Source organism: Drosophila elegans, unplaced genomic scaffold, assembly GCF_018152505.1.
Source record: "Drosophila elegans isolate 14027-0461.03 unplaced genomic scaffold, ASM1815250v1 contig_476, whole genome shotgun sequence".
Classification (NCBI taxonomy): Eukaryota; Metazoa; Arthropoda; class Insecta; order Diptera; family Drosophilidae; genus Drosophila; species Drosophila elegans.
Window position 1 is genome coordinate 13,762,292 of NW_024545863.1, and position 72,089 is coordinate 13,834,380.

At 39.7% G+C, this 72,089-nt stretch overlaps 1 protein-coding gene across 4 annotated transcripts; it reads right to left on the reverse strand.

Annotated features, from left to right (window-relative positions):
- Positions 1-10,505: 10,505 nt before the first annotated feature.
- Positions 10,506-24,191, reverse strand: LOC108148253 (homeotic protein antennapedia). Of its 4 annotated transcripts, none has more exons than XM_017275172.2 (4): positions 23,549-24,191; positions 22,718-22,756; positions 22,391-22,604; positions 10,506-11,404 (listed from the first exon to the last, which is right to left on the reverse strand). In XM_017275172.2, exons 1-4 carry the CDS (start codon positions 24,188-24,190, stop codon positions 11,154-11,156), a joined length of 1,146 nt encoding a protein of 381 aa, XP_017130661.1. In that variant the 5' UTR covers position 24,191; the 3' UTR covers positions 10,506-11,153. The 4 variants fall into 4 exon arrangements, with proteins under 4 accessions (XP_017130661.1, XP_017130660.1, XP_017130663.1 ...); XM_017275171.2 differs by having other exon boundaries at positions 22,379-22,604; XM_017275174.2 differs by lacking the exon at positions 22,718-22,756.
- Positions 24,192-72,089: the final 47,898 nt, after the last annotated feature.

Genomic DNA, 72,089 nt, shown 5'->3' on the forward strand with positions numbered 1-72,089 from the left:
ATTCCTTTTTCATCGGCTTTATGGAGGAGTTGGTCTCTGGCTAATCTCCGTTTTGGCTCGGTATGGTCTTTTTGCATTGGCCATTTCGCTCCGTAATTTGCCACAATTAACGACTGATCAGCAATTAAAGTTGCATTACCAGCGACGGGTTTTGAGTCTCGAGTGGCACCTGTGGGTTTGCTGTATGCGTGGATAATGAATTCCCAGCTCGGTGCGATCCATCAGTTGGCCGGCCATATATGTGGTGGGTCGTGATTGCCTCTGATTGCGGCTGCAGCATCAAAAACGAGTTAAGGCCACCGCCGAGTATTTGGTGGACTTTTCGCAGTTTCTAATGATGATGACGGAGCCGCTGGCTCCGGCTTTGGCCTCGTCGGATGTCGTCAAACTCGCAGAGCACCGAATGACTGAGTGGAGGTCAAATTGACGTCCATTCGGACTAAAGATATTTTCATTTTGGGAGAGGCACTTATTTCAATAAGTTAATAGTGCATTTTTTTGTTTCAATTTGATATTGTATACCAAGAACCATTTTGACTTAATTGACAATTAAATTTTAAAGCATAGTAAATTGTAATTAAGATAAAAGTAATGTATATAAGATACAACAATTTTTAAGCAGTCATGGCATTTTTTTTCAATTTTTACGGGTAGTATTGAAACAACCAAAATAGGCTCTAAAACGAGGAATTCCATATGAAATTTTGAAACTCAAAAAAATGTTTCGCAAAACAAAAAAATAAAAACATTAAAGAAATGTAATTGATAAAATTGTGAAAAATTTTAAATAACAAGAAAGAATATATGTGCATTCTTATACCCTAGCAGCTTTAAAAAAAAAAAACGATTATAATTCCATTTCTATGGGTATATTTTTAATAACAACTAAGCGAAGTTCTAATATGTTTTATTTATTTTTTTAATGTTTATTTGGGAGCTATATGACAAAGTCATCTCATTTTATTTAAATTAATACCGTATTTCTAAAATAGCTAAAAACTGAGTATTTGTTGAGAAATGACGAAGGTATAAATTGGTTTTCCCTATTGTTCCTATGGGAGCTACATGTTATAGCATGGCGAGCCGGCCCTTCATTTATTTATTTATTTTTTTATGATAATTATATTTACATTTTCTTTCTTCCCTATTTTTACGGAAATTAAATTTAAACATGGGAAATTTATGCAAGAAATAATATTGCTCAGCTGTGTTGGTTTTTTTCCTTCTCAATCTGCTTAAGACTTAAAGACTTAGTTTAACTTTAGTTTTCCCATTTCGGCGACCACATGTTGCTGGTCCCACTTAGCATATTAAAAAGTGAGCTCACCCTGCAGCCAAATCTCGTATGCAACTCCTTCGCAGGCAGCCAAGATTTATAGAATTTAATTTCCTGAGCTGCCTCTTCTGCCCGGCCAGCCGTGGAAAGTGGAGTCTACTGGGATTCTGTGAGGGTGTTGTGTCAGCAGTGTAAACAAGGATGCAACGGATGCGTGGCCATGTGTTGAGTGACACGTAATACTCGCAGCAAGCCACAGGCAGCTACTTCTGCTGCTGCTGCTGCTGCTGCTGCTGTCGGCACATCTGCAGTCGGCGCAAATGGAAAGCTGAGGAAAACTGAAAAGCAGAAGAATGAGGAATGAGGAATGGCCCCGCCGCCAGGACGACCCAATAACATTAGCCCAACGGCAGTAGCAATATTACCAACTGTTACCTAGGCAGGCGGTTCGGAAGGGACAAAGGACCAGGGAAGGGGGAGGGGCTGGGCCGCTTTCAGCCAGGAGACAGTGAAAGTGAAAGTGCGCCTCGCCAGGTCGCGATGGCAGGCAAATTTCATGCACCATTGCGTGACAGGCAGCGACTCAGCGTGGGAGGGTGGCGGCGAGGGTAGAAGTGTGCCTGGAAGCGGCAGGACATTGTTTCTACACTGTCCAAAAAGTGTGACTGGATGTGACAATTTTAGACGGACACTGGCGATATTAGCAAGGTAAATACTACTATTTAAATTACATTTTATTTGGTTATAAGGTTGATGTTGCTTGCAAATTAAAATATTGATTATTAACGTTTCACTTTAACTTTTAATTCATTTTAAAACTATTAGTATTTGTTTATTTGTTTAAACAATTGTGTTGCAATGGCCATAGAAAAAATGCATTTAAATAATTAGTTAATTTTTTTTAGAACAAGCTTTGAAAGTGTCATTATATTACTTTAGTAAACTCTAACAGAATTTTTTTAAACTCAAATTCAAACCTTAAATTTAAAACTAGTTTTGGCAATGCAATTTTACTGAAATCAAATGCCTGAATATATTTTTTAACAAGAATTGTTATGCGAAGATTTCTGAGATTTCGTAAATACTTAAATAATATTTAGCGCTTGTAAGTTAACCATTTAAAGATGTGGCAAATACTGGGATGGAGTTGGTACCACAATTTTTCTCTCCCTGGACTGCCGTTGGCGATGTCCTTGCTGTCGTCCCCTCCTCGTTAATGCCACACACACAGGCGGAAGAGTCGCGAGGAAGGAGTTGGAATGGGCAGGGCAGGGCGAAGCAGGCGAATAATATATGAGTGCACTCACTCAAACTGACTAAATTCCCTGTCCCACTCCTCTGGGTTTTCCTCAGTTTTCCCCACCTTAAGTTCCAGTTCCACCAAAAAAAAAACAGAACCGAACTGAACCGAACCGAACCGAACCGAAAAATGTTTGCTCTTGATCGATTGCCGTTGAACCGTAGCGGAGGCAACGCACGCGTAACAAATGCAATCCTCCTTAAAAGCAGAAATGTGTCACACGATGGCAATACACTCCGCCCATGGAAGTGCCCCTCCAATAATGACTGAATCCTTTCAGTGCAACTCCTCGACTCAGCCACCCTTTTCTTGTTTTTGCCCCCATTGTCGCCGTTGTTGCTGATGTGTCCTGGCAGATCCTTTTGTTGCCATTCCACTGTACACCATACTTTTTGTTCTGAGCTTTTGTTCCAGAAGCTTCCTCTTCAGCTTCTTCTGGTTGTGCAGAAAACAAAGATAAATTGGTTAATTTCCCCCACCCCGCCCAGTCAGACATCAATCGATGTTCGTATCTCCATTTCGCTCCCGCGGATGCCGTCTCCCTCGCTCTGGTAATGGACTTGACTGAGCTTACGCATTATTCTATTTCCCTGCATATTCTCTAAGTTTTTTCCGACTTGCCTCCTTTTCTTGGGGAGGACACTGAATTAGTTAGCTCATTGGCAGTTGAACTAGCTGAATGTTTGCCATTAAGATCAAAACAAAACAAGTGTTTTAAAACAAGAAATTAATATATAGTTGAAACAAATACATAAGTATTTTCTATATTTGGTATCGGCATTGAAGTAAACAAATTTGTATATTATAAAATTTATTAAAGAATACCTTTCAACATCTTTTATTATCAATAATCTTAGTTTTTGGTTTTATGTGTGCAATTTTAAAAAGAAAGTATATCTATATTTCAAAAGTAAATACTCTCCTTCTTGTTATTTTACTTTTAATGCATTGACTGGCTAATGGGTAAAGTCGAGCAATTGATAATTAAAAGTCAATGTCATAACACACTGCGAACGGCTGATGCCAAGCAACGAGGTACAAGTGGCGAGATGTATTGCAATCCATAATCGTTGCCAGTTACGATGGCAATTCGTCACTTAGTTTCAAGGGGGGCAGATGAAACATCAGAGGGAAAGCTGAATATCTTCATAGGGATCAGGGGTCATGGGTGTAGAACGGCTATCTCTTAGAATAAAAATTCCAGGCACCTCGATTTCTGCATGCCCCTATCCACAAATGAAGATTTCCCGAAATCAGCTACCGTTGGTCTTCCTGGTTCTTGAATATCCACCAACATCTCCTGATCCTTCATCCCACCAACTAGAACAAAAAGCTGGCAAGGAACAACACAGAAAGCGAAACGAAAACTGAAATACGGCTGCATCATTAAATTTAATATGATACTCATTTAATGAAATTGTTGCCGATTTGTTTTGAAAATACACGCGCTTGCTCCTTTTTCCCCATGAAGCGCACCAGTTCCTTTGAGTTGGATGCCTCCTCCAAAGAAATACAGTGAGGGCGGTAAGTCCAGGTCCCTCCCATCCCCTCTCTCCAACAAACTTTAAGCTTCAGCCTCAGTTTCAGTTTTTGTTTCAGTTCCAGTGCTCGTGCCAAATGCGGGCGGCGGTTTTTTTGGGGGCGGGGCTGAGAGAGTGCAATATTGCGAACATGGCCGGATAATGACGACAACGCCATAGCCATTGACGCCGACGTTGGTTAGGAAGGAAATATGCACTGACCGCAGGCTGAGGACGAGTGCGAAAAAGCTGGAAAAGAACAGGTACACTGCAGTTTTGAAAAGCTACCACCGAGTTCTATAGAAATATCGCTTTCAATTAAAAAGTATAATTTGTTTTTAAATCTTGGTAGGTAAGCTCTATACCCATAGGGCATTCTTATAGGTAAACGCCACAAGGAAGGACTGTCAGAACTCAATATAGAATGAATAATAGAACTGATTTCTGGACTTTAAAATTTAAACTGCCCAAATACCATCATTTTGCTGTTTCTAATATTTGTGGTTTATACTGTTTTTTTGATCCCATAACGTGCTTTTGTTATATTTTTCACAAATTGAAAAATTTAAAATTTATTAAAATATGTTCTAGATTAAGTTCGAGCGAAAATGAGCTGGACACTGGTTCAGTTCGATATGTTCTAAAACATACGCAACCATGTTCACTGTGAATTTCTTTCAGTGTTTTCTGGGATCGTAGTTAGTGGCAAAAATCATTCTAATGACAGCAAAACGTAAAAAGCTCTGAAAGTGTTAAGTGGTTCCTCATTAAACTTTATGTACTGCCCTGCTCTCCGCCGTCTGTTCGGTTCGGTTCGGTTTGGTTCCAATCCGTTCAGTCCGCTCCTGTCCCGCTCCTCGCAGTGTGCTTGTGTGGGTGATTGTGTGCGGGGGCGGACACGAAGGGTTGTACTCTGGGATGAGGCTTAAACGATTGTCCGACCAGCGTCATTAGCACTTTTAACCGCATATTAAATTTAGTAAAGCCTTGATTAATGGGTTCGCACTTCATTTTTGTGCATTTGACCAGCACCGACTTCCTGCTTCCGTAAATGTATCTAATTCCGGTGCTCTGCCTAACCCACGCGAACCTTCCTGCTGCCGAAAATCTTATCTTTCAATGAGTCGCAGAGACAAATGACACGTGATTTTATTTGATTTACTTACATCTGCAGCTCAATTTTCAGTTTGACTTCTGGTGAGTCGAGTATCTCGTTCTCTGGCTTTTTGTCGCTGGCCTTTCTTATGGCCAACAGTTCCAGATACAGTTACAGATACAGTTCCCTGCTTCTCCGTTCGGGCCATTATCCGAAATGATTCGATCATTAGCGACGTCGTTCCTGGTCGCAGTCGGGATTGTTGTGTTCTTTCGGCATTACGGGTAATTACTGGAATGTTGTGACAACATTTCCCTGCCTTGTCTTCAAATTACTTAATTTTAATGGCCAGCCATATCGCAAGAAAAGATTGAGTCGTATAGGGAAATGTATACACCCCGTTGTGGGCGGTGAGCTTTTTATGAACTCAACAGCTTGTGGCGCTAATCGAAATAGAATGCTCAATCTGATTTATTTTTATTCAAAAGAGGTTTGTTTTTTATTAAGAGGACTGAAATGGAAATTTTAAATAGTTCTGTTTCGAATAAGGCTGAGGTGTTTTGTAATTCATTTTGAGTTTATAAATTGTGGATTAACTTCTACAACAAGGAACCCTGCTATTTCAGCAATTTTTTTCATTGTTGAGTTTTATAAATGTATAAAAAAAGGGGATAAATTAAAATAAAAAAAAAAATAAATTACAAAAAATACGAAAAGTTTTTGTCTGGAACTGGGAATCAAAAAAAAGAAAAAGCTAGTTTAAACATTGGTAAAGTTAAACATGGCTAATCCAAAAACGTATTAAAATAAAAATGACTTATTAATATTTAAGCTATTATTCCAAGCAGTTTCCCAATTAATTATGATTTTAAAAAAAAAGTAGATTTGTCAAACAAGCCTAATAATTTAAAATAATGTTTTTGTTATAAGCCGTATTTCTTATTAATTAATGTTTTCATAGCTCTAAGTTGTCCATATGTATAAATAAATCATTTCCACTGCATAATGTTTACATTTTATTAAAGTGCATTGTTTTTATTTATGTTCATATTGTTAAGCATTTTTCTTCCGTTGTTTGGTTTAAGTTTCTACTCCACCGACGGCAAGTGGACACCGACATTCTGGGATCGCCGGCAAATGGTTGCCCCTACAACAAATACACCGCACTACTACTCACACTCACACTCTCACAACAGCAACAATAGGAGCTGTCAAAACGGCGGCCATATTGAAAGTCAGTCAAGTATTTCGAAACTCGGGGGCGGAGCCAATCGACGCGCATGCGCATGCGCATGGGGCAAGTGCAAGTGCGAGCGAGGCGACAAGTGTGTGCGTATAGTGCGTCGCATGAGTAGCGGCCATGCCACCGTTATTTCTGTATCTTTTAGGATGAAGGTGTGGAGTGGAGTGGAGTGGAGTGCTGTGCTGTGCCTTCGACGTCGCATGCGCATCGCACGGCTGAAACGGAGGAACTGCTCAGGTCCGCTCGAGGGTCCGGGCTTAGGTCCGGGTCGCGAGTTCTCGAACTCGAATTCGAAGTCGAACTTTTGGTGGTGTGGGTGCCCGCTCTCGCTCTTTCGAGCAGCAGGTTCAATGTATTGGTGCACCACTGCATTAGTATTGGTGCGATCTTCGAATTTTCGCAGTTCGAAATCGATTACGAATTCGAACCAAAACCGGACTTGAGTTTGGTACTCGGTCTGGGCCCATAACTGGTTTGCTCCGGGCCCAGTTTACCTGCCTGCTGTTCGGGTTCTCTGCATGGGTATCTCTGCATCTGTATCCGTATCTTTGCATCTGTGAGTGTGCTGGGTCCATTTGCGACTCCAAAATCCCCGGCATAACCACTGCATTCGGTTAGGCGGTTGCCCGAATCGCTTTTTGGGAGTTAATATTCTATTAGGAGCTCATTTGGCTGATTGCCAGCCAGGATGTGTAATGGTCTTTTTGCGCAATTGAATTTGGCGAAGGGAACCACGCAACTGGAGTTTGTTTTCCACTTCTAATTATCGACCATTCGCTCATTACATGATTTATGTGCCCCGCTCAATATCGCCTTGATGGATCGATGGCCGATCGATTGATGGATTGTGTGAACCCGGTCTCCGAGCACTTGTTCGCTCGCATCTCGCTGTCTTCATTATTGGCTCGAGTGGATTTCTGACATCTTGCTTTGTTTCCAACAAATTCTCAACCGTCCTCAATTTGCTTTCCGTAATTAATGATTTATCTCAGTTTTTTTGAAGTGTTGTCTTAATTCCAGCGAAGTGATTATTGATAGTTTCTCCATCGCACTCACTCAATTTGAAAGTGTGAGATGTCTCAAGTGACTTGGTATCCATCTCCGATTGGCCCTAGGCAGATGTTTTGATCAACAAATGTTGCACTTCACTTGTTTACATTTACATGAATATTTTTTGCCACTTAATACTGATCGTTTTGCATATTACTGGTAACTTGGAAGACTTAGTATCATCGATTCAGAACCACATCTTTGGGAGTCGAAAAAACTTTAGAACTAAAAAACTAGAATTTATCTTCTGTATTACTGAATTATTTGGAATTGCTTTTTCTCTATTTCAATTAAAATAAAAATACATTTGGGCTTAGATAAGTGAAATTTTAATTTTTTGCTTTTTAAAATATATTTAACTGTCTCGTCTCACATTATAATATAACTAATAATCATAATCGTTGCCGTGCATAAGCATTTAAACTTATTGAATAGTTTATTTGATTGTGTACATGTCTCTATTGTTGTAATTTAAATGTATATATTGTACATTAGTTGTCAACTACACAATAACTAAATGTTATTCTTAGCTTTAATTTGCCAAACATACACCTTAATACAAAAAGTATGGGTAATTTAGTATAAATTACAAAACTGCCCCTCGAAAATGTCTCTGTAATAAGCCATTCAACTCATTATCACACCCCATCGAATATGAGATTCACAGCATAAGTATGTACCCTTTTACAAGATTTTTCTTTATATTCTGGGGGCTAGGTGGAAATCATATCGAAAATTCTATTTGAGGGCCAAGTGGGAACCATTTTAATTAACTTCAGCAGACCGAAAACCAAATAGGAACTCAAACTTGGCAGAAAATCTTGTGGGAATAGATGTGTCCTCTCGATGTCGCTGATTCGGCCATGGAAATGGAATATTCACGTTCGCATCCGTGGGTCCAAATTGGCAGCTGCTCAAATCTGAGGCTATTTATGTCAACTATGGATGCGTTGTGATTCCGGCAAACACCTCGGCGCGAATGTTTACATCTATTGCGCCAGCAGAAACACAACGATGACTGCTGGGAATTCTCAAAAGTCGAAATTCTGCCCGAATTATTCATGTGATTCTGTGACACAATCGTGAGCACATTCACTGAATTTCGCGATTACAAATGGCCGGCGATTATGCGAACAATGAGAATTCAATTTGTTTGAGCTCCTGACTGCCCGAAGATCGGGCTGAGTCGAGTTGAGGCCAGTTTATGCGGGTGGAGCAGCTGCTGATCGTGGTCTTCGGGTCCGGGGCTCAGGTGTCTGCGTTGGTCATTGGTTAGAGCTTTGTTAATGCCAGTTGATTAATCGCTTATTATGATGTCAGATTAATAAGATCGTTTTCAAAAATGGTCCGCGCTCGAGGCCTGCAAAAAAGAGTAAATGTTCAGTGAGTCGTTCCACGTGAAATTGTTATATCAATGCGGTGCTTACCCTCTGACATAATCAACCTGCCTCCGTGCGATCACTGTAAATAAAAGTCACTGAAAATACAAGAAATTATTAAGTGACCATAAAAACAGTGCTTTTGAAGAGCTTACCTCTTGTTTAAGAAGCTCGGGACATCTCTCGCCAAATAAAAACCCATCCCAGTGAAATGCACTTCAAAGTAAATTTTTAAATACTATATTTTTATTATAAATATTACAAATAAAAACAAAATCTCATTTGTAATTTAATTATAATTTTCTTTATGCTTTTCGCTTTGCCTTTTGCAGCACTTCCACTGCATTCTTCACCATCTTGTTTACACTAATGTTTAAATTTTATTTACAACAAATTGTTTAGCTTCCACATTTCGTTTCCATTTCGCACAAATGTTTGAGTGTATTTAATGTTTTTGTTTTGTTTCAAATATATATATATATATTTATATCAACGCTTCCGAATTTTGTTTCTTGTGAATTTCTACATTCTATATTTATTTTATTTTCCAATTTTTTTTTGTTTTTTCTGAATTGAAACTTAAGTATTTAGTTTCTTACAGAATGAGGCCGAAAGTTACGTATCTGGATTGAGTTGAATTTCGCTCTCAAGGTTGTTTTAGCCAATACATCGTAAAGTTTTATTTCATTTCTTTTGACTATTTTCATCTATTGCAAATCACAAATCCTTTCACCTGGGATTGGGAATCGGCTGGGGAAGGGAAGGGGTTTTCTGGGGAATTTACAAAACGAAACGCTCTATAAAGTTACATGTTTTATATTAGGCTTGTTTAATTATATATATCTACATATAAACATATGATGCTTTATAGTTTTTCCTTCCCATCCTTCTTTTTCTTTCTCCTTCGTTCCTTTGACTTTGGTATATGGATTTCCACAGATGGCGTGGAAATTGAGTTTGAGTTACGTACATACATTTATATAGTTGTTAGGCGAATATTCATATAGAAATCGTTCGGTTCTGCTTTCAAAGAGGATTTTCAACATCCTCACATAATAATGCATTCTTTTCATTTTACTACTTTACAGGGTCTTAGTGTGAATTAATAATTTTTACATATTCATTGTTTTCCTCTGTTAACAGTTATATTTCTCTTCTTCACTTGCCAATTCATATTTTTATGCATTTCGGTATACTTTATATCCTTTTCGACCTAATTCGAATTTTATTTTCGCAAGAACTAAAAATTGCACAAGAAATTAAAATTAAAAGACAATACAGAAATAATGGTTCTTTTAACCAAAACTTGAGAAACTCTCAAATTGGTTTCAAGTTTAAAATTGATTTTTGAGATTTAAAAAGTTTAATTTGTCGTCGAATTTTTACATATATTACTTTGCAGTTTTGCCAATCATTTGCGATTCCTTTCTATTTATAGTTAAGCTTCTGCCAGTTAATAGTTTTGTTTTTATTGTATGCGTAAAACGCTTTGTTTACTTTAAGCAACGTTTGTCCGTGGTTTTGGTATTTCTTTGTCTAAATTTGCGACATTCACTTAGGGCAAAATTTTCTATTATCATGTTCTGTATTATGAAATATTTATGGGTTTCTTGAACCAACATGCAATGGATATTGACGCCATTTGGTTTTTCGAAGATGTTTATTGATTTTTATTTTATACTTTTGCGCTAGGACTGCTACAAACATTGATTTAGTTTTATCTTTAGGTTTAGGGTTTATGCTGGGGTGTATATATAAGTTAATCGTACAGTACTTATGACGCGTAGAACTAATGTTATCGTGTATATAGTATATATGCTTCATATATATTTATTTATATATAACTCCTTGCCTTTAGCTTTACTTGGTATCATGTATAGTTATCCATATATTTATGTGTATATATATGCATTATAGTTAAATATAGCTTATTTAGATCTGAGGTCACATGAGTTGGTTTTGTTTGAGTTTTACGCTTTACTTGTATCTTGTATCTTTATCTTTATCTTTATCGTAATCGTTACCTTTACGTTTATCTTATTTCGCTTTCTCCACTTGCCATTCGTGTACAATTAAATAATAAGTAGAAAATAATAACAATTAACTAAGTTGTAGGCAGCGTTCTCAGCACTGCTCTTTGTTTAGTTTAGTTTAGTTTAGTTCACGCGAAGTTCAACGGATTGGATAGGTAGTAGATAGTCCTCTGGGATCGAAGTAAATTCATTTGCGCTCTCGGAACTAACGTAAATTGTATTTAGATAGAAATTTCATTTAACTGGTGCGTCGGATCTACTGCGGACTGTTGGGTGGCGTTATCTCATCGCCCTCGCCTCCGGATCCCGGCTCGCCCTTCGTCTTGTTCTCCTTCTTCCACTTCATGCGCCGATTCTGGAACCAAATCTTTATCTGGCGCTCCGTGAGACACAGGGCGTGGGCGATCTCGATCCTCCGCCGGCGGGTCAAGTAGCGATTGAAGTGGAACTCCTTCTCCAGCTCCAGCGTCTGGTACCGGGTGTACGTCTGCCTTCCGCGTTTGCGTTCTGTTGGTTGCAAGTAAACAAAACAATATTCACAATTAAAATCAATGCAACGCTTGACCGGCCACCAAATCAACAACAACAACATCTACTATATCTACAGGTCCACTACAATGCATACAACAACCAGAGCTGGAATAAAATGTATATATGTTCTTTTTCTTTTCTCTCTCCCGCAGAATCGGACGAGGGATCGCGGGTTTGAGGGAACTCAAAACCACATGAAGCAAGGCGCTGAGACTCTGAAACTGAGGCTGATTAAAAGACAACCTTACCGAATTCGGATATTTGTACTTGTCAAAAAAAGGAGAAAAACAGAGTCCACAACAGGTCTGTGACGAGGGGCAGAGGCTAAAGGGGTCTCCCTCCTCTCTGTCGGCCATCCCGATAGGAACTCTGGGTTTAATTTTCAAAGCATACCCTTCTCATGGGTATTTTCACTTACAGGGAGGACTAAATGCAATGGTTTTGATGGGAATGTTTAATATATAAGATATTTCGGATTGTCACAAAAATGTATTCTAACCAAATTCAAACCAAAGTTTAAAAGACTTTGGGAATGACAAGATTTTTAAAACGTGTTTTTAATTCAGCAAAAGTCTTTTCAGAAATGAAAAACGAAATATTTTTGTGATATATTAAAAGTTCTTTTAGCATTGTAGTTCTTTAAAATAGATTTGATTGGATAGATACAAATTATAATACAAAATACATTTATTTTAAAATCCGATAAGACAAGACTGAGTCTTCAAGATTATTTTAAAAATCCTTTTTAAATTTGATAATTGAGATAATTATAGGTTTTTCCTTCTATTTACGTATCGGATGAAAGTACATTATTTTTAAGCGACGTAATTTTCGGTAAGAGCATTAAACTTTCGATTATGTATCCAACCTTTTGATTTACTTGTGGATTAAACCCGGCGGAGATTTCATGGACATCAAGCGGCGAGCAGACAAGGTAACTAATTATGCCCCAATGCGGTCTGTCCGTTCATCTGTCCGTCCGTCTGCCCGTATCTTTGTCCGTAAGGCGGAGCGGTATCATGCCTGTGATTCGGGCAAGTGCAGTTTCACCTTCGTATTGCTCCCCCTTGGACGGTAGCTGGGTATAACTGTAAACTAATTCGGCATAATTACGAAGGCTAACTCCCCCTCCGGTCGAAACCGCTCCATTTCGAAAGCAACCAACCAAATGAGTTCGGCGCCTAATGACACTTACTATAATTATAATTTCGGTTATGACAAAAAAAAGAGCATAGTGAAAATGTCGGGAAAAAATATGTCAAATATAATACGCAGCAGCAAATATTATAATTGTCAATGGCGAAGGCAAAGGTAGGTAATTGAAATGGTTTGCTAGCGTGAGAAGCCACTTTTGGGTGGAGTTTTCCCGGCCACTTCTTGAGGGTATTTTTCTGTACTTTTTTGAGGGTTTGGAAAATGTCCGGCCGGAAATTGGAAGGCGGCCACAGCAGCATTGGCATTGCGGTGGCTTTTGACCAACCACGCCAAGCGGCAATCAGTGGAAGGCCCCTCGCCCAAAACCCGTCCCCGAGGTGGGCAGTCTTAACTATTTTTTAATAACATCTTCAGCATTTGTCTTGCTCAACTTGGTCGTCCAATTTTTTTCTTTTTAATATTTTATGTATTTTTTTTGTGTCTTCCATCTCTGGCTCGAGGTCATTACATCATAAGCTCTTTTATGTATTTTTTCCCGAAGTATTCGTTTTTTTTTTTCTGTATTTTGTGCGGCATCCATTAAGGCGCGCGAATCCAAATCGGATAGAACCGCAGGAGGGGGTGGCTATATAGAGAGGGGAGCAGCACAGCGGTGGTCAGCGCAGCTACCTTCTTTTAAATGACACGGCTGATGCCATGTCTATAACCCGAGGCGTTCGCATTTAATCATCATCAGTTAGACGAGTCGCTGTGCCGGTAAAAAATCTTGAAAGATTTGTGGCAAAAAGCGTGCGTGGTCATCCCCCTCGGCAGTTGGACCCATCCTTCAGTCTGCAGTCCGCGAAGAATCCACGGGGGGAAGTCCAAAGAGTTGAGTATTAGGAGCGGATTAAGAGCGGAATAAATGGGATGGACTTTCACCCCAGATGATGGATAGCAAGAAGGGAGGTGTACTACGGAGTACGATTTAAGAGTGATGTGCCAAAAAAATGTATTTGATAGTTTCTGTTTAAATCTGCAACGCAGAATTGATAAAACCACTTTGATGGAATGGAAATTAAACTAATTGAAATCGTAAAAATAATCATTTCAAAAGAGGTAGTCATTATCACTCATTTTTCTAATCAAATACACCATTTGTTTCTGTCTACCCATAAGCACTCTTGTAGTTCCCTTCTGATCACTATCTCATTCTTCCTTTGGTACATTTTCAGCACATTTCCATTTCCATTTTCATTTGCATTTACACTCCCCTTCGACGTAACAGAAGCTTTCGCTGATAATTAACAACACAAAGCTGTACGCCTGCCCCTCATGCATTGCAAATAAATAATTATTTTAATTGATGAAAACACCTACAAGTTGTGCATACAAGACCGGCGTCTGTCTTAAAAAATAGAGTTGGCAGGGGGGTAAGTTTTCGAGGGGACGGAGTGGATATGGCAGGAGGGGCGTGCATTGGCAATTTAAGAGCGGGCGCTCTCTGAAATTTGTTTTTAATGATGCCTTTGCACATTTCATGTATCCATCACTCAAACAAAACAAAAAAGTGAAAAAGACAAGAAAAAATACTTGTTTTTCTTAGATATTGCTATGGCGAACGTGAATCAGTTGGGGCGCCCTTTTTCTGGACAGGAGCTTCGAATTGAGCGCTGAAAAATTATTATAAACGCATTAATGGCGCTTTGAAGGCAAGAAGCAACGTGAAGTAAAGTGAAGGACAGGGGAAGATGGAGCACAAGGTGGAGGTATCAACAACAGAAATATAATAAAGGTGAAACAATTAATATGAAAAAGAGTAGCGATACATATGAAGTACCAAAGGCAAGACCTCTGACGTTCTCCGCTCCTCTCCCCTGCCACGCCCCCACCCTGCTGCCACTCCCCCCGCCCCCTGCCGCCCATACATCTAAAGTGGCTGAGTGGTTGACTGACGGACCGAGTGAACCGGGGGCATTAATGCTTTTTGATATGAAAGCGTATTGTAATTAAATTGCGATTAGGCCACCATTTTAACCATTTTACTCGTTTATTACACTGCTCCGGCTCCATAATGGATTTTATTTCATTTTCTTCCCCTTCCCCTACCGCAGCCCCCTCTTCCCGCACACACAATTACATTAGTGCTATTGGCTGTATGTGTGTCGGTTAACGTTTAAAGGAAATCATTAAAATAATTGCTAACAACATTTTATGGAATTCGTTGAGGCAGGAAAAAATTAAAAAGCATTATTTAATAGCTGAAAAAAATTCTATTTTATAATGCCCATAATAAATTATTATATTGGCACAGATTGCTTTTTCATCACACATCAGCCACGTCGAGCGGAACTAAAACAATGGCCAGCATCGTGCGAAGAAGTCGAGAAAATGCGAGTTTAATTTCTATTTCTAGAGGGCAGGCCTTGCAAATAATACAATTTTAGACTTGATAGTGCATATACATATTTGGCATTAATCTTTAATCTTCCTCTACTAAGGCTTTATAACTAAGTTTATAAAACTGTTGACAAGATTTTACTTAAAGACTCTTTGTTCTTTTTAAAATTAAAGTTATTTTTTTTGAATAAGTGATCCCCTTGGTTAATGATTTTTTCTAGGCAAAAATAAATGACATTACTGCAGATAGCCTCCAAAATAGATGACTGGCCCCAGGTTAAGGCTATGTCCATTCCCAGCTGCAGTTGGGTGGTCGCCGCAGCCGTTGCAGTTTTCTTGGCCAAAAAGCCGCTCGTCATGCAACAAATACAAAAATGCATTTAGCAGTAAACAAAACGAAACGTAAACAAGTACAAGCCACCGAGCAAAAAAAAAGCTCACATCAAATGCGAGTAAATGTTTTTTTAATTGCGGAAATTACAGACAAACGCGAGCCGCCGCAACAAAAGCTGGAAAATTATTATTATTTATAATCGTAAGTTGATAAATATTTCACCCAGCTGAGGAGTGTTCGTGTGTGGCATTTTGTACAAAAAAAAGCAGACAAATACCGCTGGTTGATGTCACTTTATTCTCTGTGCTGTTCTGGTGTGAATCTGCCAACTCATTCGATGACTTTGTGCTAAATAAACAGTGGGTTAAGAGGGGGACAGGGGCAAATTGAAGTGGGTGCTCTTTTTAACCAAAAAGTTTTCCACCCATTTGATTGTTTTGCATATTTGACGTATTTTTGCCGTCGCAAACTTTCAGCTTGGTGTTTTACAACCTTTGGGGAGTTTAGCGAAAATGAAACGAAAAGTGGCAGGAATAAATATAACCCCAAATCCTTTTGAGGTTTGATGTCTTTGACTGCCACGCCAACAATTTTTCTCTTTTCCCCTTCTTTTTTTTAATTAAGTCCAAGAATTTTCCTTCGTTTTTTCAGAGGTAAGAGTAACAATTAAATATTACCATTGACCATTTGATCATTTGTAACCTTTTTTTATTTTCATTTGGTTGCCCTTTTTCATCTGGTTATAATCTCGGGAGACTCGACAGCGTTTTTAATTTGGGACTTGTTAAGCACTTAAGAGGGTTAAAAATCGACAAAAGTTGACAAAAAAAAAAAACGGAGCCCAAAAATCTGAGAAAAGAGAGCAGAAAGGATCGCCAAGGAGTTGACTTGGGGCTTATAAATGCATTCATTTTAAGGAAACGAAGAGGGGGACTTTAAACTTTATTTAGTTATCGCTTAAACAAAAGCAAAACGCAAAAAGGAGTGGGAAAATAAGAAAACTATGCGCGCCATCTGATTGTTATTGCGGGCTCTTCTTTCGTTCTTTCGGTCGGTTCCCTTTCGAACCACCGTCTTGGCCATCTACACTTAAAACATTATTACCAAAATAATGTTAATTAAAAAAAGGTAAGTACAAGGTTTAAGGTACACATTTAACAAACAGGAGAACATAAAGACTTTAAAAACTTATAAATAAAAATGTTAAAGTTTAAGGAATAAAATATAAATAAAAGATTTATTATTATACTTTCATTGTATATTAATTTAATTTAAATTGTTTCGCCATATAATAGGATGGATGGCGGTTGACAGCTACTTGATATCAAAATATACTTTTTCCTGCCCTTAGAGGCTTTTGATTTAATAATAAGATCAAAGTAATAGTTTTTCCAAGTGTATGCCCTCAAGTCCCCCATTTTGGATGCTCGCTGTGGCCATGGCTACCCATGTCAAAATATTTGACAGCTGACTAAAACACGCTATGCGAGGGACGCGAGAGAGCGGCAGTCAGTCAGGCTCATATCAAGTATCCCTGAGCAGCCGAAAATGTCTCGCCCCCGCTCAGCACTCTCTCTGCCTATCAGCATCTTTCTCTTTTCCTCCTTCTCTTTACCTCTCTCGCCATCTCGCTTTCTCCCATGGCCGCTGGCTGGCGGCCATTGAAACATGTGGCTGACATTGACGACGTCGACGTCGACAGCGGCAGCGGGAGCGGGAGAGAGGGGTGAGGGGTGAGAGCGCAGGATGCGGGGGCGAAAACTTAAGAGGAAGTTATCCTTCGGTGTCGAAAAGCCTTGTGGGTATGGGTAATGACAACTATAATGAAAGCAAATTAAGGACCACATCTCAAAAGAAAACTTTCATACTGAAAATTTGTAAATAAATATGAAAATAAAAAGTGCTTTTGCATCTTGAAGCCATAATAACTGAATGCCTAAACACAAGATTTAACTAAACAAAGATATGTTGCTAAAGAACTAATAAAACATATGTTGTTTCAGAAGAAACATTGTAATTTAATTTAAAACATTGACGTAATTAGTGTTGTATTTCCTTTGTATTTTAAACTTTATTTTACTTTACAGTAAACGAAGCTCTTTTTAACTCTAGAAAAATATTAATTCAATTAAATAATTTTAATTGTTTAATTTTAGTCATTTTACCTGACATTTTAGATGTAGAAGTGTCTTGGAAGATCTCTATCTCGCTACACAAAGTGCTTAAATAACCATTATCCTTAATTGGTATAATTGAAAAGGAAAGCTGCTCTTCTTTCCCAAGACCTTGGCATAACCTCAAATTAATAATTCCTAACTAGTTTCGGATGCTCCTGCATTCCCATCTTGCCATCAGATACATTTTTTAAGGCATCCCAAATGCCGAAACGCGGACCGCAGGAGGCCCAAAAGCTTGGAGAGGGACGACGAGAGCTTCCTCACTTCATTGCTGCATGAATAATATTCGTAATTTGTCAAAAGGTTGGCCAAATCCCAAAATACAAAAACAGCAGCGGCCCAAACAGAAGATGAGGGAAAAAATGGAATCCGAAAACAGAGCTGCGATTGAGCCACAAGGCCCCCGAACGCCTCTGCCATGTCCAAAACTGACCCATCTCCGACTGCTGGGCCCCCAAGGACCTTTGGCGAGCTGTTGCCATTACTCTGCGCTCCTCAGCTGTCCAGAAAGGCGGGGGGCGTGGAGAAAAGGGGGCGGGGTGACCCAACCGAAATAAAAGCGAAATTTCCTCATCGCATTTGCTGCGCTTTATTAAACTTTTCCACCCAACACCACAGAGTGTGTGTGTGTGTGTGTGTTTTTGTGAGTTGGAAATCCCCAAAGTTCCTGCGTCATTTTTTTGTGCTTCACGTTGATTTTTTGACAGACCCTGACAGAGGGGTGAGTTTTTCTATTCATATATGTATCTGTGTATATATTTAGAAAAAATCTTCACGCATTTGGCAAATTATCTTTTGATCCGTCCGCTTAAATTGCCAGCGGCAAAAAAAATCAGAAAAATTGCTTTGCTCAAGTGATTTGAGCTATCAAATACCTGGCAAAAAATATTTTGGGTCAAAGTTACTGTTTTTCGGTCAAAGTTACTGTTGAAAATTGGAACCACACCTATTGAAATGCAAGAGATTATTCCCAGTTTATAAGATCGGGTAATTTTAATCAGCATTATAAAAATGTATAAACAAACTAGTTAATTTTGCAATGATAGCCAATATTTTCAAAGCAATTCTTTCTAGAGTACAGGGTATTTATATCCTGAGAAAGGCAGAGAAAAAATACGTTAACACAATTTCACTTTGGGTGGACACATCTAAGCCGGGTCAATCGTCTGCCTAAGTAGTTGTTTTCCACCCACCGCCCCACTGTCGCTCTTGTGCCATCGAAAAGTAGTTTGCGCGCAAATCCTCAAGTTAAGCAAAACTCTCCAGGACATTAAGTGCAGCGCCAACAGACAACAAAGTCCAGGAATGGCAAAGTTTCCCACTCGCCTCGTCTCGCCTCGCCTCGCCTCGCCCCGTTGGCAACTGCCAAACGGATGATGGCCGGGATCAACGTTTTACCAAAGCCAGGGCAAAAGTTTTTCCAGCAGACAACGTGCAACTTTTTGGCCAGCGAGAAGTTCTTTTCATTGTCTTGAACCCCACTGACAGCTTCCGAAGGGAAGAGGGGTGGAAACTGTCGCTTATAATGCGCACAATGAAGTGCACTTTTCCTACTCGCAATGGCCAGAATTGAAAAGTGCTCAGCTTTGGCTCCGCTGGCATAAATATTTCCATTTTACGTAAGCGAGAGATTTCCCACGGAATTTGAGTGAATCAGAATGAGCAGCTCTGACAGCGGCAATAAAAAATGCATTTATACAAGGGCAGCTAAATCTGATATTGGGTTAGCTTTCAAGACTTTTATTTTTTTTTAAATGGGTGAAGAAAGGTCATTTAAATCATTAATGCTTACAAATTAAAATTTAAAGCTCCTTTAAATAAAAAAAGTTAAATAATATTATTTCAAATATAAGCGCTGATTTTTATTTTATATGATTGAATTGATTGACCAACTGTGATAAAAAATATGCTAAACTAGCACAAAAAATTTAAATTGCATGTAACATGCTTAAATATGGTCTTGTAATTGTTTTTATTTTCAAATTTCTCGGCACAATATTTTACTCTTTGTTTAAACGACAAACTTTATGTAATGTTTGTTCTCTGTGTGTAAATAAATACAGAGGAGGCCAGGCAACCAGCAAACACTTGTTGCAAAAATTTGTTGACTGTCGCTTAAATTTATGACCCCAAAACTCGAGGACGGCAAAAAGAGCCAGCAGCATTCAAAGGATTCGGCTTGGACTGCAAGTTTTCCTCCTCAACTCCCCAACAAATTATCAAATAGAAGCGAGATAAGAGGGGAATGGAGGAGGAAATCGAGTTGAACTTGGTAAATATCAAAACAACATTATGGCATGAGAGCCGAACGAAGGGCCCAAAAGCGGGCTCCAAGCCCCGGAGCCCATTGTTGCTGACTGCCATCCATGAGTTACAACTTAATTGAAACGGAGTTTCGTTTTTCCTATACTTTTTTATTTCGAAAAAGCCCAGAACAGACTCTTCTCGCCTTGCCCAGTCACGATCGGAACCTTTGTGGCACCTTTATCTTTTTTTTGTTCGCCTTAGTTGTTTCCTAATGCACGCTTGAAAAATGTCCAGGCGTTAAGTAGTTGCAATCGTGTTACAGTGGACAAGTTGAGATATAGAAGGTGGTTTAATGGATGTATAACAACTGTATATGCAAAAGTAATAAATATGTTAATAACATTGAGTGATTGCAATCCAAGTTTATTGTTATGGAATAGTTTTTTTAAAGAACATTTGTAGAATAAAATTAATTAAATTCAAAATATCAATCAATAAACAAAAGTTGTCTTGCTACAAATACGAAAGTAATAAATATAGAAGATTAGCACAACATAGTGTTGGGGACTATTATAATACTTTAATGGCTTTAATTAGTATTTATAATTTGTTTTACGATTATTCTATTCTGTTCATTTTGAGCTGTTTAGGTTAAGAGCAAACTTGATGGTGCCAATCGCCCAATACAGTCCCAACTATCCCAAGGCCTTCAAGCAATTTTCGATTATTTGTCCCACTGTCTCAGACTATTTATGGGCTATGCAAAATGCAACACAGACTGGAGATGAGGGGCAAAGGGGGGGCCAAGGCAAAAACCTAAGCAGAAATAAACTCGTATGCATTTAATCATCGTAACTTAAGCTCGGGGATCATGTTGTGGCACAGTGAGAATGCCGCAGTTGCCGCCGCGGGAGATGCGGACCGAGCTTTGGGCCAACTCCAGCTTTAATTCCCCGTCCCCGTCCCCGTCCCCGTCCCCGACCCCACACCCTCCCCATCCTCTCTGACCGCTTCATTTTTAATAAAGAAAAGAAGCAAAAAAATATAATAAGAGAAAAGAGGGGAAAACTTCGTGTCACCGTGGCAGTTGCCTTCCTTCTCTTTATTTTTTAAGGCGCGTTCTTCTTATTTTTTTGCACCGCCGCAGAGGCAGAGGCGTAGAGGGATGGAGGGAGGGGATTAAGACGACGGAGTGGCCAATGCGGAGTGGTGCTATGAATGGAGCCTCGGCGTGTTCTGGAGATTAATAAATTGATGGCATCCATTGCACATAACGTGTAACTAATGGCGCTCATCAATTCTGCTTTACATCTCAATCTGGCTTTGGCGAAAAAATACAGTCAGCAACAAACAAAAAAACCACAACATCATCCAGGGAGGGGGATGCGGATGGGGAGAGCTCCTTGGATTCGGTAATGACCCAGGAGCAGGTCAGCTGGCTGAGAGGAAAAAGGACCGACCACTTGAGGCCGGCTCTCACTTTCTCCGGGGAAAAGTGAAATGCCAGCGGAATTCTATATTTGGAAAGGACTCGCCTCCTTACACCAATACCCAATTCCCTTGAAGGCAGGCGAACACCATCCCCACTTATGCAACATCCTTTGAATCCGAAGCCGGACCACATGCAGTCTGTGTGCTCTACTTTCCAGCTCTCATTAGTTACGCCTCGGGTTTTTGGCAAACCTTTTTCTGGCAGGATTTTGGGACTATTGTCGATTTGAATTAGCCAGCAGGACCGCCTTCTGGGTTCGGATCTGCTCGACAAGCGGAACCCGAGGAGCACCTCTTCCGCCACCTCTTTCATCATCTTTCATCTGCCTGCATTCATCGATTTTAGCATTTGGGAAATTCGCAAATTTGGACGAATGTCAGGTATCGAGGTGCCCTTTGCAGATGGATTACGACTAATGTCGAGCAATTGGCCAAGGCAATAAAGTGAAATTACCCGGACGTGTCAAGGTCGTCTTCGAAACGTTGTGCACTGAGTGCAAGCAAATACAAGAATATTTGCAAAAAGAGTTTGGCAATGTGATGTGTGATTTGCTTTTAAATTAAGATGCGGTATTCGTTTAACTACTAATGTTTAACTTTTACAGCCTTTAAATTTAAGGCTTTTGGTACCGTGAAAATAAAATAGTCAAGTATACAAATTAATATTTTGTAAAACTTTTTCTTGTAAAAAAATAACATTGGGAAATATATTTTTACAATTTGGTTTGTAATAAAAAATAATAATTAAATAAAAAAAGTTTTTTTTTTTAAATACAAAATAAAAACAGGGAGAAAAAATAAAACTGATTATTGATTTTTAAATTGCAACCGTCTGCCGCTTGAGAACACTGCTTTGATTAAACGCTGGCTATTCGATCTTATACTCCATCTTATAACCGATCTTATATCAAGCAGTCAAAGTAGTAAACAGCACAGAAAGCAGTGGTGTGTGGACTGCTTTCTCACAGCTTGGAAATACGAGGTTCGCTGTAAAAGTTTGAATGACTTATTTCTAACAAAACTATTAGCTCTTGCTGTTGTATGCACAGTTACATTACTAATGGGAACTACGATCAATTCTAAACGGGGACTAACTACTGCAACCCACTACGATAAGAAGAAGAAAAATTCCACTTAATACGTTTCGTGGAATTGTCGATCACTTTCCTTGACACTTACCAAACTGACTTCGCATCCAGGGATACAGTGGAGACGGCATCCCCGAGGACTGCGAGTTCGGGTTTTGGGAAGGGGGCGTGTGTTGGCCTGGGTGGCCCTGGTGCATCTGCGGCGGACCCTGGCCCTGGTGCATCATTCCCTGGGGCGGTGCCCCCACCGGCGGAACGCCCGTCTGCTGCTGGTACATGCCCATGTTGTGGTGGTTCTGATGGACCTGGGATGGAAAATATTACAGATTAGTAATACTCTTTTTTTTTAGATGGGTTCAAACTTTGGGAGGAGGTGTTGTGAAAATAGGTGGCAAGCGGAATGTGGACTCGGTCTTACCTCTGTCACGTCGGGAACGCCCACGTCCGTGTAGCCCAACTGCAGGTGCAAGCATCAAAAGCGAGAGTGAAAAAGATGGGAAAAGCGTTAAGTGGTTGGCGAAATATGCGTATATATGGGTTGGGAAGCTCTAAATACGATTATCGATTTGGGAAAACATTATAAATAACTCAAAGGAAACCACATAAAGTTCTAATCACCCGAAAAACTACAAGACAACAATATGATAATATTAGTCTGATTGCCCAGTTAACGTTAAGAGTGAAATGCTTAGGACTAGGATTTATTTTTGGCATAATTGGGTTTTATATGTTTCCATTTATGTGTGATTTCATTAATTTAAATAAGTTGATATCGGTTTTATTTAAGATAATTATTTTAAAATTGTGTTGTATATGAAAGGAATTGTATCAAATACTCAAAACCCCGAATTCCTTGATTTTAGGAAACAATTTCCTTAATTTTATGAATAATTGCTTTAAATTTGAGCCTAAAACCTAAAACGACTCTTAAGGCAATGATTGCCCCAAATTTCTTAAATGAATGCAATTTTTCCTAAAATCTTTTTTTCTGAGTGTAAGAATGTTTTTAATATAATACAAATTACGATTTTTAAATTGAAAATGTGCCTTATAAAGTCAATAATAAAGATTTGGTTGCATTAGTTAGTGCATATATTACTTTTTTTTATGCCAAGTGATGTTATATCGACTATAGATACTGTTAACCCTTTAATTCCGCTAATTTACTTAAAGCTGATTAAGTCGCTAAGCCTTTCTACCAAAACCCATCAAAGCTACAATAGTGTTAAGGCAAGATCCTTCAGCTCACCTGCGCCTGCGGATGTCCCATGTGGTGGGGCAGCGTCATCTGGGCGTTCATGTGGTGTCCGGACATCTGATCCACCAGCGGGGGCGAACCGCCTTCGGGCACCATGCCCAGTCCGCCGACGGCCGCCTGCAGCTTGCAACTGGCGTAGACGACGGGCTGCTGCTGCTGCTGCTGCGGATGTGTCACCTGTTGCGTCACCTGCGGCAGCTGCTGCTGCAGTTGCTGCTGCGGGGCTTGCTGCGCCTGCTGCTGCTGCTGGTTCTGCGTGGGCTGTTGCTGCTGCTGCTGCTGCTGTTGCTGCTGGGGCACCACCAGCTGGCCGTTGGTCTGCGCCTGGGGCATGACCCCGCCCACCTGGCTGGAGGGGCTGTCCGGGCGGGAGTAGACCTGGTGCTGCTGCTGCTGCTGCTGCTGCTGGTCCATCCCCTGGCCGTTGTAGTAGGGCATGCGGTCGTAGGGCGGGAAGCGCGGATAGGGCATGTTGCCCTGGTGGCTCGCGTTCTGGCTGTAGTGGTGCATCTGCTGGGCGTCCAGGTCGGTGACCCCGTTGCCCGGGTAGTGGCCATGGTGCATGTCCGCCCCCATGTACGAGTTGGTGAAGTACGAGGTCATGCTCTCGCAGTTGTTTGTACTCATCGTCATCGTGGCAGCTTCCTCAGCGTCCGCTGATCCCGCCGCAAGCCCTGATCCTGGAGTGAACGTGATCGTGACTGTGACTCTGCTTAGTGGCTAGTGACTGTGGTGCTCCTCCGTCTCCGTGCTTTTAGCTACTTTCCTTATATACAAAGTAAACTGGAAGAAAAATCTGTGATTAGTTTTATTGATATTTGGAGTTAGAAAACAAAATAATATCAACTAAGTTTGTCATAAAAGACTTTCTTAATTTTCACATTTTTAACTAATTTTATCAAATAACTTGTTGTCATCACTGATATTTCTCCATGTACATAGGTGGTGTATACTCACCTAAATAACCTTTGAACACTTAAGTACAATGTACAGTTGCGTAGCCTAGTCTTAGTTAGTGTGTAGTTGTTGTGTGAGGTATAAAATGATTTCCGCTTTGCTGTTCCTCTGTTTGCTGTCTTGGCCAAAAATGACGAAATTAAACTGCTCCTCGTCTCTCGATTTGGTAGAAAATCTCCTCTCCTTGGTGTTCTTTGATCCTTAAGTAGCCTTATCCTCTAGTTGGTATTCCTCAATTTTGATTTTGAAACTCTGTAAGCAATTGAAGACGAAATTGTGGATTATTGTTGATGTTCTCTGTGCAAAGTTTTAGTTTAAAGTGAAGTTCGATGTGTGTTTTGCCTGCCCAATTTCACAATCTCCCTAAGATGGGAGCAACATGTGGAGTCCACTGACAAATGGTTTATTGCATGCTTCGACAAATTCTTAAAAATATGCCACCGAATCGGCTTTTTGAATGAGGGAGGAGTTTGAAGGGTGTGTTAATTCGGCTTAAGTTTAGGTTTCATATAAATGAATTTGAGAATATTCTTTTAATGTGTTATTAATTCATAAAATTTGGTTCAATCCTTTGCATAAGATAAACTGATGTCATTGATCATTGTCAGACTAAAATGTACACTTCAGGACCAATTGAACACCTCTGTCAACCCTACAATTGTCCTTGTTGCTGAAATTCCACAAACTCTCAAGCCAAGATGACGTTCTGCAATTTCCCCCCGAGAACTTTTGTAATCCTCAGACCAGAGATCTTCCACTGGCATGCAATTGCCCCCGTTTTGCCCCGCGCTTGACAAGCTGACAACATTCATTGAATTTATGAATATGAAATCAATTGTGTTATCCCCTTTTGACCTGACATCCTTCCGGTCAAAGTGATTTAATTTCCTGGCTCATTATCACGAGTCTCTGACCTCATAAATCACAAAATTCCCCACTCCAGTCGAATAATCCAGACAGAAAGAGGGAGACGGCGACACACGTTCCCCGCCAGGCCTTGCATATTCACATGTCTGTCCCGCTCTTTCCGAGTCCGAGTCTGTGGTGATGGTGACAACCCTGCCGAAAATCCCCAACTAACTAACGGTAACTTGCTGTCGGAAATGAAACTTCCCCGACTTGCACAAAGCATGTAAACCAAACAAAAAAAGGGCATAATAAAAGGGAAGGGGCATGGTAAACTTTAAAATATTTCGGTCTTGTCCCTCGCTCTCTTTGCATTGTGTTCGTCCTGCATTCTCCGCTTTTCCTGCCTCTGCCCCCTCTCCCACCCACTTTCCAGGCATTTCCCTTTTGTTAACGAAATAATTTTCTTGCCTCCGACGCTGCCAAAGCCAAAAGCTTCCCTTTCAATTACACATTTCCCAATGATGGCGATTGAGCGGGAGCATCGGGCATCGGGATGGGCAAAATGGCGCGAAAGGACAATGGCAGCGGCGGAAGGAAGCGTGCGTTCGTTCGTTCGTTCGTTCGCTCGTGTCTGTGTGCTGTGTGCTGAGTGCTGTCTTTCTGTGTTCTGTTCTCTGTGTGCCCGAGGGCCAAAACGGATGCTGGCAAATCGCTGGACTGTGCCCCGATCTCTCTGCCTATATCAGACATGTGGACATGGATGTGGGCGTGGGTGTGGGTGTGGATGTGGATGTGGGTGGAAAAGCGAGGGGCCAGAGCCTTGGGGTAGGCAAAGGCAAAGAAACCCACTCAAGCACAAGCGAGATGATAATAATGTCTGATGTGTGTTTTGTCTGTTCTTCCTGTTTTTGCCGCTTCTGCGGTTGCCGCGGAGTGGGTGAAATGCCTGCTCACTGTATGATTTATGTTCGTCTGATGTGATTTATTCAAGCGAAGAAATTGCTAAAATTTGATTTGCCATAACAGATTTTGCCACACTTTAATTGCAAACGTCTAGAGAATTAGGAAAATGTTTTGGATTTCATTCAAGTTTTTGACTGCACATATTTAATAATCGATATGCAAACAAGAAAAAAAGAAAATATATATACTTTATGGGGTCGCAAATTTCTCCTTCACTGCGTTGCAAACTTCTGACTGAAATTATAATACCCTATCCAAGGGTATAAAAATAAGGAAAAGTTTTATTTTAAGGCCAACAAGTAATTTCAAACCAACTACAACGCCATCTTATGTTTTTTTCTTGAACTTTCGTCGAAACGTGTCAAATGTCAAAGAATCGTCAAATTTGACAACACCACTCCCGAAAGTATGCCACGAAAATTAGAGGAAAGGAGGCGCCATCTAGCAGAATGTCAGCGAACTGACAGGTTTCAAACTGAAGTTGACGATTCGAACAGTGGTGGTCATCCAGCAGCAAAGTGCACACAAAGTGTAGTTCGGATTGATTTTTTGTCATACGTAACATCTAATTACTTTATAATTTTTAAATTAAAAAGTTTAGTTTATAGTTTATATTAAAATTAGTATATATTTTTTGTAGCAATATTTTTTAGCTGAAAGCTTAGCATAGGAAATAATAATTAGACACTTTCTTTCCGAAATGGACCAAATCGTGATGCAAATCTAGTTACCTCAACTCTAAAAATCTTATTTGTTTGTCATTACAAACTAGTCCTACATGGTCTTTGCTCGCCTCTTAATGTAAAATTGTTAATATTTTGAAAACAAAACAAAACAAACAAAACCAAATCGACCAAGCAATAACCCTGGTGCACTTAAAATTTGTATACTTGCTTTTATTTGAAGCTTTCTAAAGCTTTCATCCTCGCATGTAAATTTATCTTGTTCATTCTTTAATTTATTTTAGACACTGTGTCTTAAAATTACAAGAAGTTTATGCACCTCTGTCCCACTGTGCAATGGCATTGCTCGTGCATTCTGGTTAAGCCAAGACAGCAACCATAGTTTTAAGCCCAGCCCACTTGGCCACGCACACACATTCCCTCTCATTCTCTCTCTATCTCTTTCTCTCTCAGAAAAATGTAGGAAAAAATAACAATGATTTTTAATGGAATTTGCAGTGTTATTTTAAATTTAAAAAAATAATTGTCCTCATTAAAAATTGCGGACTTATTTCATAATTGTTAAATTAAAATCAAATAGACGCCGACAGCATGGACACGCCATGTGGGCAGTCCCGTTACCAGTTTAAAGCCACACACCAAGTCGGGCCAAAAGCGGATCCGTCGGGGAAACGGAGGGCCATTGGACGTGGTTATCCATCACTCACTCGGAGATGGAGATTTTAACCAGAATTCGGCTAATGAGCCATCAACACGTTCCCAACCCGCTTATCCACTCCCACGCATGCGCCGTCCCTGTCTAACCAACGTGTCCGGAACAGAGCTACAATGAAATGAATGACTTCTTTCTTCGGCCATCAACTTTAGCTTCAGCCATTTTGATTTACGACTGCCAGTGAAACTGTGACTGCTCTGCCGTCGCATACCTCTACTTATAGGGATGAAAACTAGAGATCTACGGAAGTACTTCCAAAATATTTGAATCGGTTTTTTTTACAGTTACATTTTCTAATAAAATACTGCAGTAATATTAAAAAATGTGAGAACTTAATGTATTAATTTTCATATAGAAGACCTGTTATTTTCAGTATAGGTGTACATAACACATATAAATATTTTTTTTCCTAGAGGTTCAGACGCGATGTAAACAAAATTCTAGGTTGCTTTTCCAACTTAATTGCTTTATATCTTATAAAAAATATAAAATTACCAAAACTAACTTTTGCTACGAAATCAGGCATTTAAATATTTGAAAATCGCTGAAATGTACATTTTGACGTCTTCCTTTTTCAATTTATCGTTACCAACTTTTTTGTTCATTTTGCGCCGTTAGACGAAGGCGTCGCCCGTCAGCTGTCAGTTCATGTTCTCGTTCTGGCTGTTCTTGTTGCCACTGCCACTGCCTCCGCTGGCTGAGTTGCCATTGTTGGCGGCATCATTTGAAGAAGGGCGTCCAAGAGGAAGCGGCAACGGTAAACTTATAGCCAGCTAGTGCGTCTCATCTTCAGGTGGAACGTTGGTGGAGGTGCTGGTGCTGGGTGGATGTTTCTCAATTAAACCAAGTGGGGAGAAGCGTTCTGCTCGGCTGATCTGACGCTGGTCGACCTCTGCCGGCGGCTTGAATTGCTGCTTTGCATTTTATTTAAATAATAATTGGCCTGACTAAGTTTTAGCAGAGCGAGAAAGAGGAGGGGTTGGACGGAAGACGAGACGCATGGCATTGGCCTTAAAAGCTAAGAAGGTGTACGAGAATATGCGCTCCAATTAGGGGAATCGCACAAGAAACTCAGAAGAATGAGGAAATTTAATTAGAAGCGCTTTTTAAAAAAGAGTTTTGAATAAATCAAAGATAGCATCAATTTATATCCAGATTCTCCAGAAGTTCATATACATATATTATTCATTGCAGTAAATAAATTTGCTCTTATTATTAAGACGATGATTTATGTAACTCAATATTTCTAATACGCAATAAACTTTATATTATTGTATATTTATCCTGTGGCATTTTTAAAATAATTTCAAACATTTTCGACTTAGATAACATCTGCTTTTACAAACGACCTTGAAATCAAGCGTAATCAATCCATGTCTGGCATAAAATGTATTCCAAAGTAATCACCTGAAAAGAAGAAGACTCCGAAGTACGTGCTCTTTAAGGGGGGGCCAAAAAAAATGCCAGAAGAGTTTATTGTGCCATCAACTAAAAGAGCAAATAAAATTTTATTACCACTATAAATTTCAGGCACTTGAAGCGGCGCACCAAAAACAGAGGCAAACGCAAAACAACAACAAGAATAAAGCCTGAAAAACCCTACAAAAATGCTTCAGAGGCGTAGGTTGAAAATATTTAAGTGGGTGTTTTAAGCAAAATAGTTAAATATTTCTTGATAGATTTTAGGTGGTGTTTTGAGAATTTTTCCAAGTTTTAAAATACAAAAAATTCCTAAATTGTGTTTTTTAAATCCCTGAAACCCCTTTTCTTCGACTCACATGTCTGACAGGCCATGGTCAGGTTCTGGCTCAGCCTGCAGGAGGATAAACCCACGCGATTTGGCGACGTCGGCCAGACAGAGACGCCAAGACCAAGAAGTCGAGGAAGGAAAGGAAGGAATGGAAACCGGCGATATGGAAGAAAGGGGGCACGGGGGCTTAAGCAGCAGCGGCGGCAATCGATGAGGGGGTTTCGAGGACTGCGGCCTGCATTTTTCTCACATTTATCTTTCTGCGAGTGCTGCGTTTTATTGCGATTGGAAATTGAGCTTGTCAACGCGGCAGCGGGCAACGCATGGCTAGTCATCGAAACCAGGGGCGGGGCAGGGGTCTGGAAAAGGGGACAGGGGACTGGAGAGGGGTACGAGCTGCAGGGACAGCTGGTCGAGTATTTGGGTTCCCGGTTCCCTCAGATAATAATAAAAATGTCAGGCTTTGACGATTCTCCACGTCTTCGCCGTCGGTTCATAAATAAAATGCTGCACTAAAAAAAAAATTACAAAACTAGCTTAGATGTCCAAAACTATAGTTTTCTATAATTTTTAAAAGCAATATCAATTTGATCGATTTTAATAGATCTACAATAATACAAATTTTCTTACTTTTGTGGTTTATTTAAAAAACAAGACGTATTATTATAAAATTAATCTTGTGTTTTGAATATAAGGTTTTTTCTCTTTATTAAAGTGAACGTTTTGAGTCGAGTTTAAATTTAAAATTCACTATTCGACAGTTAAAAAAAAGTTTCCTAAAGCTTAAAAATAAATTTCTAAGTGTAGTTTCACCCGACTCCTTTTCCTGCCAGCCTTTGTTTTCCCTTTTTTGCTGCATTTAAATTTTGGCCATGATCATGGCCAAGTGGCAGAATAAGGCATTTTCCTGGATATTTAATTGGCGCATACTTAGCATTTACTAATGGACATGAGGCACAGTGTGAAGGCACCTGCCCCAAGTCAGCGACTCCCGGGGGAATACGAAACCGGTGGCAAGGGGGAAGAGCACGCGGGGGGGCGAGACAGTAAACACACACAGAAATGGACAATGACAAGAGCTGATAATAAATCTAATTGACACATTTGCAATGGTTGACTCCCTGTCCGCAATTCCGTGGAGAGATCGGGCGAGGATCTGGATCCCAGATCCCAGATGCGAGATGCAATTAAAACTGCAACTGCATTGCTAATGATCGTGGCAGCTCTTTCTCTCTCTCTCCGTCCCAATTGTGCAGGAAAAGGCAGGAACAACTTGACAATCTACACGCACACACGAAATACATAAATTGCTGCGATCATATCGAATCATCGATCAATCGGGCGCTGCGGACGGCCATCGATGGACCGTTCCTGCCGCGATAACGCCGCAGGACCTCAGCCGCCGCTGTCTGCTGCTGTCCACACTCGAGGCACTTGGAACCACTTGGAACCACTCGGAGCTCTCGGAGATCCGCGGCCACTGACATCCATCCATGTTGGACTTCGTCTGTTGCCGTTGATTGGCAGGCAAACGGCGGAGAAAAAAGCTGGTGGAAATTGATTGGCAAAATGAAACATGGCCAACACATTGGGCTCATGTTTGCGATGGCAAAAATGCCTTCATTACAACGCGCAATGCGTAAAACGCAGGCCACGCATGCGCATTGCCCCCGGCTCTGAAACGCTACAATGTTCAGAGGTTCAGATGTTTCGATGCTCGGATGCAGACTCCTCACGCAGATCCCGAAACACGCGATCCCAAGGACCCAATCCGCAGACCCAGACTCCAACTCCAACTCCAACTCCAACTGCACTATCTCCGTTTGTCACCGCAATGCCCCTCGTTAAGTGCAGTTGGCTTTGAAATATATTGTGGCACAATTGAATTGTTAAGTGCCTGGCCTTCGGACCGGGTTGCGTGTGAAAATTATAATTTCCTGACCAGTTTCAGTTCCAGAGCGGCTGACCCCAGCAAAAAGTACTGTGTAAGGAAAAACACAGAAAACCAGCACAGCAATGTTGTCAACAATTTGCAAAGGTTTTTTTATGTTGCTGCGGTATCGCAATCAACCACGCGTAGAAACATTTAAGTGGAAGGTAATTAAATTTCATTTTATGACCACGGGCCGAACAAAAAAAAAGAAGCGAAATTGGTTGCGCCACGAAAATAAATAATGTTTTAGTGCGGAAAGTGAAATTAGTTGGATTAGAGACAAGGGGATAGAAAGAGTTGAAAAGGTTACGACAACTGTCAGTTAACAAGGCGCAAAATACCGATTTCTCTCCCAGATTTTCCCTCGCATACTTTCAGGGAAAACCTTCGACAAGAACCTGTCCTGCGAAGAGACCCTGCTGATTTTGGGTTCACGAAAGTCAGCGGGTGTCAAAGGTGAAAGTTGCAATTGTTGCGTAAGGATTGGCGCAGATGATGCAACACAAGCAGAAGGCACTGGTCAGGTAACCGCCATAAAAATCACAGAATTTCCAAACTCCCTACCTTGAGCACAGCAAAGAAAATAGAGCAATTAACCTGGCCTACGTGCTCGGGTTTTGGACCAGTCTAAGTCGCAGCGTTCCCTGTAATTTGCCTAATTGCCTGTTAGTGTCAAAGATTATCTGGACTTGGTTTTCTAGTAAAAATGGGAGCGACGAAACTGAGGGACTTCCCTTCGATCAATTGCGTGGAAGTGTCACAAAGTCAACACGTAATTGTCCCTCCCTAATTGAGGCCGAAAAGCTTTAATTAATCAATTATCCAGCAATCTAACAAACGTAAAACTAATTTGATTGAGATTTATGCAACCAAACCAATCGGCAATCCATTAAATTGGTCTCTTCAAAAGATATTTAAATTCTAGACATCATTTGTTTGCAATCTAAAAGAAACTGAAATGATTTCCTCAAATCTTTTTTTTTTATTACTATTTTCTAAAATATTATTTCCAATTTTTGATATACTTTCGAATCCAAATAAATTCTTTCTGATATCTATTCGTTGCGGTCTTAACCTCCTTTCGAATATCTGGCGTCGCATTAGCAGTGTCATCTTCATCTGCTGCCATGTGCTCCCGTTTCATACTTTATTTACTTATTCAAATCGTTGAGAGTTTTTCCCCTGCCGCCTTTTTCCCCTCTGACCCAATCCCCTTCGCCCGCTCCCCTCCTCCTTGGGACAGCATTCAACTTTGCCGCCTGACACTTTTCTGACAGCGACAAAAACTTTTGTTCTATTTTCCGCAACAGAAGCCGGCGACGAGAAAACCCCCGACAGCCAAAGCAGCCAAAGCAGTCAAAGCAGGCAAAGCAGGCAACATTGCAAAAATGCTAAAACAAAAGGCTGGAAAAAATCTATATGTATAAGATGTATCACCCCCCAACTCGTGGCGAATGTCATGACAGGCTCAGTGACTTCGGGACCCGGGAACCAACTGAATTGCTGACTAACAGCCTGTCGCGAAATATGAGTCCATTTCAGCAAAAGAGATACCGCAGTGGAGTGTACTGGGTACTGGATACTAGATACGGTGGGTAATCGCAATCAAGGTCGAATTCTGGTGGTTCGTAATAAGAAAACTTTTAAAATTGCCTGGAAATTATTAAGTATTTGCAGAGAAAGTCTTAACTTATTTAATAAATCCTGCGTTTGAAAATCACATCCTTAACATTAATGAGAAGCTTGGAAAACTTAAACTAAATCATTTGACCGTCAATTTTTAATGTTAGTATGGGCTTACTGAAGCTAACAAAATTTAGACAGTGTATATTTCTTACATTTCATTTAGATAAGCCTTTTAAAATGTTTTTATTTGAGAAATGTTTTAAAATTGTTCTAAATTTCAAATTTCCCACATAACCAAAAATGTTTGATTTTTTTTGTTAATCCCAAAATACTTGAATATATTCAGTACGTTTATTTGGTGCCCACGGCTTTTAAATGAAAGGACTTTCGTTTGGTGACAACGATGATGTTGCTCCAGGGTTTGTTCTGTAATCACCATCTGAATCCTGCTGCCGGATTTTGTTCCACTGTGCGTGCACGTGCTTAAATACTTTGGCATTACCAACCGCCCACTGCCACTCCCACCGCGCCTGCCCACCCCGCTCCATACGCCCATGGAAGTCTTCAGGATGTGACACAAAATGCCGCCATCGTCGCTGCCTGTCATCATTGTCTGCTTTAAAGATTACACAAAATATTTGTAAAAATACAAAACAGAACAAGAGGGGCCGCTGTTGGCGGCGGGCGGGCGGAAAAATAAACTCGCAGCTTTACAAAAATAACAACTGCGGAGGACGAGCCACAACAGACAAAACGAAATCAAAGAAAAAACAACGCAGCAAAACAAAAACCAGGAGCACACGAAAATATTTACAAAATATTTTCCACTTCAACGAAATGGAAAACGCGACCGCCCCAGTAGCCGCCACCTTCTGCAGCATAGCTTCTGCTTGCCTTGAGTTGACTTGGCTTTTGTCTGCCCATTCCCATCCAAAAACCCCCATCCCCATTTCCCGCCCTCGACCGCTCCATTTCTTTTTGGGATGTCTGGCAACGGCTCGTTGGCTCTTCTTTTTATCCACAGCCACAGTGATGGCAAATTCTATGAACTATCTCTTTAAAAAGTTGTACTGCTTTATATTCAATATGTTATTTACAAGCCAAATCTCAATCAATTTATTAAATGTGAAATATTTGAAAAGCCTTTAGAATGATTTTTACTTAAAGAGATCTTTTGTTATTTAAGCTTTTGGAAAATGTTTTTTCTGCGGAAAATATTGGAAGGTATTAATAGTTTTCAATCAGCTCAGAATGATATATTATAATTTTTTTTTTTTAATATTGCGATGGAGTATCGTACTTTTTACTCTTAAATGTTAAAAGGCCAATCATTATATTTTAATATTAATGTTTTATATATTTTTAAATTGTATCTTAGCAGTTGGGCTACAAAAAATAATCTTCGAATAGGTATTCTATAGCCGACGAGCCAGCACTTTTCTCACTGCCTCAACTTTAGTTTTGCCAGCGGCGCCGACTGCCAACGAGCGTGAAATGCCTTGGGAGCAGCAGCAACAACAATGCAGCTGCAGGAGCAACAGCAACAGCAGCAGTTGCACATAGCAACAATAAAGCAAGAAAACCGATCCGAGCAACAACAAATTGTTTAAGTGAACTTGACTGAGAAATCAGCGGGCAGGAAAAATGAGGAGGAAGAAGATTTTCACACAAAATGCGACAAAATGCTACAGCAAACGAAAGTTGAGCAAATTATATAGATGGATCGCTCTGGCACACATTTATATACATACTCGTGTGTGTCCACATATGTGAGCAATTCTTTTTGCTTGCTCACTCTTAATTGGCAAACGAGTTTTTAATTGATTTTCTTTTTCGTGGTGCTCGCACTGACCCACAAAAGTGAAAATATCATGTGAAAGCCCTAAGAAATGGGGAAATTATTGTTATTTGTAAATCATTTAATAAACTGTATTAAATTACAAATGAGTTTATCTACAATTAAATTTTTACTTAATATAACAAAAGCTAAACTGACATTAAATCGGCCTTGTAAACGGCTCTTTCCCGCAAAAAGTCAACCGAAAACCTAACCACACAACACAGAAAAGTTGATAGTAATTTTCTACCCATAAAACTTAATGCTCATCCAGCGTTAATCCCTTTTGGAGCATTTACCCCACTCATGGCCCTCGGGAGACTTGCAACTCGTCCTCGGACTCGCCATGATATGATAATTACATGGCGCCACAAAATATAACCCAGGGAAAAGTGGAAATGGAAATGTGAAATTCATTTTCATTTAGCGCTGGCCGCAAACTTCAACGCGACCACTCAAAATATGAAATGGAAAATGTGTGAATATTTTATTTGCTTTCAGCCAAACTCCGTTCTCCCCCCGTTCAGAAAATGAGGCACATGTGGCAGCAGCAACAACAAGCAGCCATGTCAATGTTAATTTAGTCAACGCCACAAAAAGAGAAAAAAGAAGCCAAACAATTCCATTGGGCATTGTTAGCTAAGGCAACCACCTACTCAACCGAAAACCAGCACCACCAGCCTGATTTCACATGTGGCTCTGTGTCAACTTTCATGAAATTAGTTGGCAACATGACGAGCTGCCAAGCAAATGTCGCCGTTTCCGCCACGAACACGCCCATTTGGGGGGCGTGGCAGGGGGAGGTGGTTTTTTTCCTTCACTAAGAAAAAATTGATACTAATATTGGACGGAAAGTGCGAGTTTTTTCCGATGAAAATAGTTTTTAAATAATGCAATTATTTAAAAAAGAAGTATTATTAATTCATATTAATAATATTTTATATGTTACATTTCATATTTATTTTCTTAAACTCTTTTTTTATAAAATCCTAAGATATGAAAAAGCAAAAAAAAAGGAAATAAATGGCAAATGATTTGTTTCATAGCTCAACAAAATCTACTGAATTTAAATTGTTTAATTCTTTCGATAATAAAGAACATAAAAGTCTCAGTAGAGTTTTCTTTCAGTGTTGTAGGCTGGGACTTTTGGCTAATGCGCAGCTGACATCGGGCCACCAACCAACACCTTGGGGCAAAGTAGTTTTCGCTGTTTGGGAACCAAAAACCAGACTGAACCCGGTCCATGGGGATTAAACCCGTAACAGTGAGTGAGTGTTCATACATCCGTGTGCCGCACTGTACACGTGTTGCAGCAACACCACAAAACACCGCAGAACGCAACAGAACGCACCACAGCAACCATGTTGGCGGCCCTGCCTGCTAATTAAAAAATTTCCCTCACCTCGTCACCACCCACGCCTCTTTTTTCTACTGCCAGCCATTTAGTCTAATTATTACAAATGGCCGAGAGGCAGAGCGCTAAAAAAACGAAAAACAAACCAAAATTGCACAGAGGGTTTTCACGAAAATGCACTCACAAATTCATTAAACTAATTAAACGGCCATTCAAAGCGAGAAAACAATTCAGTTGTTACTAAAACTTAATTTCAAAAACCTGTAAACAGTGGAGCAAACTTAATATAATCAGAGCGATGAAAGACATCAAGTAAGATTAAAAGACACAATTTAAAATGTTTGGTGATAGACGTCAGAGGACAAATATATCAATTGATTTCACATTTAAACACTTGAGAAAATCGAAGGTATTTAAGTGGAAATTAATAACATTATGTTTTCCCTAAATTGTGCCCAGTGTGACACCGGTTGGTTCCATTGAACTTTGCCGTTGTCTCAGAAATCTGTTTCCTGCATTTTAACTTTGGCGTGACAAACACTAACTACATTCCTCCCACTCTCTATTTCCCAATCCAAACACGATTCTGTTTAATCGATAAAAGCATTTCAACTGCAATTTGGCTATCGCTTAGTGCGAACATTTAGCAGCAAGAATAAGTAGCCGTTGGGAGGAGGAAAAGAAGTATCCGAAACTACTTTGCGGATACAATACGGTTGGAAAACAGCCCCCGCTCACACAGATACAGATATATGTAACACAAGCTGAGATTTCAGTTCTCTCCTGTTGCCCCCATGGGAAAATTCAGCACAATTCGGAGGCTGAAAATCGGCAGAGGAATTATACATATTTATCTGGGTGTGTGGTACAGTAAAGATTCAAAAGACGGAAAAAGCTAAGCAATTTATGACATCAGCAGTAAAAAAAGGAAAAAAGAATTGAAGCTGCCACACACAGAAGTACATTTTTTGTCATAAAGACTGATTTTAGATTTTTATCCTTTGAAACGGAACTAAAAATCTGTTATAATGAACAGAAAATATCAAAAGCTTTTTCTTATTTTTTTTTATATTTAAGTCATATTTTAGTTCGATCTAATATGACAAAAATATCTAATAAGGAGTATGGAATGTTAACTTATGGAATCCACTCCAAAACAATATTTCTTTCTGTGCAGAAAAGAATTTTGAGATCCATAACCAGAACTAAAACGGGCCAGGCACTCAGCCGATAAGGTTAGTCCAGTTTCGACTTGGTCCTGCTCCTGACCAGCTGCCATATGGATGAATGCCGAATACTGCTGGCAAAAAAAAAAACATTGGAGGTGGAGAACCGAAAATGGCATTAGAACATCGTAATCGCAGGCACCACAAAAACCGGGTGGATTTTTCCTCGATTTGTTCTTGTTCCATCCATGGCGTTCGAGCGGGAAAAACAACCCCGACCAAAATGGGGTAAGTCCCTGCATATGTGTGCGTGGTGTATTGTAGGGTGGTTTTCATTTGGCCAGGCTAAAGTTATCCCATTTCCCAGATATTGAAGTTTTCCTTTCGCTTTTCCAAACACAGGCAAGGAAAATTGCACACGCATTTAATTACATTGTTCGGGGGTTAGTAAATGAGATTGAAAAGAGTTTACTCTACCATGAATTGTTATTGAAACCCATCGAAAGAGCGCTGAATGTTTACCTGGAATGAAAGAAACAAAAAAGTTTAATTTAATATAATTTATTTTCATAATACATTAAATAATAGGCTTAATATTCTCCAAAATTGCAACAATTATCCACTAATTCTCAGCAATTTCAAGCTCAATTGCCTCTCGATCCAAGCCAATTAAATCGTTGGCCAGCATTAATTAACAAAAGTCACTTGCAGACATTCGCCCAGAACCTAACTCAATTTCGATTCCGAATTCGCAACGTGTTGATTAAAAGACCATAAAAATAATAAGCAAGCGGGAAAAGAGCCGAGAAAAACACATCAACAGCAGCAAAAGTCACAAGAGCGAAAAAAAAATTACTTAATTAGTTGGCCAGCAGCAGAAAGGAGGAAAAAAGCGGTCCACGGCAAAAGTGTAAATTGAATGAAATATTCATGCGAAGGCCCAGACTCCTGACTTCGGTCCCCACCAAAATTGGCAAGTGCGAATGCCAGCCTGATGTTTTATTGAAATGAAAATCTCATTATCACCTCGCTGCATTCTTTGAATGCATTCGAAGGGGGAATCGAGGGGCAGCTTGGGCTTCGGACCAGTCAGGCCAACGCATTTGGCAGATACTCGCAGCTAATTATCGTAATTATTGCAAATTTACAAATTGATATGAAATTGATTAGTGCCCCTTGGACGTGGACGCTGAACTGGATGCTGTGGATACAGGTGCTACAGGTTCCCCATCCTTCGCTCCAAACTGGTTTGTTATGGCCAAGTGTTGGCCTTAATGAAGATGCCAAAACGGGCAGAGGAATCAGATATTTTTGAAAAACTTCCCAAAGGTTGAAAAAATATTAGTAAATATTTCGTCTTGCCAGCTTGGAGCTTTTAAAATATATTAAACCCTTGTTACTTATACAAAATAAAAAATATAAGTAAATAAAAGCTCATTAAATAAATACATTTTTGACTATATATTTTTCCAAAAAAAAAAAAGAAAAGCTTATACATTTTTTTAGGTAAAGTTTAATGTAATTTAACTTCTTTGTGTATTTTGCAGCTTAATTCAATTTCTGGTAATGATTCTATATTAAAGTTCCATAGTAGGTGAAAAAAGTTGCTTTGTACTAAGTTTTGTTTGGCTATTAAACTGTTTATTTGAGGTACTGGATTTTACAAACTGAATTATATCAGTTCAGAATATTATATACTTAAATATTTTGCCTTGAAAAGTTACATAAAGCTTCTAAAATATTCTCAAAATCTGCTAGCCCTTGTATACACTTTATTAGCTATATGCTATAACGGCACTGGGAAAATCGGTCAATTTGTCCATTCGACTGTCACATTGTTTGCTTCCATTGGGAGGGAACCAGCCAACAGTAAATTCTCATGGCGGGAACAAATTTTTCAATTAAGCCATTAATTCACTCCGCGCCACACAAATGCACACAGGCAAAGCCACACACAAACACACACATGTACACTTAGTCATTCGCAGTGAGTTAAAGCTATCATCATCGTCTTTGATCATCATGAACCGCATCCTCATCGTTCCTTCTGTCGCATTATTTTATTAAGCGAGCTTTCTGCATCTCCGTCTCTTTCGGTTTATCTCATCCCAATTGAAATGCCGCCGCTTGCCACACCCTCCGTCGCCTCCTTTGGCTGCAACATCTCGCTTGTTGTCCACTTTTACGCAAATTTTATTCATGTTTGTCCTCCGTCTGTCCCACTGTCTCGCATTCTGCCCCGCGTGTCGCTTTGTTCTCTGTCCTTCTTGGTTTTGAACTCGCAAGTCGGTTGAAAAATAAACAAGCAAGTTATCGAGTTGCTTTTTAAACAAGGAGGTGAACAAGAGAGAGCCAATATCCAGAATTTTGATTTGTATTTTTATTGACGCGATTAAAAAGATAAACAGGTATTCAAAGTATACAAAGTATACAAAAATAAACATTATTTTAAAAAATTAACCTAAAGCAAAATATAATATTTTCCTATAAAACTCATTTGTTAGTAATTTATACAACCCTTTTATATTGAAATATAAAAAGACCTTTCCGGAAACCTTTCTAATCTAAAAATTAAGAAGTACGAATTTTTAGACCTGTTTATGTACCGGTTTGAAGAAAGAATAGTGTATTGGTTTTTGTAATAAAAAGTGCGTAGCCAACTAAAACCTTTTATAATATGTACATAATTGTCTTAAATGGATCAATAAATATGTTCCAGTTATTTTTGCATATTTAAGTTTTTGTAAACAGAAAGGATTCTATTTTATCCGTCAATTTGTACCTATATACCTCTCAATCAATAAAATGTTTAATAAAATATAATAAATTTTTTAAGTTTAACTGGGTTGCATTTATTATCCACGATTCGACCGCCGACCGTTACTAATTTTCAACACCTTCGCTTTGAGGCGCTGCTGGTCTCCCCATCTCTGTCCCTCTCTGTCTATCTATCTCACTCATGCTCGGTATAGCCCTCTCTCTTCTTTGCCACCACTGCGGGTTGCCTTGGTTGTCGTCGTCATATCGTCATACGCCCCGTGGGTGTTCATGCAAATGGTTTACTTTTCACCTGCTTCCTTTTGGCCAAAATGCTCCGCAAGGAAAACTATTTATGTGTGTGTGTATGGGTTTTTTATTTTGTTGTACTATGTACATGTGTGTGGAGTGGATATGCGTGCTGTTCGTTGTTGCTGTTGGTGGAAATTGCATGTTATTAGCCGCATACACGATCCCTTCCACTGATAACAAAACCATATTTTATTTATTCTCCCAATGTGGTTTATTTTTTTTACACAAAATTTGCGCGCTTAGACATTTTATTTGCCAATAACCAACGACCCACGAGCCACGTTCAAGGGGGCGGTGCACGAGTTTCAGCCGCAACAGTGTCGCAGCATAATAAGAAGACATTATACCAACAACGGTGGCAGCAGCAACGGCAAAACAGCAACAACGGTAGGAAAACAGGAGCGGTGAAGCGGTGGGCGGGGAGTGGGGGGTGGGCGGCCTTTTGGCTTTGCGTGCTAACATGCAATTTCAATGTAACCAACCAAAAAATGAAAAGCGAAGGGGAGAGGGTAGTGAGAAAGAGGCAGAGCTGTAACACGTCTATAAAGAATTGTGAATAAATTTCTAAATAACAACGGGATGTGACGACAAACAGTGGCGAGAATAGCAAAAATTATATCATTTTTTTTTTATTTTAAGGACAAAAAAAAACAGTTACTGTTAATTACATCTAAAGATTTCAATTAATATTACTGTTATTTAAGTGAATATATGAAAATCATAATCTTTTGCTGCCCACTGTTCCCGTACAATAAACAAATATAACACATACGCCATGTGTAACGCAGACGTATCAAACAACTGAACGGTTTTTTGCCCCGTTTTGCGTCTATTTCAACAGAACCCCCTGAATAGCCCCACCATCGATATGCGTGGGTGGATATCCTCTGTAAAATCCTAACCGGCAAAACTTTTCTGTTTGTTTATCATTAAGACATTTTACACTTTACACGGTTGCCCTTATAATCTCCCTGCTGTCATATGTGTACATATATACTGATAGCGGGGTATTTCTGTGTATTATGTGTATCTTGTTTGTGAGTGTGCAGGATATTGGCGTCGCCTGTCGCCGTTGGCTGTTTGTGGAAAGGATTACAAGGCGGCCACAAACAACTGCGACTGGTAGCTGGTGACTGGTAACAGGGCCAACCAAACTTCGACCACTTCTGCTTCACTCATGTGTGTGCTCGCTCCCTACCGCTCGCACACCTCCACCCCTCTCGTTTGCTCGCTGGCTAATTACAATAATTTTTCTAATGTCGCTGCGGCATAAATTTGTAACGTGACGTGGCGATAAGCATCTCTGCTCAGCGGCGGAGTTCGTCGGGCCACAAAACAACATGACAATTTCCAGAGCCTTGGAACACGAACATGGAAGACCAACATGGACTTGGCCAACTTGGACAAGGTGGCCATCGGCCAAAGAAGAAGTGGCAATGGTAGAAGCCGGGCCAGAAACAGAAACTGAATCAGAGTCACAACCAGAAACGTGTGCAGCGATAGACATCAGGCGGATCGCTCGTATCGTTGTCAATCAGAGGCCTCAGCGAAGTCCTACACTTAAAGAAATCTACCAAGACTACTGAACATAAATTTGGTTACTGGATTTAAGAGTCCACTTCTTGCAAACTGAGTAGCTTTGTTGATGTCCTGTTAAACGGAGCGTTCCTAAACTTCAGATTAAAGAATCAAATTTATGTTATCTATAGTCAATAAAAGTAGCCCATTTATAAAATTTAAACTTATCAATTATCTCGTTTAATAAAGAAACTTTCCTGGCTGATGCTTTAAGAGATGTTCATAAATAGAAAAACATAATGCTTGAATAGTAAAATGATAATTGATATAATCAGTTGAAAAAATTTAGATCAGTCTAAGTACAACTAAGTACAGATTGTATATATAATTTAGATTCTAATAAGCTTTTTAATATAAGCTTCTTTAAAGTAAATGGAATGCATGGCCTGAGGATTTTGGACATTTAACTTTTAACATATTCTCAAAGTTTTGAGAGTAACTTTTCCGAAGTGCCTAGCTTCATGGAAAATGCACAATAGACGCCGCTTTGGCCGAAAGTGGACGTTCAATCGCTCTACGTCGACCGCCCGACTTCCCGCCCGTACCGCCCGATCCGCCCGTGAGTGTTGGCAATGTGCGCCGCCGGTGGCATTTAACCGCTGTAAATGAGTTTATCTGGCGCAATCAGCAATTTTCGGTATCCGCTTTTGTGATGTCGCTGCGCATGTGCAGTTGAATGTTAATTAATTGAAATGTACTCGAACTTACAGCGAACAGCGGCGAAGAAGACAGCGCCACGGCAAAAACAATGCCGGTGCCCCTCCCCCTGCCCCCTGGATCACCCGCCGCCCCCTGGGGGCTCCCTATTGGCAATCGCGATCGCCGGGCGATAAGCAAATTGCAGGCGCTGCAGTTCAAAGGAAAACGACAATTATGCGCCGCACTCAGGTCTCGTTTTTTGTTTGTGTTTTGGTTTACTTCTTAAGGCTTGTGTCGCAAATTGAAACAAAAGCCTTGAATTGGGACAGAGTCTCAAAAAAAAAATGGCGATCGGAGAAGGGGAATCGATTCAAGGGTAACCAAATGGTCTGTACAAAATTCAATCCTTCAGTGAGTCACAGATTTTAAAGGCATATTTTTTGCCGCAATTAAATTTAAAAAGACTAAAGACTTGAAAGTTTTTTAAAATGTTCAAATAAAAAACATTTTCAAATGTTAATAATAATCTTAAAATAATTTGTAACAGAATGATTATCGCGTCTTAAGAAATACAAAGTCTTTTACACGTGCATTGTAAAATGCGTATTCACATTTAAATCAACTTTTAGTAGTCTGAATACTTCGGAAAGCTTAATAATGCGACAATGCATAAATATTCTGGGCTTAATCGGATTACATAATTCCCCTTAAGCCATGTCCTACTCCCACTTAACCCCATCCTGTCCACAACAATAAAGAAAACAACAACAACTGCAGCGACCACATCAGGGAGCCTACGTCCATGGCTAATTAAGTTATTGGCTGCACGTTGGCAACTTGTTGCGGCATTTGGTTGACATTCGAGTGCAATTGACTTAATCCCCGGTAAGCTGTTGCCCGATGTTGTTGCTGCCAGACTGCAGTCTGCAGACTGCAGCTGCAGCTGCCACTGCAACTGCCCCAAAGGTGCACTATTGTGCACTCGCCTTATTTGTACCGACAACACAAGAGCAACATCCACGGCAGCAACACAGTTGTTGCCACTGCAGCAGCAACATGAGCCAGTGGATCCGCACTGCGTTGGCGGTTTCCCTCCGCTTTTCCCACTCCTTTCCGGCCTTGTATGTTAATTTGTTTTGGGATCCCCTCGGCAGCGTCTAGTTGGGCGCGTGTCATCATTAACGTGGCCAACATCCCCGGCATCTCCCCTTTCATCCACCCTGGCCATTGTTGCCTGCCCTTTCACATTGTTCCCGCTGCATCTTGGCCAAAAGAGACCTCAACAATGGCAGTCGCCTTAATGGAAAGGCTAACACCCGCGGCAACAACAAATGCCACGATATCTGGGAGCAGAAGAAACGACAGTTGCTACTGACCCAAAAATAATAGGGATACGAATACAAAATAGGGAGAGGCCGCTGACTTCGAAATGGGGTAGGAGGTATTGTATATTCACTAGAATTACAAGAAAGTTAAAAAATAGATTACACAATGAAATAATTTTTAAAATATGAAGAAGTTTATTCCATTACAAAATATTTAACAATTATAATTCAAAAGTTACATTTAATAACGCAACAATAAAACAATAAAATATAGCTTTCAATTCGATTGATAAACTCCCAAATCAATTTGCTAAAAACGTGATAAAGACTTATTTCGACTTACTTACTTAATGAATTACTTTAAGCGTTAAGTATTGTAAAGACTATTCCCACAAAAATAAAATGAATATTTAATTATATTTCCCTTGATTTTATTTTGCCCTGCCCTCTTTAATATGCGTCTGAATCAATATGCCTCACCAATAATAAACTCTAATTTTTATACCGCACATCATCAGTGTTTTTTTTTTGAGCAACCCGATCTGCAATAAAGCTCCGGCAAAACCTCTCCCACATTTGATAAATCTGCGAATCAACAGCTTTAAATTAAGGCAAATTAATGGCTATTCGTGGGCCAAGAGTTAAAATCAATGGGAACTAGTTGGCTGACTCAAAATCTGGGCCAGCAAAAAAGAAATAGCGAAATAAAATCGGCGAAATGTCGAACAGATCTTCCCAAGCCGCCGCCGGCGCTTTGATTAAGCGCTGTGACATTTCTATCGCTTGCTGCAGATAAAGAGAGGGAAAAAACACAGAAATTGAAATTGAAATTAATGCCAGATTGATGGCAATCGCCGGACGACAATCGCTTGTCGTTCCATATTAATGGACACCGAGAGCAGCGGAGATTATCTGGCCATAGCCTTTGATCATGGACAGCCATGCAAATAATGCTGCTTCTCAAAATGATTTTATCATAAAATAAAGTGAAGCGCATAAAATTTGTAAACTAATTGCAATGCCAAAGTGCAGCTGACAACTGCAAATCTGACTACATTCGTGTGTGGAAGATACCTATTACACAGAGAGAGATTAACGGGCGACATCTGACAATGATAGCTTCATTAAAGGCATTTAGTTTATTAAACATGTAATCATTTTGATTTTTCTTTTTTGACAAAATAATAATAAAACTGCTTTGTCAGAAAGTGCATGAAATTTGAAACTTATTGCAATGCCAAAGTGCAACTGACAACTACATGTATCTCTCCGCATTCGGAAGATACTTTTGTTAGAGTAAGAGATTATCGGGCGACAGGTGACAATGACAGCTTCATTATAAAGCAATTAGTGGGGCTTATGGCCAAATTAATTTTTAATACAACGCGCAGCGAAAACTGCAAGTGACAGGAGTCACATGAGAGGATACAAAGGACACCCACATGGGACACACATTGTGCCCGCACAGCACCCCCCTTTTCAAGCTCAACTTTAGCTGACAGCCTGCACTTGTCTGCCCCAGACTCTCCGGTCCCTACTTCGCCAGATATATGCATAGACTATATATATATACATATATATGTATATATCCAGTCTGAAGTCTCCAGTTCGAGTTGTTGGAGTGCGTGTGTTATTCAATATAACAGCATGTTGAACAGCACTAACAACAAGCAACTGCAGCGACTCGAGAGCACGCTGCAAAATCTAACGAATATGTAAACGATATGCTAGAAAAATGTCAGTCAAACTGTCGCTTCCAACACACGCGCAGCTGCAACAACATCAGCAGCAGCAACATGCACGGCAGCAACAACATTTAGTCACTTGATGCTTATATTGAAAATTGTTTTCTGCATTGCATTTTGCAGTAGTTGCATCCGACGTTTACTGCTACATTGCAGTGAAAGAAAGGTGCGAAAATAATTAGGAAAATGTTAAACAAATGTATCAGAAAACGAAAAGAACAAAAAAATTTTATAATTTTAATGTTAATAAAATTAAATATTAAGAACAGGAAAATAAAACTTTTAAATTGTGAGAATTAAGTTAAATAAAGATATTTTGGGCATTAGAATTGGTTATAGTTTGTTGTATTACAAATTATATTAAAATCATCATCATTAAATTGAATTGACCAATTTGGTTGATTTCATATCTTCTATATATTTTGCACTTTCCATTTTCCCCCAGTGCAGTCATAGTTCACCTCAGTTTTGATCAGACTTACGGGCAGAACCAGCTGTAGTCGGAGCTCTGAGGCAGGCAGCCGACGAGCAGAATGAAAAAAAAAAATAACGAAAAAATAAACACATTTATGGAAATTTATTCATAGAACTTATGAAACCGATAGACAACAACAACAGGGGAAAAAAGCGGCTGTCTGACGGGGTCCCACAAGTCGGCTTCCCGCCCCCTCAGCCTCAATTTGAGCACCGTTGGTGGCTTGTGAGCCTGGTTTAGTTTCGCCAAACAGTTGTCAGCTTTTTTTTCTTTTTTTCACTGATTTTTTTAGTACTGTTCGTGCCCCACAGCCTTGGGTTTTGGTAGGGTGAGAGCTCTGTGCAACGGGAGGCGTTGAAATGATTGCCGCAGCATGTTATATTTACTATATAAATATGCGCGCGAGCAACAAAGAGATTGTTTTTATCTGCCTCGGAATTGTTTGCTCAATGAAAGTGCCGGACAAATAGAGAACGTGGTGCAAAATGCAATTTGTTGATGATTTCATAAAGTGAAATGCACCAAAAAGTACAAATCGTTGTGTTGATATGCGGTAACAGTTAATAAATTAAATTAAATTAAAGTTCATAAATTAAGAGTATATTTTAAATAGTTATTATGAAAATTATTGCTAAGAGAATTGGTTTAGGATTTGAGCCTAACTCCTAGCATAACTTTCGCTCAAAATCATGATTCAGTAATAATTAAAGCTAATTAAAACAGCTATTAAGCTGTAATTATTCCGCAAGAAGTCTAAAAATATACTACAATCGTTTAATCCAACACTGAACGATAGAGATCTAGAATTTGATAAAAGGCAATAGTATAGTATTGTCCGCTTCTCATTACACACTGGAAACATTGAAAAATTCTTGTAATTTTTCATGTTTTATTTGCGCTTGCAATTAAATTAATTGTTACTTGAATACTTTGACGCCATTCAGCGGCACATCATTATTACACTACTACTGCACAGATACGCCAGTTTGTGTGGCTGTGTGTGTGCGAACATATTCATATGCCAGATGAGAGAAAACTAAAAAATATGCGCGAAAATATGAGCGAGAAATGATTTATGGCCATTGCCAATTGCAGCTGAGCGAGGGAGAGGGGAGAATTTGCGGGGAAAAGGTCGAAAATTGGGGAATGGCAGCTCTCTATCTCGCTCGCTCTGCATATATCTGTGTCTGTCTTCTCCCGCGCTCTTTCTCTTTCTTATCTGCCATCGCTGCATCTGCGTGCGCTAATTATTTCATATGTTTCGTCGGTCTCTCGCTCTAATTCTACCTCTATCCCTTTCACTCCATAAATTAAGTGCAATTCCATGATTTTCCCGGTTTCATTTTGTATTTTTGGCGTTTAGAGAACAACTTGTTTGATTATAGAATGTTTAATCCGCGTTGCGATTTGCGATTTGCGATTCGCGATTTCCGATTACTCCTAAGCTAATTTGCTTTGTAAAACGACGACGGGCGAGCCGAGAAAGATTTATGAACTGTTTTAATGATCTAATTAAATTGCAACTAGCCGTGAATATCATTCGACGATCCCCCTCTATCGCTATGTGGCATTATTTTTAGCAATAAATCATCCGACTACGAGCGCTCGCTTCTATGGGAATTATTCTTATTCAGGTTCAGACTTTGCGATTACATTGAATTATCGACACGCGTTTATGCTAATTAATTTGATTATCAACTATTATCTGTTCGACGTTTTGGCATATCATTGTTTTAGGCTGCTCAAAATGAAACTTAATTGGTTTATGGATACTGAATTTAATTTTATTAATTGCGGCTTATTGTGTGAGACAGTGAACTGGAATGTGACGACAATTGGAATTATTTTGCAGTAGGTACTAAAAGCAAGAGCTTTTAGGTATGCAAATTTTCTTTATACTTAATTTATTTAATTAAATACAGAAGGGAAAGTGATTGCAGTATTTTTAAAACAGATTCATAACATATTGTTCTCCACAATATACATTGACTTATAAGATTTGCGACACGTAAAAACTTTATTAGTCATATAATCACATTTAGAAGAAATTGCTCAACAACCTAAACAGAATCTTATCAGTTTAGGTACGACCACATATTGAAGTTCAGGGATCTTTTCTCTTATTAATAATTTGTTTTACAAATTTAAAATGTATTTTTATATTTACCTTAGTTTTCTGTGATTGTTTTCGTGTCTTTTTTATCGATATATAATTGTTGTTGTGTAAAAATCGGTGCCCAAAATATATATTCATGTATATTTATTTTTACTCGTGTGTACTTTGCTCAGCTAAAATATTTATTGATGTTCCTCGCTCACTATATATACACAATATTGTTGTTTTCTTTTCCGCTGATACTTTAAATCTCCCGTTAAATATATATAATATCACAATTTCTTTTTTAAAAACGTAGACGTTTCGTAAGATTTACACTTATAATATTTCTTAACATTTAATATTTAATGCCGGTAAATATATATGTACAATCACAATTCAGGCGAACTAAGCATATTTGTGTGGAAACGATGCGAATGTTTTGAGATTGAGATTGAGTTACTGTTTTTGTTTTTGTTTTTATTTGTGTTTTGGTTTTTACTCTCGTTTGGTTCTGTGTTGCTGCTGCTGATGATGAACTTTTTGAATTTCTTGAGGTTTTGCAAACGATACAAAAGCAAAATTAATAGAAACCGCGCCACCACGATGGCAATCAGAACGATAAACGAAAGGACGAGAAGATGCAAACGCAAATAATTTCGATGTTGGCGCGACGCTCTGCGTTTTCTACCCATAAACCCAGAGGTATCCGTATCTCCGCTGGCTTTCATACAGGTCAAAAATCGAATTCAATTTGCCACGGACCGTCCTCCTGTCCTTATCAGCATGGATTTCTTATCGCCGGAGACCAGAGAACCCAACGAAAATTGGCAATCTCGGTGTCGTCTTCTTCGCAGCCGGAAAGTTCAATGTTGCTGCCGGGCCGATCTGATAAGCCCTATGTATGTGGGCCTGTGTTGCACCCAGAAGTCATTAAAAAATCAACTTAGTGTTTTATGATTATGATGCTACTGGCACGCGCGATTTTCTGCGAATTTTCCATGTCATTTTCAGGCGGCTCCACCACACGGCACTCGGCGCCCGCTCATTTTGCGCCAAAATATTTGCGAAAAGGTCGCTTATGTCACTATTATCTGGTTCCTGTTCTTATTCTCCCTCTTTTTATTTGTTTTGGCTTTCGGCTGGTCTTCGTCCTGAGCACTCAGCGAGGAAAAACGAGAAACCGTCGATTTTACGAATTTATTTTTGTATTTCTTCGAGACTTCTTTATCTTATTTTTTTGTGCTGGACCGCTGGAGTTTATTTTTACGTCCGATTTTTTGGGAATTTGGGAATGAACCGAACGAAACTGAACGCGAGAAACGACGGCAGAACCGAGAACCAAGTGCGAATCGAGCGGCGGCGGCACGTCTATTTGGCACGTTCATTCATTCACAACTGAACCGCCAGTGAATCACAATGAGCCCGGCTCGTAAAACATTCGACTGCTGCTGCTGCTGCTGCTGCCAGCCCGCCTGCAACATGTTGCTGCTGTGCGACCCGCCAGCAACACCAACACCGCATCGCTGACGAATGAGCGTGCGAGGCGAGCACAGCAGCAACATCAACAGCAGCAACAGCAGCAGTAACTCAGCCACACAGCAACCAACAAAAATGATAAATGGCGGCATTGTTTTTGTGCAAACACACACACGTCGGCTAGAGAGCCGGCAACAGTGGAGGATGGCTGACTAGCATATGTTACTGGATGTATGGAACAGTTTATTTAAGTTCGATTTTATTTATTTTTAAATATATTAGAATAACTGCAAAATATTGACTGTCAGCCAACTGTTATATTTTAAAATATACACAGCGAAATGCTAAATGGTGTCTCTAGAAATAATGCACTACTTCCACTTAGAAACGAAGTTGTAATTGGTGCTCATACGACTTCCTCTAATTTAGGTAAGCCATTCTCCCTGATTACTGAATGTAATATTAATTAATTCTTAATACATTTTGTTATGTCAGTTTTTGCTACTTTTTAAGCTTATGCAGTTTTAATTGGTTTAATATTTTATTTTTTATATAGGTGTAACATATATTTTGATATAATTGTCGGAGCGCAAAAAAAACGTTTACTTTAATGTAGGTAATATATTTTAGGTGCTCATGTAAAGAATCTTGTTAAATAATTAGTTTCTTTTATAAGCTATTACTAAACTACTTTTTATTAAATTAAAGTGATTTCAGTTAAAATTGACGTTTTTCTATTTGACCTAGTAAGTTTCTGTTGTTATCAAGCATCCAAAAACAGTTTCTACAAACTTCTTCGCACTGTGTTCTTGGCAACATTTGTTGCCAGGCGGAAACTCGCCTAGAATGTTGCTGGCGAATGTTGCGCGCGCTTTGGCTAACTTGTTGGCCAAAATGTTGCCATGTTTCCGGCGTGCAAATGAAGTAATAATCGAAATAATTACATTCAAATGGCAGAAGTTACAACTAGCAAATAAGCATTTATAAACGGGCATAAATTAAATTCACATTGAAAGCAATCAAGAAAAAATGTTGGTAAATAAATAAAAGCTGTGGAATATAAATGATAACTAAATAATTGAGAGCTTTGTACATGGGAAATTCAAATTTCAGATATAAATTCTTTGTCGTTTTTGGATTGGCGCTTTGATTTTGTGCCGATAATTGCTGCCATGAATATAAAATAATTCAATATCCACAAAGGGTGAGGAGTTGTGTTTGTTTAGTGGCCAGGAAACCCTTTCTAGCTTTTTTGTTTATGAGAACAGGCTGAACTTGAATTCGATTTTGTTGTTTTTCGGGCAACACATAACACAACAACATAATCATAAAAATTACCGCCATGCATATGAAATACAAATATTCCCCCCTCGGAAATCCCCCCTCGAAGAGCACGCACACACAAAAAAAATAAAAAGCGGAGAAAAAAGATTTATTGCTTTTGACGGAGCAATTGTTGTTGCCGCTTCTATATAGTAAAAAGTTGAGCCGCAATTGAAAGTGAAAAGCGTGGAAACGGGGAAGTCATCGAGAGTGTCGTCGGTCAGTGAACGCCGCCGGCCAAGGACCTCTCTTCTCTCTCCTTCTCCGTTCCTCTCCTTTCCCCGATTCAGCGGTATGGCTTCATTATGCCCGAGGTCCTGTTTTTCTCCTGCATTTAAATCTATATCAGATTTTTCAATATCCCTTTGCATATATTTAAGCGCTAATTGCGTGAAGCCATAAATCTAAATTCTGTTTTTTATTCAGACAGAGATGGCACGAAGGCGAACAGGCCAGACAGAGAGGGCAATATCGTGTTGATAACTTCATTTAATGCATTTGCAACGCACCAACTAGCAACAGTTGTTGTTGTCGTTCTTTTCTTGTTTTTTTTTTGGGCTGGAAATCTTATATATGCCGGGGGGCTGTAGGTTCGTGCAGATGCCAGATAATAATTGTTGAGTCGATTTATATAGCAAAATTTAATAATAACACAAACGTGTTTAATACAAAGATCATAATGTTTATAATTACAAAAGTTAAACTTACAAGATGTCGCATTGGTCTCTAGTTGTTTAAATTTAATAAGCCATTTCATATGTTTATAGCCCTGCTCCCTTTTAGTTAAAGCCTTATATCTCTTTTGATTGCTAAATTTTCTCCTCGCTCACGTTTGACTCGCGCTAATTTAATTTATTTCGGCATCTGTTTCAAGCACATTTAACATCCATTAAGCGCGGCAATTCTCTTGATTGCAGTCACATCCTCGTACATAGACCATCCCTAATGCACTTCCCGCCCCAGGAGGGTCACCCTCATCCTGCACTTCCGCCTGCCCCCTTTTAGTGAATCGCCGCTAAATCAGGGCGACACTGAAGCGGGACGTCATTAGCCATATCCTGGATTCGGGAAGAAACTGCCATCCACAATTTCCAACGACGTATCAAAAACAATTCTCGCCGCAAAATCCAATGAATTGAAATTTCAACTTACGGAAAAGGGTCCACTCCCCATGCCACCCTCTTCAAAATCTGAGCACCCTCCGCCGACCCACTGTTGTCAGGCCAAAAGCTGACAAAGACGAAAATCAAAAACGTTACGTGGTCCTGGCAGCTTCCACTCCAGGACTCGAAATTAGAGCCTCCCATGCAACTGCTAATGGGAGCACACATACACTGTCTCCAACTTAAACACGAGCACACATGGCCACTTTAACAGTCAGGGGAAAGCAAATAGCAGACACCACAATTCTAAAATTTTTAAAATATTAATAGTAGCGGTTTTTAAAATGAAATAGTTAAAAAATTCATTTATTTATATTTTTATTATTTTCTGGTTTTGTCTTTAAATTTAAAATTTGTTATCTAAGCTGTCAAAATGGTTATTATTTATTGGGTGAAAAAATTTAATTCCACAAACAATTCGATGAATTTAATAAAGTATTTTTAATGAACCATAAAAAATAGATTTACTGAATTTATTTAAGAGCATTGCATATTATTAATAATAGAAAATTCCTTGCTTAAATTTTAAATCCATTGTAATAGACAATTATTTTAATTTATATTCCTATCCCATTTTTTAAGTAGTAACATTTAACGGATTTTTAAATTGTTAGTTTAGTACTAAATGGTAAGTTATATTTGTGTGTTCATCTCTGTGGATATCCCGCATCCATATCCAGTCTAGCAGGAGGCTCAAAGCGAGAGGCTGAGCGCGGCCGAGTTGACTGGCAAAAGATATTCCAAACTCCCATATCCGATCCGCACACACACCGCCACACACACACACACACACACACACACTCGCACTCGCACACCCATACAATCGCACATTCCGGCTCGCATTCGCATATGAGTATTGAACGACGAAATGAAACGCACATAAATCAAAATGGCCGGACAGCGGACCCAGCGACGGGTCGTCGGTCGACGGTCGTCGGTCGAGAAGGACGCTCGCTCTCCGTTTTAGACTGACAGGCGGACTCCGTTCCCGGAACAGGGGCGGGCGGACAAGGGGGTGCAGGGCGGGGGGAAAACTCAGGGGAAGGGGGCAACTTTGGGCGCACGGGAAATGAAACTGAAAAGGGAAAGGAAACGGCGTTTTGCTGTCGCTGCCGCTGCTCTGCTAACGGTCTGATGGTAAAGGGGCCAAGGGGGGTGGCCTGCCAAAGGGGGTGGCGAACAGAGGGGGTGGGACAGGAGCGGGAGGGGGTGGTGCGGGCATGGCTGAGTGCGCGCTGCTGAACAAATGAAATGACGACGGGTTGACTGCCTGTCAAAAGAACAAACATGGGCGCACAAGCCTCTGTCGCCGCCGCTGCCTCAGTCGGCGTCGCTGCCTCGGCTGACGTCGCTGTCTTACACTGAAACCAAATGCACTTGCAAAATTATATTCAGCTTAACTTTTATACTTCAAACAACTTGTGATCTACTTTAAGTTTGTTTTTAAACGAAGAAGTTTTATCTCATCTAACCTGGCAAAATATTAGCAGTTTAAGAATAAATTGTATCCTAATTTTAAAAAGGTTTCTTTTATTTTAGTATAAATTTATTAAAAAAATGATAACGCAGGTGAGTACTTTAAGAATATAAGAATAAAAGTTTCCGAAGATTTTTGAGGAAACGAAATCGAAATCAATTAAGATAAAATGCAATTTTAAAGAAATCGGGTTGCTTTATTGAAGAAAATAAAAAGGTCAAAAAGCGTTTACTGCTTGTTAATATTCAAAAGGTTGCTTTTGAAATTTTCAAACAAATGCTTAAGCGCTTATTGCTAAATTTCAAAGAGTTCTAATATAACAAACACATTCTGAAATTGTTTCCAGTGCAGTCGCCATAGGAAATCAAATGAAATGAAATGCACACATGACGAAACAAAAGCCAAAAAACACAAAACACAAAACCGAAAACAACAGAAGCAGCAGAAGCGGCTGAAACAAAAAATTATCAACCCGAAAGGCCGCTGGCAACAAACAACGAAAGCAAAACAAAAGCTCGCAAATAAGCAAAAAGGAAGCCGGGAGAAACCATCATTGTAATCATCACCAGCAGAGGGTTAAGAGTCCTGGATGTGGGGGTGTTTGGTTGGGGTGTTAGGGAGCTGGGGAGTCGGGATGTTGAGGGCTTGAAGGGAAATCAGCAGGAAGAGCTGGTAAGAAGCAGCAGCAACAGGAACGGAACAGCGGGCAGCCCCAATCCTGACAGTCCTTGTCTGTCGGTGTCTGTGTGGGTGGGAGGTGTTTGAAGGACGAAAAGGGGGAGGACTGGACTAAGGCCTTGTGTTGGTCACATTTGCGGCTTGGCCATTTACCCACTGAATATTAATTAACGCTAATAGAATTGTTAGGTAATACGTTAACTAAGTACTGAATTTGAATTTGAAAACCAGCAGTTTTTAAAATGTTAATTTTCGCTAAAGGCGTTATATTTTAAGTGCAATTTACAAATAATAAAAAAATTTCCATAGAAATGACAACGAATTCAGAAGGAGTATTTTATTTAAATATACGGTCAAATCATTTTTCCAGATTTGTAAAACCGTTTAGTCTAAAATTAGTTCCTTAATAAATATATTTAAAATCAGCACAAAAATTAACACTCTTAACTGCTAACAATTTAAACCAATTTGATATCCCTGGCCGCAAATGAGAACAAAAGTCAACCGGGATGATTACACCGAATTACGAGCCGCACCTGTCATCGATTCTGCCACGAGCTCCCCTCCGAATAATTTCCACCGAAAAATTAACCAAATGATGAGAGAAAGAATGAGGAAAACAGCCATCGAACACGCCCTCTTTAGGGCTGAAAACATCAAGTGGAAATTGAAATGTTTCCATTGTAACGGATATCAATTTCGACATTTTCTAAGGACAGCGAGCACACAAAAAAGAACAGCAGAAGGACACGAGAAGAAGGGGCTGGACATGTTGCCTTGTCCTGTCCCATTTCACGTCCCTGTTTTCCCTGCTGGTGTTGGCAACGCACATGTTCCAATCTAGGCGCACAAAAACTGTACATGAAATGATTACCCGAACCGGGAAAAAATAGAAAAGAATTTCAATTTTAGAAACGTGTTTCGGAGGGTGAAAAAAACTTCAGAACACGAAATGGAATACGTTTTTTTTTAAACAAGAGAAGGGCGACTTGACTTGTCTTTGCCGGATTTTTGGACACTTTCTAGTGCGTGTGTATCGGGAAAAAACACCCCCGAAAAAGCAGGAACTGAAACTGAAACATGGAAACACGGACCCGGACAATGACGGATGAGTGCTGTCATTATGGCGGCAGCGACGAGGGCTGAAGTGTGTCTAAAATCGAGCTGACAAACTGTCACTCACTCGCTCACTCCCTTCGCCAGTCGGAGAGATTTTGTGGCATCTGGAATGGCGTCTGTCCATCCATCCACCGGATAGCAGATAGGGGGAGGATTTTACCGACGCGGCGCCTCAGATTGATTGCTCTCAAAATGGATAAACCGGCCATCCGGAAGGCGGCCATGTTGCCAAAGATCCCAGCATCCCCCAATAATATTCATAAATACGACAGTCACGAAAGGTGCAAAACTGGCAACCGGAAAATGGAAAATGTTAATTGTACGCCACGCACTCAAGTTGAAAGCGCACGCAGTCGAAATGGAAGGGGTTGGAGTTGTGAAAATGAAAATTGAAATGCGTCTGCCTTAAAGTTTTTTCCATTTGCTCACCAAAAAATTTTTACCAAATTCCAAAATTTATTCATTAAGTATTCTTTTTGTCTGCGATTGGGTTGGGTTGTTTGTTTTTTCGGTCTTACTATATGAAGAACAAAAAATTTAATTGGTTGCGCTTGAGAGACACTTGGATGAGTTGAAGTTGAACAATGCCTAATGGGTTATTCTTCTCATGGGAGTTGGGTAGAGTTTTGGGGTGATCTGATAAAGTTAAAGACAAGGAGAAGATCAAGATCGAAATATCTTACCAGAAAAAACCATAGTCAAAGAAAATGAATCGTACCTGAAACGAAAGAAATAGAAATAGTTGGTTATTTGGTTTTGTGAGTGGCTTCTTAACAGTTTAGATTATTTATCTATTTTGTAATTATCTTCCTTATATATTATAAATATAATTATTTAATTTATACAAATTGTGCTTAACAAAAATTCAATTTATAAAGCTGCCCCAATTTAGTAATGCCTATTCAATTTTCAAACAGGAAGAACTTTGTTTTCTTGTATAAGTCTTGAAAGCCTGCAATTTCCTTAATTTTTCAATTTGCCCAAGTGAAATGCACTTAAAAATTCGTCACACGCTTACACGTGACCTTAGGAAATTAAACGGGAAGGCAATCTCCTCGAAAAGCTTTCCTAGCAACCCCTTAACAATATTTTCCGTAATGAATCATTGAACAAACGCCAACGCACTTGCCTAAAATCAGTTCAAGCAACTCGAACCCAAAACAGCGAGAAAACAACAACCGCCAGAGCTGAAAATGGTCAACTTTCGGGAGGTAAGTGCGCATGGAGTCCTTCTTCCTTGGGGTGGAGAATTTGGCAGGACCAGAACCCGCGCCATACATGAGTTACAATATTTTTCAATTAGAAATTATTCTGTTGAAAGTAATTCGATTATTTTCACTCGGCAGACGACACGACTGCCGACTGCTTTTGGCCGGTAGCCGTTGTCAGCATCCGTTGGGCGCAGGATTCAGGACTCAGGACTCAGGACTCAGGACACAGGACCTCCCCACAGAAGCAAGCAAAAGCGAAAAAATGCAGGCAAAAATGTTTGCAAACAATTTTCGATTGGCGCCGGCGACAAAGGTAAGGGAAATATATATATTTTTCTGTTGAGTTTTCAATTTCTTTTCATTTCCCCTTTCTCTTAAAATGAATTATATTTTCCGAAAATGGAAAATCTGTTGCTGACAAAGTTAACAGTTGCCGGATAATGATTTTCTCGTAGTTAAAAAAAAAAACGAAACTTGTTAAAGAGCGAGTTATGAGAACTTAATCAGGCATTCCCTTCCAAGATCATACCCCATGAAAGGGAACCCCTTTGAAGTGCCTTCAATCGTAATCGCTGATCGTTCATCGTTCATTCGTTACAAATGTCTCTGGCACTTCATAAAACAAATTTATGAACTCGCCGCGCTCGATCATTGATCTCGACATCTTCATCAGGTGATCTGGATTCAGCACGAATGTGTCCCCGAAGAAAACACTTAAAGAAAATAGTCTTAAACAATTGAGGCAACAGAAATTGTGTTTAAGAATGTAAAAACATAATACGAAAGCTCTACATTACTCAAAAGATTATTATACAAAAACATAAATTGTGTTAAACCAAAATATGGTTATATATTTAAGTAACTTGGGAAATAGTATTTTTAAGGTACAATAAAAATGTTAGCAATATAATTTTGAAAGTTCAAAAATACTTTTACTTACTTAAAACACCTAGTTAAGTAAATACTTAAAATAATAGACAATGCCGCTAACAAAACTTAACCTTTGATAAAAAAAATATATCTTTATACAATTTAAGAAGCTACATTTTTGTGGTTGTTTTACATTTATCTACTTTTTAGTCAGTCCTCTTTATTTCAAGTGCATGCTTGTTATAACTCAATTGTTTGATCCAAATTCCATGCAATTGCTCCCCTGGTTACCCATTGTGGCTGCTCTTTCCGATCCGTGCCCCACATCATTGCCGTGGCTCATTCGTTATTGCAAGTGGCCAAGAGCTCCTTCTTCTGCTGCCAAAGTCGGACTCTGGGCTAATGAATTTAATGCAACTTTCGGCCGCCTCTGGTCGCTGTGCATTCGCCTGGGTTTCTGTGCTTTTTGCCGGCTTTTCTTAGCCATTTGTGTCTGACGTTTTTGCGCACGAGTTATGCGTATTTATGATATACGGAGTACGTTTTTCTGGGTCCCCTTCTGATGTCTGAAGTCTGAGGTCTGGGATCTGCGCATGCACAAGATGCCTGCGACTATGTTGGTTAACCTGTTGCGTTGTTGTCGGTCTTTTTTGCGCCTCATTGTTAGCCGGGTTTGCCGTTGGCGACCGGTTTGTGACATTTTCTTGTAAGCCACGCACCTACAAGTCAAATTTATCTCGCTCATTGCGGAATGAAGTTGTTACAGTTTTTCCCTCCGATCCGATTTGAGTTGATTTTTGATTGTCACACAATTGTGACATGAAATGACGCAATGCACGATTTATACCCCGGAGCCCCCTTTATCCCACTTACGTCCCAAAGCAAGATAATCAAGATTTGGTCTGGAACAAGGTTTATCGGACCTTTGCTCCGGTTTTGCAGGGTTTTGCCGATAGTCATTTATTTAAAAGGGCTTTACGAATAATAACAATTGACTTACTAAATAAAATGTATTGTTATAACTCAAAATTTATTTATTTTAGGGTTTTTTTTTTAACAATTAGTAAGTATAAAAGTTGGTATAAAATATTTACAATGTAATTTTATCTAAATATGATTTATTATTATTATTACATAAGTCCTATGTCGACTTTTATAGTATTTGTTTTATAAATACAAATTTTGTTTTATTTTTCCAATATATTAACATTTATATAAATTATTCTGACTGTTTCAGCAATTTGACGTCCAGTTTAAAACTTAAATGATTAAAAACCCATCCCAATTTCTTTCCAAAGTTTATGAATTATGAATTGCAATCCTCAAAGCCGAGCACAAATCGCGACCCTTGGCCCTTGGCCATGACCAACATGGTAATCCAATTTGGCCTGGAACTTCCTGGAACCTCTCTGTCCGCTCCCATTTCGAGTTCAAATCGATTCATTAAAATTGAGGCAAGGGATCGATTTTGGGCAACGGCCAAGAGACACAGAATAAAAGAAATCGCAGCAAAATAAAAGAGCTGACCAGACACAGACGCCAACCCATAATCAAATCCCAGGCATATACACACACAGTGGGTCCGAGAAGTTCGCAGCTTGTGGTAATTTTGTGGGCGTTTTTACTTAGATTAGGTCAGGGAACGTGCTTTGAATAGAGGCCCGACCCCGACTTCAGCCCATGACTTCCCTCTAAGACATCTAAGCCATATCAGAATCCGAATCAGAATCGATGTGTTGTCCTTCCTGTGTGCGTGCGAATCAGTTAAACTCGTTTTATGGGCAAAAAGGGGGAGCTCCAGTCGGACACATGGCCATCTCCTGTTGGCCCAATATATGCATGCGGCGCACATAAATCACTGTCAACCATAATCATTTAAAATCAATCAAAATGCGAACGCTTTGACTGCAGAATTGCCGGGAATTGGTCGAACGTGGCCAAGTCGCAGCTCGAGGTTCCAGCTCCAATCCGGCCAACATCTCTCCTCATCGCACACACATGTGCATTAGCGCCCCTGGCCCCTCTATTAGCCCCTAGTCACCCAACCCCCTTCTAACTCCTCCCCCGGAACCCCCTTTTAACCTCCTATCAAACGTCTATGATCTCGTGCAGTTGGTCAGTTCTGGCTGTCTGGTCTTTTGGTCGAGGGTTGCCTGAAATTGAAGCGATTAGTGGCACAATCTCTCCGTCCCTCTCTATATTCCCCACTCCACACTATACCTATCTTTATCGCTCACCCACTCCTTGCCATCTTTTTTCCTCTGCTGGCCCGTCAATTTTGTGCAGTTTTTACGCGTGTGTCTCAACCTGTCCGAATTGGCCTCAGCTTTTGTGAACGGCGAATGTTAGAAAATCACACACAAACCGAGGCATTAGCATATCGAAGCCCCCTCTATAAGCCCCTCCAAAACAGTACTCAGCCGGGGGGTCCTGTTCACCCCCTGCCATCGACGTCGGTTGTTGTTTACTGGTGTCTGGAACTGAGTTTGGCCCGAACTGTGCGTCATGCATCCATCTAGTGACAGGACTGCACAGTGGGATTTGAAAGTTTTATCAAATTATTCCTCAGGTTTCTCTTTTTTTATTTGTTGGGCAGAGTTTTTTAATATTAAATATATATTTTTTTATTTTATTTTTAGATATAAAATATAAAGCTTAACATCGTACTTCAGCCACTGAAATTTCGAGTCAGTTTTAACCCGATTATGTTTAGCTGAGCCAATTTGAATAATACAAAATATATTTATCCATTTATTTATTAGATATAACAGTTTTCCATTGTACTTCGGACGCTGAAACTTGTAATTTTTGATGCAGCGGTAGTGCTACTATAACCCAATCCAGTTTGGGTGTGCTCTATGAAATTACCTTATCGACACGATGACGCCACAAAGCTAAGCTGCGCCAATCGCTAATTCTGGCGATAACAAAAACGAGGCGTAAATTGCACTACAAATTATCGATAGATTGGCGATAGGCGTCGAGCAAATTACCATGCTAGTGGTACGCAGCGATTCGCTTATGTAAGTGCTTATCGATCCCATCTGGAGGTGTTCGTTCAGGTCGTAACTTTTCGTTTTTCCCCCAAGCAGATGCCAGTCAATGTTCAATGCCTTGGCACCTGTCAGTGCGAGTGTGTGAGTGGCCGAGTATCTGTGTGTCCTTGTGCCAGTGTGGGTGGCTCTACATATGCAAACATTTATATATATATATATATCGTGTGAACTGCTGCATATGTTAATGTTCCCCTGGCTGGTCGCCATCTTCCACTATTTGGTTCGCCCCTCTTTAATTTGTTTTTGTTTTTGTCGGTTTCTTTGACCGAAAACTTTTGGCCAGAGTCTTAGAAAATTACAGTGGAGACTACACACAAGTTCCTATTTAATATGTTTTTTTTTGTGGTTTTTTGAATAATTTAACTCTACGAAATTCTTTGAGTTTACCTTTTCGCCTTTACCTTTGTGGCTTTGCTTTGGTTTCCCTGGCTGTGGTTTCATTTCCAGCTCCGGCGGCTTTCATAATAATAATGGCGATAAATCATAAAAATTGCACCTTTCATTCAAGACGGAGTTGGAGTCGTGGCTTTTCGGCCCTTTTTGGGCTTCCAGTCTGAGACTTTTCCCTCTTCCTGTCTGAGAGTCTAATGATAACTTGCAGCTAAATTTACAGTCGGCTTAGAAGCTAGACAGACTCAAAGTGGTGAGAACAGTTATTTTTAAAAGAATTTTCAATTAATAAGTTATTTACATTAACATTGGTTTAAATTCAACATATGTGTATGTACAAATCGTCACATCAATTTTCTGAATATTTTTGCACTTGTTTTATAGACAAAAAGCATGCCACATGTGCACTCAAGGCTTAGAATTTATACTGATATTTATAAACAAAATATTTTTTACAAATAATTCAAAAAAAATTCTTCGAAATGAACCAATCTAAAATATGCCAAACGCGACATATTTTTGGACTTGTTCATATCATGGCGCTTAAAGCGTGTCGGGAACTATTCCTTATTTTGGGATGCTTCACAACTTTTGGGTGTTCAAAACAAACCGTTCGAATAAAATTTTTGGTTAACGTGTGTTTCTTGTTGTTGCTGTTCTGGCTTTTGAATTTTGCGTGTTTTGAATAAATTTTATGCGTTTGCAGTTGACATGACATGTGCGTGCAAACATTTTTCATTTCCCCATTTTGTATTCCACGCTAGTATTTCAAAATATATTCGTAATTAAATACAAACAGCGCAGGCGGCACAAAGAGCCCGGAGTCGAGTCGAGAAATATTATGCTCCAAATTAGGTTTTATTGTGGCTCATATGTTTGGGCACAAGGATAACGATCTGACGCCGGGCTCATTGCTCTAATTACAGGACTCGCTTATTCATAATCCGGATACTGAATTCCTGTTTAGCATTGCGTGCGGGAATGTCTTTTTTATGTGTATGTATTTATAATTGAGGAGCAATTAAGATTGCAGTGGGCGTTGTAAAGTATGTGATGAAATTTTGTGAGTTGACTTTTGAGGTAGATTTATAATATGAAAATCTTAATCAAATCGGAAATTAACTCAACCGCTTTACGACAAAAATGACATTCTAATATTTTTCTTAAAACAAAATTTAAATTTGTGTTACAACAATATTCTCTATCGTCATTCCTTTTTTTTAATTATGTTTTAATACAGTCTTCATAAATAATCCCCACCCGCTATTATTTGTCAGAATTCCCTTTCAAGCCAATATACTAGAGCCTTTTCAAATTTATTATCCCACATACAAAGTGCCAAATCAGCCATCAGCGCTGGGTGCCAAATGGATTTTCTCGACCATGACAAGAATTTGTTTAAACAAGAAGAGCCAACAGGGAATTAAGCGAAATTGTGTGTTTTAATTATGACAAGAGCTGGTAAGTTGACAGTTTTAGCGCTCGGCAAGTGTCACGCTTGGAAAAGAAACTGATGTTTATTATTTTAAAGAAATATATATGAAATAAGCCAAATATTTTAAGTGTTTTGCAACATGTTTACGAGACAGCCGGATCGGGATACATATTTATAAAGATTTCTCGAAAAGCTTCCCCCCGAAAATAAACACAGACATTTTGAAAGGGACCGGGATTGATTTATGGCCCCAAATTGAGGAGATTCCTCCCCTCCATGGCGGGAATTATTGGAAAGGTATCAACTTGGGGTCGAGCCTGCAACTTGATTTCCATTCATGGACAGCTGCAGGAAACACATGGAACTAATTTTTAATAATTATTAAAATTGCCGCAAACGCTTGCTTAACCCTCGACTGCCCCCGCTCGCTGTGCACAGAACCTTGAAATGTTTATCTTGCTTTCCTTTTTATATATAAATGATTTTATGAATTCATTAAATATATACTGCGCATTTTGGTATTCCCTTCACGTCTTCCGTGACCTTACCTCCCCCAAAAATTAAAAACAGTAAAAAAAAACCAGAGTTTTCCCTCAACTGTATCATTGTTTTCTGTGCTAATTAGTTGAAATTTTCATTGTAGCTAATTAATTATGTGACACGCTTATCTGGAGGCTAAAATAAAATATCTGTTGTCTTTTTTTCGGCTCTCTGCGGAAGTGAATTGGATGGGGCAACCTTTTCGCTTCCGACTTTTGAACTGGCCACACCTCCCGCTTGGCCATAACAATTAAAATCCAATAAGCAGCCAATTCATGTAATTCACTTAACCAACCTCGGGCTTTTGGAACGGGGGTTCTAAGGCCATAAAATCCGTTTTACTGCCGCCTAAGAACCTTTCGTGAAGTGGAGCAGGGGCTGGGCTGAGCCACACATTTTATGGGCAACAGCCAGCTGCGGTCTGTGCGGCAAATGGCGAAATGATTGCTTTTTATGACCTCATAAAATTAGATACAAATCGCTTTGTCGACGTTTATCTTTTGCTCTGTATCCCCATCTCCTTCTGACACTCGATTCATTCGCCTTCCACGCGCCCTATACTTAAATGTGTGCCAAATGTTTGTTGGGATTTCGACTGGCCAACTGGTTAAGTAAATCATTTAACGCCTGTTAACGTTTTATGCCTGTGTGTGGCAGTTATCAAGTGTTTACTGTGGTTACTTTTACAACCTTGACTGGCTTTTGAATTGGTAACGCATTTTCTTTTTTATTCGATCAACGTTGGCAGCTTTTATGGCATTACGCTCAGGATGACTTGGGATGATTTTTGGGACAATCTGGGGAGATGTTAACAAGTCATTGCAATAAAGCCGTTAAAATTATTATATTTTCATTGTTGAGAAATGATACATGTTTCTATTAATTTGTAATAATATATAACACTCATACAAATATTAATAATTTACAAATCAAATCAAAAAGAAACATAAATAAAAATATGATTCCTATATTTTCTAATGAAAATTCAAAATGATGGCTTATTTGAACAGAAACTCCGTTTTATATAAAGTCCTCAATTCAACAAAACTTTAATTGAATTCATTACACTTCAAAAAATATCTGCATTATTAAACTGGAAGAGCGAAAACGGAAAAAGGAAAAAAAAATACCAACAGTATGAGGGGCAAGATAAAAAAAAATATAATAATAAACCGCCGCTTGAATTCGATGCAGACACGGGCGGATATTTTTTGACGTTGCCCAAGGAGAAGACATGCTGTGCGATCCCCCTCCGTCCCACCCCTGCTCCATCCCCAATTCCCCGTCCAGCCCCGCAGCAGAGGGGCGTAAATGCTTTCGAGGCCGAATTCAACTGGAAGGGGCAGCCAAAAAAATAAACCCGAAATTCTCTGACGCAGCTGGAGGGCAGCAGCCGTAACAGGAACAGGAAAAGGATGAGGATGAGGATGAGGACGAGGACGAGCACCAGCGACACATCCTTTGTGCCAAAAAGGTAGCCGCAAAACAACGGCAACAACAATGGTGGTTGCAATTTCCAAATGAAAACTTTTTTTTGCATACCAAAAAATATGGAATAAATTGAAGAAAAATAATCCAAATCATCGCGAATTCTTGGCCAATCCGTAAGGGATTTTCGTATACATTTCCACGGTTTTGGTTAAAGGTGTCACAACTTTAATTTCCGCCATGGCTTGGAGGACGACAACTCTTGCCACCAAGAGAGATCGCAAAAAAAAACCCTTACGACATGTTCACTTTGTATGTAAATCATCCCAGAGCAACAAGAACAGGGTGCACGATGGAAAGGGGGAGGATGGGGTGGCTTCCAGGATGCGCTGTAGGTGGCCGGCGGTGTGCAGCGACCGCAGAGGGCGCCGTAAAAGCTTTTTGTGTCAACGCCATCAACGCTGAAATCAATTCAACCGCCGTCGCCAGAGGACCAAGCCCACACAAAAACCACCAAAACCACACTTCAACATTTTTTTTTTTTAATTGGAAAAGCGTTAAAGTAGGTTTCTAAATGAAAATTTAAACTAAAAACCTAAATTTAAAATAAAAAATAAAATTTTCTCGTATAAAGAAATAATTTTTTAAGATTATCTTTTTTTGATTTATTTCATAAATAGGTGGACTTTAAATTAAACTATACATAAATGGTCACAGTGAAATTCAAAAAGACATATTTAAGTTGCTGAATATATAAATTGTAAAGTTTTTTCTAAAATTCAGGCAAACACTTTTCAATATATTAGAAATTTTTTCCCACGCACGAAACCGTTAAAAATTTAGCTTTAAAGTATATATTCAAATTTTTAAATTTAAAAATTTTTTTTTTATGAACAACTGCATTTATTGCAAGTGTTTGTATTTCTGTCACTTAAAAGTATTTTTTAGAGTGCTCCCAGACCCACTGGACCATCGTCTGCTCCTGGCATTGTTGATGATACCAAGCTGAGGTCCTGTGGACAACAACGACAATGAACAACGGAGGACACTGTTGTGCATCTTCTCTCACCAGCCGGAGTGAACTTTCACCTACGCGTTTGACTGCACAGCAGGAGGCTCTGTGCGAAAGAGATAGATCCAAAGACAGAGACAGAGACGGACAAAGGAAAGAGATGCCATCAGCAAGTGTCAATAGCAAAAGCGTCGAGGGAATTATGAAATATTTTATTAAAACCGAAAGGCAAATGAAGAAGGGAATGGGAAATTGTCTGGAGAGTACAAGGGTGGAAATTTTCTGTGGTAATTGTTTCTAAATGAAAGCACAAATGAAAGATGAATGTTGGAAGATGCGAAAATCAGAGATATTAAATAAACCTTTTTTGGTAACTGCTTAAATTAATTTGCTTCCGGTTAAATGTTTAAAACTCAAATCATACATTTTATAACCAAGGCAGAAAACGAAGTTATAACAGTTAAGAGTACTTTTAACTCCGAAATGAATGAGGAACTATTTATTTTTGTATGTCTTTATATATTTATTATTTATTGATTATTTGGTAGTAATTGAGCTGAAGGTCGTTGCTTTCTATAATCCTTTTCATATAAATAAACTTATTAAATCTTTGCCAATTTAAAATTGTATCCCAAAACACTACTTTAAAGTTATTTACCCCATTCTCATATTCCTCAAATGTTCACCCAATCAAAATTCGGAAAATTTTGCCATAAGCCATATCAAATCAATAGCCATCACCAAATTAATGCATATCCATTGAGAATCATTCAAATTTCATACGAAATGACCAGCAAAATCCCGAAGCGCAAAGTGTCATCGCCAATTCCAAAATGCAAAACAAACTGTCAGAGAATAGGAGCAAACAGCAGGGGAAATAGGACAAAGGGGCAGAATGCCGGGCCAGTACATAATTTATTGCTGCCATTTTCAATTATTTAATCAATAATATTAATTTTCGTATCATATTTTGTCACGGCCAATAAATAAGAAATTTGTAAAACAGAAGCCAGAGGGACGGACAACGACATTTCACTCATGCAATGCACACACACACACACACACACACACACACAAACTGCATTCATGTTCACACATTCGCACATGGAAAACCAATTGTCCTGGAACAACCGAACAACACCTCCCTCCGCCACCCCCACGTTGCACATTTCATTTGCATTTCGTGCAGCGGCTGCAATTTCATTTGTCATTCGTGTCCCCTCAACCCCCTGGAAATTCCTGGGCAAGCCCCAGTGAAATTAGCCACTTAAATACGCCGCCCACTCCCACTTTTCATTAGCAACAATTACTCAGAGCGGATGAATGGTTTGGCAATCCGCAGGATTTTTTCCACCAATGCAAAATAAATTCCGGGCGAAACTTTCACTTTAATGTTGGACGGTGGGGGGAAAGTGCAAATGCATCCTGGCTGTATGCATTTTTCCACTCGCTACTCGTTTTTAATCAAATTGTCAATCGCTGTCGCTTGTTGTCCTCGCTCGACTTGTAGTCCGAGTGTCCTTTGAGCCTCCGTGTCGAGGGGGATCTCTGGCCCCTTATTTATGGCCAATAAACTTCAAACGTTGCATTGGAATTTTTTCATTTATTGCCTGCCGCCCCACCTCCAGTCGCCCCTTGGGTTGTGTTGTCGTTTTCCACCTCGAGGACAGTGTGAATTTAATTTTGTGTAAATTGCAGCAGCAAAATGAAACTGACAAAATACTTCGCAGGACTCGAGAACATTGGCAGGGGATTGGCTGGCCGAAAGGAATTTAATCTAATTTGAGAGGAGGGAAATTACTTGAATTTACATACAGATTAGGTTGAATATTCTGATGAGAAATTCTTTAATGAAAATTGAAATGAAAGTGAGCAGAAGTTCTGCTATGAGAATTATTTAAATTTTATTTGAAATATACTTCGTTTTCACAATTTCTTAATTTTCTTAGCAATCGAAGTTAAAATGGCACAATTAATTTGACGGTTTGAATACGATTTCCCATATTTCTTCCTGTCCATACGAACTCAAACATTCCCTGAATATTCCAAGCAATTACAATTAAACTGTTGCATATGCATACCAAATGAACATAGCGTAAAACAAAAAGTAAATCATAAATTTCCCAACACGTCTAGACCCATAATGATTGGAACTTAGGAGGTCGTAAAAGTTATCATTAAAGTAATGACCATTGACATAATGAGGACACAGCCATTGACCTTGCTACAGTTAGCTGACCACACGCCTTCTTCCCACACCACTGGCTCTCAGAAAACGAGGATTAAGGATCGGTAGTCATAAAACCCAGAATAACTTGCCCTTTCCGTTGACCTTCGCGTGGCTCAGAAATTACATAAGATTACGCTAGGCCTGAAATTCAGGACAAAAGTCAGAACAACTGCAGTCGTGTCCTTGCCATTTGTCCTTGTTCCTGTAGCACCGCTGTGAAACTGTAACTGCAGCGAAGCGATTGCATAAGTTCTTTTCTCTCAGCAAGTCAATGTTTTGCCTATTGATATTTTGCGAAAATCCCGAACGACAATGCCAACTTTCTCTTTTTTTGTACTGCTTCTAATCCGAGTTGGCCTTTTGTTCTGAACACTTTCGCCTCAAAAGGAGTTGATCCTTTGTGCAGGCGAACAAACAGGTTGCCTGTCGCTCAAAAGGGATATATATAGAGAGAAAGAGAGAGTAAAAGGATGGCTGAGCTGCACTCGAACAAATTTATCGAATTTAGAGAATATTTCCATGAGTTCTTACAGTTGTCTAACATTTATAACTAAATTATATATTGTTTTATAGCTAAGGATTATTGTATAAAGCTTGAAAAACAAACACAAAAATTTTAAACTAAATTAATTTGGTAGGAATTTTTAAAAATTGTGAAAATAAAGGGCAGTTTTATATATAACCTTATTGTTTTGGAGTGTTTCAAAATGAAAGACAATCTTTGAATCATATGCCGTATAGACTTCCTAAGTTTCATGCATACACAATTTTGTAATTGCTGAAATAGCTTTCTTTAATTGCATTTCTTAGCATTTCTTAATCTTTGTTTGATTTTTTAGAGTGCACAAATTGAGACAGATCTCAGTGTGGCTCAGTCAGCGGTCCAACGAAGATGGATTGTGTGTGAAAATCCTTTCAAATGATTTGTTTACCAACAGAGCCGCGGCCGCCTCAGCTATTAAACCTCTGGAAAATCTTCCTCCGGCACTTTTCCTTCTTATTCCAATAGCACTACCACTTCCACTACTCCTGGCGACTGCCTGCTGGTGCGGAGCGTTCTTATCCAGCTCTGGCAGCTGTTGCATTTTCCACGCATTTATCAGTCGATGCCATGTCCATGTCCTCCGCATCCACATCCACATCCTCATCAGCTCTCTGGGGCCGTGGACAACACATATTTCAATGTTCGTGACTCGATTTTTCCGCTTACGTTTTCATTTCGACCCGTCTTCGCTTTAGGTCCCTCCTTCCTGCTCCTTTTTCCACGATTCTGGCTTGAGCGTTTTTATATTGTGCGATTTAATTTTTATTATATGCGCCTTGGTCAATCGCACACCTCTCACCCCACCTCACCTTATTTTCCTCCATCACCTTCGCCCTGGTTTATCGACAAACACTTTAGCAACGAAGCCATCATGAAATGGCAGTCTTAGATGGTAGGCCTGGGGCGTAGAAAAAGAGGGGATTTATGGTAAAAGGAGTTTGTACTTTTGCAGAACAAAATTTAATTTAAGATCATGCTGTTTTTTGCCTACCATTTTCTGGCCTAAAATTATCATTAGATTTTTACACTTTCAATATCGAAATAATCTTTATAAAGAACTAAGCATTATTTTGTGCTCAGCGAACTTTAAATTGGCAGAATTTTTTCTGTAGCCTTATAAATATCCATACAAATAAATTAAGACCAAGATGCTATTTTAAGAACAACCCTAGTACCCCTTTTCCCAACGACCCTGATCCCATCTGGTGGCATTTAGATTGCCGTGTGTGTTTTCTCTCCTTTATTTTCTCATTTTGGTAAGCTTTCGTCCGGGAAGTGAAAACATGTTTGTGCCACGTCTGGATCTGAGCCTTCAACCCGATTCGGCGGCTCAGCTCCGTTAGGTTTGCCCGACTCTGGATGGCATGGGATATTACCATCAGATCGGACTGGTTTTTGGGGTCTCTTCTCCTTGACCAAGAGGTTCAGTCACCATTTGTGTTACCTTTTTAGCGCTGTTCACCTGCCTGTCGCGGCTTATTAAAACCACAAAAAAAAATGCAATGCACCCATAGTCCCGACCTAATCGCACTTGTCACTTGTGTCCACGTTTTGTCCGCCACGCCCCCCTCCCAGACCAGCCCCCTTAAGTGGTCATAGCTCATAAATGCCGTCCGGGGCAATCTTCAATTCATTTACATTTTTATTCACGCAGATTAGGAGTATCGGGTAGTGTCATCTGCTTTGTGGCCCTGCAGCGGCCTTATGCTAAAAGCTGCCAATAAAGCAGGGGTATGTCAAAAGGGGGGCAATGGGAGCGGGGAAGAGGGGATTAGGGGATCAGGGGCGGCATCACCTTCGACGGGCTCGCACGTTCGCCAAACTGTTGCAATGTCGCAAACTTTTATCGCACGTCTACAAGAAATTCAACGCGTGCACATTCCGCATTCAAGATGCTCACACAGCATCCAAAAAAAAAAAATCTTCAAACAGTGGGATGAAATAGATCATAACTGAATTTAAAAAAAATATATAAAATAAAAACAAAGTGATAAAAGTCCACACTGCCTTAAGAAATTGAGGATTGAGACTACCGTTTCTTTTCTTTTAATCAAAAATGAAAACAAGAAAGTCTAGTTTTCCCCACCTACGAAGCGTACTAATTTTATTTCACATGGCTGTTGTTAATCACGGCACTTTTTGGATTTGTTATTGCTTGGCTTCAAACGCCTGCATCTTTTACTCGAAATAACATCTGCTTGGCCCATGGTAACCCATCTCTTCACCACTATGGTCCTCCAGCACTTTGGCAGTTTGGCTGCTCGCACTCGCGTTCATCTGTCTGTCTATTTGCTGGTCTGGGTATTGGCCGAGAAGCGAGAACCGAGAACCGAGTCTCTTGGCCAGACTGAGTTGGCAGGCTGCCGGCCTGGGAGATGATGCTTGGGATGCTGAATGTTGGATGGTGGATGCTGGATGCTGGATGCCCGGAGAAGGAATCGACATGGCTGCAATTGACTAGCGCTTGTTTGATTGCATTCGAGGAGCAGTCGAAGAAGTCGAGGAAATCGCACCTTGGTCCGGGTCTTCCTTCCATTCCATCTGTGGCTGCCAGTGCCAGTGCCAATGCCAATGCCATTGCCAATGCGATTGCGATTGCCTTCGAGACGTTGGTTTGTCGGTTTGTCGGTTTGTCGGTTTGTCGGCTTGTGTCTCTGCCATTTCGCAGGAATAAAGATGTTAAACGTTTTGCTGATTCGTGTTTTATGAACTCAATTTCAATTTATAATCTCTGTTGCCACTCACTGGCTCCCCGGCAACCAGTTTGGGGCGTCTTAGCCATTGTGTTATCGCCTAGGAGTACACTTGGCCAATTGGCGAAATCCTCGTTTCCATCCCCATCCCCCAAAACCCATCGGTTCCCCACATTATTCTGTATCCTGTCACTCTATCTGTGGGTTACTTAGTTCGGTTTGGTTCAGTTCGCTTTGGTTCGGTTCTTTTGTCCGTTGCATTGTCAGGTCTGCAATTTTAATGTTGACAGAAATCAGATATAGCCAACTGCTGGAATGCTGCCTGCGCATTTAAGGTATTTGAAATGTATCCCATTCAGCTACCCATCCCAGAATCCCCCTTTGTTGAGAAACTCCCCCTTTTATCATATTTGCCTTACTTGGTGGGGCAAACAGATATGGCATCGGTGAATAGTCTGTCCCAGTCTTTAAGCGGGTTGAAAAATGGTTGCGTGTTTACCTGCAATGACAAAGAGTTGAGCATAGGAAATTAGTTCAATTTGTTAGATGCATAACTAAGAGATCATATGGAGAGTGGGCGATAAAGACTGGGTATGACGGATGAAGTGGGCTTTTGTGTTTAAAGAGGATTGAGATTAAGATTAAGATTAATACATATATATAATTTTTTTTTTTTAGTTAATTTAAAACATATATTTTATATTTTAGTTTTATCTTTGTGTACAAAATACAATTAAAAGTCATTTACAAATACCATGTTTAATTTCTTCAAATTAAACCATATCGAAATCAGACATTTTCATCCCCAAAAATGAAATTCCAAATTTACTTTAACCATAACCAGATACCGATTCTCCCCTTTCAAAATCTGGGGACCCATCCAGAAGTCATATTTCACAGACGAAATCATTCCAATTAAGTGCAACATGTATTTTAGTGGCGCCACCGATGCCCTCGTGGGACCTTTGACATACATGGCTACCCAATCTCCTGCTGCATACCCCGTATCCCCTTCTTTTTCATCTTCTGAATTGCCTTCTGCTGCTTGTGAAAATTGTGTGAAAGATTCTGAAACTACGAGGCAGTTGTGAAGATCTAATTTCCCCACAAGCAGCTTGTAATATC

Coding starts and splice junctions, on each gene's coding strand:
- LOC108148253 (XM_017275171.2), bottom strand. CDS start 24,190: ATGACGATGAGTACAAACAACTGCGAGAGCATGACCTCGTACTTCACC. Junction 22,605..22,717: donor GCGTTCCCGACGTGACAGAG/GTAAGACCGAGT, acceptor TTTCCATCCCAG/GTCCATCAGAACCACCACAA. Junction 11,405..22,378: donor TCAGTTTGGTAAGTGTCAAG/GAAAGTGATCGA, acceptor TGCAACCAACAG/AACGCAAACGCGGAAGGCAG.